The following is a 72,089-nucleotide window of genomic DNA, read 5'->3' as shown; positions in this document are numbered from 1 at the left end:
GGACAGGGGAACTTCGTCTGCAGGTGCCTATAAGATATGAAAGTTTCACGTCATTAGATTTCAAGCTAGTATATGCATGATTTCATCACATATGGGCATGATTTCATCACTATGAAAGTTTTTGACTGTCTTATAGCACATATATGCATGATTTCATCACTATTAAAGTTTTTCACTACATTAGAACACATATAAGCATGATTTCATCACTATAAAAGTTTTTTCACTACCTTAGAACACATATATGCATGATTGAATCACTATTAGAGTTTTTTGACAACCTTAGAACACATATTTGCATGATTGAATCATTATGATTTTTTTTCTGTCAGCCTTAGAACACATCTGAATTCTGTTAATATCCTTCACTTTATTGCCAGCTATACTATGTATAATTCACTCATGTTACTTTGATTGCCTTAGCTTAGATGCATTGCATATAATTTATTTTATTATATTTTGTTTATCAATACTAACCTTTTTTTTCTCTTGTAGGATGTTTGAGATAATCAGCGTAGAGAAGCTGAAGAGGCAGATCAAGACAATGAAGAAGATGACACACAGAATCTTGGCAATGATTAGATTCATGTGTTGAATTTACTTAATATTTATATTTTAAATATTTTTTTTTTATTTTTTGTGACGGATTAGCGGCGAATTTTATCCATCGCTAATTAGCATTGGCCTTCAATTTAGCGACGGATTAGGGACAGATATTTGACCATCGCAAAACTAAATCGACTGATGTTGTACGACAGATTTTAATCCATCGTAATTTTGCCGCTATAATAGCGACAAAATTAGCGACGAATTAATATCTATCGCAAACCAAAATATTTGTAGATTAACGATGGCCTTGCAATGAATCATAACATTCACTAATTCATAGCAATTCAGTGACAGAAGTAGCGATAGATATGTTTCGTCGCTAATTAGCGACTAAAAATTTGTGATGAAAGTTAGCTGTCGCTAAACTCTACAGTAACGGATTAGCGACAGATTGCAGTCATCGCTAATCCACAGATTTCTTGTAGTGCCTACTCTTTAATTTTTTGAAGGCTTTAAAATCAATAACTCATAATATTCTTAAATATTCAGGCATTCAAAAAATACATTTTTTTTATCAAAAATGCATGATCCAATGGTTGATTCCTAGCAAATTCCCTATGATAAAGCACATCCATATGGTTGGATTTGCAAAAAAAGTGTTGAAACAATATTTCTACTTTTCATATTCTAGTGACTTTCTCTCTATATATATATATACCCTTGAATCGGTTGAGTTGCACTATCTTAATTGCTTTAGGACTGAATCTTACCGAGGGAATAATCCAGTTTCGTGTAAACCAATATATATATATATATATATATATATATATATATATATATATATATATATATATATATATATATATATATATATATATATATATATATATATATATACATTTGAAGATAAGAAAAAAATGGTTGCATTTGGATAATAAGACCCTTAAGTTATTATCCCTTTATGTGTCCTTGGCGCCATTTCATAATTCACTTCACAAGGAACCGAACTCATTTTACCTAGTGCATATTTAGCTGATAAGCTAATTAAAATCTTTTTTAGGATAATTTTCATCTTGAATAATAAGTTTATTGGGATTCATCAAAATAATTGTTTTCACTCATTGAGCAGGCATGGAATTCGGCAGCTTCAGAGTGAATGGGCAGATGGGCCTGCCTATATAGCACAGTGCCCCATCCAAACAGGGCAGAGCTGTGTACAACTTTACCATCACAGGCCAAAGGGGGACATTCTTTTGGCACGCCCACGTCTCCTGGTTCAGGGCTACGGTTTATGGTCCCATCATCATCCTCCCCAAGCGTGGTGTCCCTTACCCCTTCCTCAAACCCCTCAAGGAAGTCCCCGTACTGTTTGGTGCTGATAGCTTCAACATATATGGTTCTTTGCTTTAAATATTTAATACAGTTTATTTTGTCTGCATTTAGCTTGTTGGGTTAGGGTGGTCATTGCTGTGTTCATCTTGTTGGCAGAAAGCCTGACCCAGGTCATGGAGAGATTCAGCCTAGGCCCACCCTCAATATAGTCTCAGGTCCATAATTATCAGGAAGCAAAATGGATAGCAGAAGCAGGGAGATAACATGATCCATTTTGGAAGCGTGTGAGAAGCCAAAAAGAAAACAAAAAGGGCACGTTTGAAAGCGAAAAATATGTAGAAAAAGTGACACAAAATGAAAAATCCTTATGGATTTTCCCAGTGACGCTGCATGATACAGAGCCGCTGCCGCCGCTGACAGCCACCCATCTGAACATTTATCAAGATGGAGACCACAACCATCTCGAGAAATGCTAAGATGGGTGGTTGGCAACAGCGCTGCATATAATGTGAACACTTTTTAGAATGCCCTTTGCTTTCGGTTCTAATACCTTAAACAAAAACCTGCATCTTCAGTTTCCTGTAAAACACTGTTTTATTCTTGAAGCAATAAGCATCTGGCATCCTGCTCTACAATTACATTATCACTAGAATTCTATGTGGGTTGGACTCGGATCAGTCTTAATTTTTTTCCCTTTTATATTAAAAAAATATGAATTTGGTTTGGCTTAAAACCCAACCCGACCCTATATTTTATATAAAATATAACAATAGATTTGAATTAGGTCGTAATCTACCAAATCCATATACTACATTTTATATAATAGATGGGTTTGGATATTCATTCAATCCAAACCTCTCTCTCTATATATAATTTATTTATCTATTTATATTTATATAGCCGAACCCCGTACCCATATTTTTTGAATTTTCCACTCTCGAAGCTCACACCCACACCCATGTGACATACATACCAACCTTTTTTTAGCAGAAATTGCACGCAAACTGTGTCATACCTCTTTCAAATTTGGTAAATGTTTATCCTGTCTTATCAGCTCCAATTCACATGGATACCTTTTTTGAAGGAACCAATTCACATGGATACGGCTGTGGGTATTTTCATGAACTTTTCGGTATGATCAGTATATTAAAAAGGTATGAGCGGGGGGGGGGGGGGGAGGGCAAAATGGAGTGCCCATGTGACCTACATCAGCTCTGTATTCATTGCTCTACTTATCTATGTACTACAGTGCACATGAATTCACTGGCCAACGATTTCTGCTTCTTTCAGATACGTTTAATATAAGGGTGAGCCCGGGCAATACCTATCTCCTCCTCATAATCAATGCTGCACTCAATGATGAGCTCTTCTTTAGCATTGCCAACCATACACTTACTGTTGTGGAATCCGATGCAGTGTATAATAAACCTTTCCAAACTGATATCCTACTCATAACTCCAGGACAGACCATGAATGTGCTCCTCCAAGCCAAGCCACATAGCCCCAATGCCACATTCCTTATGGCAGATAGACCATATATAACTGGTAGAGGAACCTTTGACAACTCTACCACAGTAGGACTTCTTCAGTACAAGACCAAGCATGACAAATCTAACAGTACCTCTTCTACCAAACCCATAATGCCTACTCTTCCTGCTCTGAATGACACCAATTTTGCTTCAAACTTTAGCAGAAAGTTCAGAAGCTTGGCAAACTCACAGTTTCCCGCGAACGGACCGTTGACAGGCGCTTCTTCTTCACTGTGGGACTTGGTAGCTCTCCTTGTCCCAAGAACCTAACTGTCAGGGACCAACCGGGACTAAGTTCTCAGCTTCTGTTAACAATATCTCATTTGCTCTCCCTACCACAGCACTTCTTCAAGCGCACTTCTTTAGCCAGTCTGCTGGAGTCTATACAACTGATTTTCCTAGAAAACCTCTTATACCTTTGAATTATACTGGGACCCTTACTAACAATACCAAGGTAATCAATGGTACCAAGGTCATGGTATTGAATTATAACACCAGTGTTGAGTTGGTGATGCAAGACACTAGCAATCTTGGGGCAGAGAGCCATCCTCTTCATCTTCATGGATACAATTTCTTTGTGGCGGGACAAGGGTTTGGGAACTATGATCCAAACATTGACCCTGCAAATTTCAATTTGGTTGATCCCATGGAGAGGAATACAGTTGGTGTTCCTAGTGGAGGTTGGGTTGCAGTTCAGTTTCTTGCAGATAATCCAAGTAAAATGATATTCCTCATCCTTGACTCATGGAAATTGAAAACGGTGCTCCAGTAGGGTCACTTACTTTTAGAATCCAAAAAAGTTATTTTCATTTTTCAGAGTACAACAACAACAACTATGCCTTCATCCCAAAACAATTGGGGTCGGCGATATGAACAAAAAAACAAAATCATTCTGGGTCTTCCACATGAATCCTTCTCCTCCAATCATTTCTATCCAATGCCATGTCCTCGGTGAGGTTCAAAGCATTCATATCATTTTCTATCATCTCCATCGATGTCTTCCTAGGCTTACCCTGACCTCTTTTAACTAATATATTTTCTCATTTCTCCATCCTTCTAATTGGATCATCATTAGGCCTTCGTCGAATATGTCCAAACCACCGTAAATGATTCTCTCTCATCTTATTTTCAATGGGTGCAACGCCTACCTTCTTACATATCTCCTCATTTCGAATCTTATCTTTTATTGTATTTTCATACATTCATCTATGCATACGCATCTCAGCTACACTCATTTTTTGAATGTGATGTCTCTTGGCAACCCAACATTCTGTACCATATAGTAAAGCGGGCCTAATAGTCATTCTATAAAACTTTTCCTTCAACCGCAATGGCATTCTACGATCACACAACACTCCAGTTGCACTTTTCCATTTCATCCACCCAACCTTTATCCTATGATTTACATCTCCATCAATTTCTCTATACTTTTGAATGACAGATCCCAAATATTTGAAATAATCATCCACCGGTATTTCTTGCTCACCAAGCTTCACTACACTCCCATCACTACTTCGTTGCTTACTAAACCGACATTCCATATATTCTATTTTACTCTTACTCAACTTAAAACCTCTTGCTTCCAATGTCTGTCTCCATAATTCTAACTTAGCATTAACCCCAACTCTAGACTCATCAATCAAAACTATAGTATCAACAAACAACATACACCACGACACATTTTTTTGAATTGATCTCATAAGCGCATCCATCACTATAGCAAACAGGAAATGGCTTAAAGCAGATCCTTGATGTAACCCAACCAATTTTCAGAGTAAAATTACTAAAATAACTTTTGTTATTTTTTGAAAATTGTGTTTAGATTTTGTCTCCTTAAAATAAATTATCTAATTTAAGTTTAAACTAAATGTATATTCTAAAAATGGAACCACTTTTGAGTGCATTTTAGCTGTTTCAATTTGTTGAATGCTGTTAACGCTGATATAAAGAGTTCCCAATTAGGTCATGTACAATTTACATCGACTGCTCTCAACTGACTCTATCTAGAACTCTACCTAGAATATCATTTCATAATTCTAAAATATGCAAACTTTTGAGGCATTTCTGACTTGTTTTGATCATGTGGAAACAGGAGTGTGGTTCATGCGTTGCCATTTTGAGGTACACTTAAGTTCGGGTCTGAGGATGGCCTAGGTAGTGTTGGATGGACCCCTACCCAATCAGAAGCTGCCTCCTCCTCCATTGGATCTGCCCAAGTGTTGATGTGGCTGCCACTTCTCAGCCGTCGTGTGGCCTTTTCTGTTCAGTTAATCTTGGCCTTGTTGCATTACTAATTTGTTGTCCTTTTCACTTTACTATCTTTTTTTATTACCATGATAAGAGCGCTTGAGCAATTTTCATGGATCAGCTAAATGTATGCACTTTTTTTTTTGAGATAATGGAATAAATCATATGTGGTTTGGAAAGCACTTCAAGAAAAAAAGTCATACGACTGAATATTGTGTAAATTACTAAGGGGTTGTTCTTTTGGGCTAGGTTCGACTAATGCTTTCTCTTTATATATATATATATATATATATATGAGAATTGATAAATAAGAACTAGAAATATGGGCATTTCCAACCTTTTTTTTTTGTAAATCCAACTATGTGGATGTGCTTGGCATGGTGAATTTGCTAGGAATCAGTTGTTGGATAGTGTATTTTGGATGGAAAAATGTGATTTTTGAATGCTTGATGTTGATTATGAGCCATTGATTTTAAAGTATTAAAAAAATCTCATTTATGCATCAAAATCGGATGATTAAAGAGCAGGTTCTTAAAAAACCAATCATGTAGATCACATCCTTAAATTCAAGAGAAAAGAACAAAAAATCTATGAAAATCTAGATACCGTCCTACAAAACATGATATTAGTTTTTGGTACTTTATTCAAAATTCTGACCCATACAAATGTGTTTAGCATGGTTGATTTACTAGAAATCAACACTTGAATAATGCATTTTAGATTAAAAAAATGGTATTTGGAGCCTAAAAAGTTTATAAAATTGTAAGCTGTTGATTTTTTGAAACCTTATAAAAACATACCCATGCATCATAATCAAATGCGCCAAAAAGTGATACCTGTAAAAAAACCATATAGATCACATCTTTGAAAAATCACCAAAAATCCAATAGCATGTTCACAGTGCACATTTTTTAGATTTCTATTATATATATATATATATATATATATATATATATATATATATATATAGAGAGAGAGAGAGAGAGAGAGAGAGAGAGAGAGAGAGAGAGGTAATAGAAAATGGAACACTTTGATTTTTTATGGCTTTGAGAATAATATTTGATCGATTACAAGAATAGCACGACTTATTTATTTGTCTAAGGCCTTGTTTGCTAACTAATTAAGAATTACAGAATTGAGACACCAGTAAACACCTTTGTCAGATCATCTGACAGCCGCTCAGGGTGCAATTGATTGGTTCTGAATTCTGATCTCACGTCTCGGGACAGTAATGAATCCATTTTTACAGGAAAGCTGTGTTTTTTGTGAGTCCCCCCCATATATTTTTCATTAACATGTTTGTTTCACCCTTTATGAAAGAGAGTGTTGGATCGTTTTTTCGAATCACGCAGTTTCACAATCAACATCATGACATAAAGCAGGAAATACAACAGTATTGAAATCATGATTGATAGTCGATCGAAACAAGAACAAGGAGCAAGCATGACGTTTTTCGCATAAAACCAAAACCCAGACAACAACATATGCACAAATAGATGCACGGAACACAATAAAAACAAGAAAAGCATGTTAATACTGTGTAAAAAGGCTAAGGCATACGAAAGCACTCCCCTTAGAGAAGATTTGTCCCCACATACAGTGCAAACAAGGTACGGCGTCCTTCCCGCAGGATACAATAGCCTCGACGATCAGAACGATGCACTCCGACGGATCGTCCTTCGAAAACAACCTCTACAAACCGATGTTACAGAAAAACCCCTTTCGGGATAACTCAGGAGAGAGAGAGAGAGAAAGCAACAGGGAAAGAAAAAACCGCAGAGCTTTTCTTCCTCAAGATTATGCATAAAGCACATGTTATGTTCTTTTTTTTTGTAACCCCAGCCCTAACCACGCTTTTATAACCCACGAACGGTTACAAAGCATGGAAGGAACCCGTTACGGAATCCTAGGAGACGTGACCCGTTAACAAAAATCGAAGAGTCGAGATCCGTTAATGGAATTCAAAGAGTCATAACGGGCATGGACTACGAGGAGTCATGACCCGTTATCATTTCTCATAACCCGTTAAAGAATCCAAATATCTACAGAAACTTTGAGCAAAAAGATACTTTGGTCTTGATTGAATATGACCCTAAAGGGCCAAGTACCCGAACCCAAACCCGAGCCCGAGCCCGGCCCGACTCGGCTCGGCATGGAATGGCACGACACGGTGGGCAGGCACGCGTGCGCGTGTGTGTGGTAGTCATCCCAACCTCTTGTTCTTAGGAACAAGTGTAAGAGTTTACATGTAGGTTATAAAGCCTACAAAGAACTCAAACACCATCAATATGGGACTATTCCACGTCATCAAAACCAATCTTTACCAAAACAACCCACGTTTCTTCTTTTGAATTCTCTCTCACCACCCTTCTTACACCTAATATTCTCCCACAAATTCAAAGAATGAAACAGGAGGATACCAAGATGCAAGATGAGACAATCTGCAACAGGACATATCATGCTTTCAGCAATGGTACCTTCCGGTTTGAACCACTACCTTAGTTGACTAACTTTACCCTTACAGGAACGAAGTGAACTAAAGTCTTGAACTTGAACTTTTGGTGTAAGAGTGTCCATTAGCAACAACACGATAAAGGTTCTGGTTGTAATCTTTAGGGGCGGCGCGTTAAAGGTCATGCGCCCGAATCCTGTTTCATGAGTGACTTCAGGAATAACCCAATTCCTTAAACTGCGGCCACACAGTCACACTCACATAGGTGGGCTTCTCCAGACATGCACTGCTAACATCTCTCCTAGAAGACTTTGAACTCATTCAGAGTTTTAACTCTTCCTTAACTAGCAGCTACAACATCTTTCCAGAGTAATCAGGGAAACAAACACATATACTTAGTATCTCATAAAAAAGGTGTTATCGAGTTCACCCTACAGCTTGTTATTACCACATTGAACCTACTTTGTGGGATCTCCACTCAGATAGGTTAGGTTGCTACTGTAGATGAACTAGTGATGGGTTTTAGTCTCATCCCCTCTCTGGATTTCAGGACTAATGACTTATCTAGTCCTTTTGCTAATGAATCAACTGTGTTCTCTTTGGATCCAACATAGTCCACAACAATCACTAACTGAGACACCAGTTCCCTTACAGATTTTATTCTGACTTAGATGTGTCTCCTCTGCTTTTGGTTATATTTTATGTTTTTAATCTTTGCAATTGTGGCCATATTGTCACAATGCACAGATATAGCAGGAATTGGTTTGCTCATTAAAAGAATTTCAAGTTCCTTTAACCATTCAACTTTCAATCATATGATATCTAAAGCACAGAGTTCAGCCTCAAAAGTAGACCGAGACAAGATGGTCTGCTTTACTGATCTCCAGGCGACTGCGCTGCCACCCAAGGTAAATACATACCCTGTCATGCCATAACTCCCAAAGTTCATAGCTATCCAGCTCACATCACTATATCCCTCAAGAACTGTAGGGAATCTCTTGTAATGCAAACTCATGAAAATAGTTCCTTTCAGGTATCTAAGTACCCTATCTAATGCCTTCCAATGAATGCGATTTGAACAACTTGTGTATCTACTTAATTTTGTCATAGAGAATGAAATATCCGGTCTCGTGTAATTTACAAGATACATCAAACTTCCAATAATCTGGGAATACCTTAATTGAGACACAAGAACACCAGTCGTATTCTTATGAAGAGGAATAGAAGGGTCATATGGAGTTGCTACAAATCTCCCTTGGTTATAGCCAAATTTCTCAAGTACTTTATCAACAAAGTGAGATTGCGAAATGACTATCCCTTCAGCTGAACGAGTCAGCTTTAAGCCTAAGATCACATTTACAACACCTATATCCTTCATATCAAACTTATTACTAATAAACGACTTTGTCTTATTCACAATTCCCATATTGGAACCAAACAATAGAATATCATTTACATACAAACATAAAATAGTACAACCATCACTTTTAACTTTACAATAAACACACTTATCAGATTCATTGACAACAAAGCTATATGATAAAATAATATTATCAAACTTCGCATGCCATTGTTTAGATGCTTGTTTTAGTTTATATAATGACTTAACAAGTCTACAAACTTTATTTTCATTACCAGGAGCCACATAACCCTCAGGTTGATCTATATAGATCTCTTCTTCAAGATCGTCATGCAAGAAAGCGGTCTTCACGTCCATTTGATAGACCGAAAGATCATAAATGGAAGTCAGTGCAATAAGCTCCCTAATTGTGGTCATCCGAGTAACTGGAGAATAGGTATCAAAGTAATCTATTCCTTCATTTTGTTTGAACCCCTTGGCAATCAATCTTGCCTTGTACTTGTCAATGGATCCATCTGGTTTCAACTTCTTCTTAAAGATCCATTTGCACCCAATAGTGGAACTACCACGAGGGAGGTCAACCAGTTCCTAAGTGCCATTAGAGACAATGGAGTCCATTCCACTCTTTATGGCTTTTTTCCAATGCATTGCTTCAGGTGAAACCATAATATCTCGGAAAGTGGGAGGATCATCCTCGATAAGGTAAGTGATAAAATCACTTCCCAAATCATTGGTAATCTGAGGTCTCTTACTCCTTCTAGGTTCAGCCACTTTTTCAGACTCAATGGGTCTAGGATGGGAACAAGATGATTCTACCCCCACATTTGTCATCATTTCCACATGTTCAGGAATGGAACCAGAAGTTGAAGGTATATCTAAAGAAGAAAGATTCTGAGGTACACCAACTTTCATGGGAAATACATCTTCAAAGAATGTAGCTTCTTGAAGCTCAACAATAGAGTTTACATCTATGTCAGGTATCTCAGACTTAATTACTAAGAATTTGTAGGCATAGTTGTTCTCTACATAACCCAAAAAGATAATATCTACTGTTTTAGGACCCAACTTCTTCCTATTGTGCTATGAGATTAGTACATTTGCAAGGCACCCCCACACTTTAAGGTATTTCAAGCTCAATTTCCTATTTTTTCAGAGTTTAAAAGGGCTACTGTCCTTATGCTTCTGAGGAACTCTATTCAGAATATGGCAAGCCATATTCAGAGTATCCCCCCACATATAGGTAGGTAATCCAGAACTCCCAAGTAGAGCATTTATCATGTCAGTTAGGGTTTTATTTTTTCTTTCTACAATCCCATTAGATTGAGGAGAATAAGGAGCAGTAAACTCATGAACAATGCCAGCAGATTTACAATATTCATCGAGTTTATTAGAGGTATATTCTCCCCCTCTATCAGACCTCAGTCTTTGCAGTTTTCTACCAGATTGTGTTCCTGCTTCATTCTTAATAATAAAAAACTTATCAAAAGCTTCATCTTTTGATTTTAGCAAATACACATAACAATATTTAGTGCCATCATTTATAAGTGATAAAATACTTTTTATGATTTCTGGCTAACACTCCATTAAACTCACAGATATCTGTGTGCACCAGATCCAATATTTCAGAATCTCTAACAATCGTATGTAATGGTTTCCTACATTGTTTTGCTTGCACACAAATTTCACATTTTTTAGTTTTATCAATGAAATGCTCATGAATCATTTTCAAGTTCATCATGCGTTTTACATAATTGAAATTCACATGACCTAATCTATTATGCCACAAATCAGATGATTCTGTGTTATATGCAATATTAGACAATGAATCAAAAGAAACATTATTCTCTAATTTATCACTACAAACATGTTCAACACGAAGTTTAAACAAACCATTATCTAAATACCCCTTGCCAATAAAGGTTCCAGAATGTAAAATAACAACTTTATTACATTTAAAGTTAAATTCATAACCCTCTCTAACAAGACATGAATCACTTAGAATGTTTCTTCTAACTACAGGCACACGGTGCACTCTGTGTAAAGATAGAACTCGTCCTGAAGAAAACTTCAGATCCACGTATCCAATTCCTAACACCTTTGAAGCCGTTGAATTGCCCATAGTCACGGATCTGTCTGTTGCAGCCTGATATGAGACAAAGACAGACTTATCAACACAAACGTGCACATTAGTCCCAGTGTCAACCAACCACTCAGTTGTCTCATAAACGTGATAGATTTGCGGGTTAATAGAATGTTCATTTATCACAGTGCACATTTTTTAGATATATATATATATATATATATATATATATATAGAGAGAGAGAGAGAGAGGGAGAGAGGTAATAGAAAATGGAAGACTTTGATTTTTTGTGGCTTTGAGAATAATATTTGATCGATTACAAGAATAGCACGACTTATTTATTTGTCTAAGGCCTTGTTTGCTAACTAATTAAGAATTGCAGAACTGAGACACCAGTAAACACCTTTGTCAGATCATCTGACAGCCGCTCAGATTGCAATTGATTGGTTCTGAATTCTGATCTCACGTCTCGGGACAGTAATGAATCCATTTTTACAGAAAAGTTGTGTTTTTTGTGAGTCCCTCCATATATTTTTCATTAACATGTTTGTTTCACCCTTTATGGAAGAGAGTGTCGGATCAGTTTTTTGGATCATGTAGTTTCACAATCAACATCATGACATAAAGCAGGAAATACAACAATATTGAAATCATGATTGACAGTCGATCGAAACAAGAACAGGGAGCAAGCATGACGTTTTCCGCATAAAACCAAAATCCAGACAACAGCATATGCACAAACAGATGCACAGAATACAATAAAAATAAGAAAATCATGTTAATACTATGTAAAAAGCTAAGGCATATGAAACCACTCCTCTTAGAGAAGATTCACCCCCACATACAGTGCAAACAGGGTCCGGCGTCCTTCCCCCATAATATAATAGCCTCGACGATCAGAACGGTGCACTCCGACGGATCGTCCTTCGAAAACAACATCTACAAACCGATGTTACAGAAAAACCTCTTTCGGGATAACTCAGGAGAGTGAGAGAGCAACAGGGAAAGAAAAAACCGCAGAGCTTTTCTTCCTCAGGATTATGCGTAAAGCACATGTTATGTTCTTTTTTTTCGTAACCCCAGCCCTAACCACACTTTTATAACCCACGAACGGTTACAAAGCATGGAAGGAACCCGTTACAGAATCCAAGGAAACGTGACCCGTTAACGAAAATCAAAGAGTCGAGATCTGTTAACGAAATTCAAAGAGTCATAACGGGCACAGACTACGAGGAGTCATGACCCGTTATCATTTCTCATAACCCGTTAAAGAATTCAAATATCCATAGAAACTTTGAGCAAAAAGATACTTTGGTCTTGATTGGATATGGCCCTAAAGGGCCAATTATCCGAGCCCGGCTCGGCACAGCACGGCACGATGGGCGAGCGCACGCACGCGCGTGTGTGGTAGTCATCCCAACATCTTGTTCTTAGGAACAAGTGTAAGAGTTTACATGTAGGTTATAAAGCCTACAAAGAACTCAAACACCGTCAATATGAGACTATTTCACATCATCAAAACCAAGCTTTACCAAAACAGCCCACGTTTCTTCTTTTGAATTCTCTCTCCCCACCCTTCTTACTCCTAACAGAGAGGCCATATTTCCTATGAAAGGGAGCCTCTTTCATAGGTAAAAGGCATTAAACAACTTCCCTAGATCCCGCCCTCTGATCTCAAATCTGGAGGAACCAAATGCACCCAACATGAATGGCCGCACCAGTGAGATTCCATATGATCTGGTGTGGTAAGCCGGAGGCAGTCCTAACATTCTGTCTTTTGTAAGCTGTGGCATTAGTTGTGCATAACTTGTCCAAATGCTTACAAGCACCCTTCAGGTAAAACGTCATATTTTACTGATACTAACTAAACCAAATCAAACTTGAAAATTGTTGGACTGTTGACATGATTCTAACAAATTTATACTAATGACAAGTATTATACTAACATTTTCTTCAATATGCTGCGATTTATGACAAGTATTAGATTAACTTTAATTTATTTTTTACTTATGATATATTTTTATTTACTATATATATATATAATTTCCTTTCTATTTTAGATGTACTAAGATTTTTCTAAAAATATCCTAAAAACAGTAAACAATTATTGCAAAAATTTCATTATCATAAAAAGCCCAAGCCCAAGATCTGTGACAGCATTAACAAAATTTCACCCAAGTCATATAATTCAAATCCAGATAGATCTACACATCCAAGCTTTATCCATGCCAAGACCATAAAAGATTGGGTAAATTACACAAACTACCCAATTATTAGCATTTCACGAAAAGCGGCCATAAATTTCATTAATCTCAAAGACAAGGTTGGCCTTGACCACTGGCTTGCCAAAGAAAATACTAAAATCGCTCAAAGTTTATTAACAAGAAAAGATTGATGAGCTGTTTTATCAATAAATAAAAAATCTTCAATTTAAACAAGTGCTTGAAATTAAGAAAAAGCAAGCTGAGACCAAACTGAGACCATGCAGGCTTAGCTAATCTGATAGTAACCCTCTCAAGTTTTAATTCAATGCACACTATTTCTACAGAAGGTGGTGAGATGATATCCTGAGCAGTTAAGTGTCTAGGATTAAGGTCCTCTGACACAGATAAATGCATCGAGAGTTCTGTACAGATCACTTCTAAATACAATATTTTTTCAAATTCATTAAAATTTTATGGACTGATTCTTCAATACCTACTAGCGTACCTTATCAGATTTTGTGCACGTAATACAAGAACTCGTAAACATCACCAAGTTGTTGGATGTCATGAGTTTGAAACTCACAGTCGTTGTCCTTTGCAGTGAGGCCAAAGTTGGGGAAGCAGATCAGGTCATGCTGAACATGAGCGATTTTGCTCATGCCGACATCGTGGCCGTCTGTTTGCATTTTGGATGAATGCCACGTGGTTTTGTCGAGCTTTTTAAAATGCAAATCGGATGGCCACGATGTCGGCATGAGCAAAAACGCTCGTGTTCAGCATGACCTGATCTGCTTCCCAAAGTTGGATGTACTCCTTGGTTGGATAAGGCGGGTTTTACACTAAAACTTCATGAGTAAGAAGGTTTCCCAGGTAAGGAAAAGAACACACAAAAGAACAAGCTATTGAATGTAAATAACTAAGAGCAAATTGGGTGTACTCCCTGGTGGGCAGTGAAGACATCATGGGTAGCTCAAAAAGAAAAAGCTCTTTTTCATAAATAGCTGATGAGTCAAGCATCATTTTTGCAATTTATTTATCTAATTAGGAGTTGACTTGTATCATTTGATCCTTGACTAATGTTAACAAATGAGCGAGCCCCCATTTGACTTGGATAAGTCCCACATGAGAGTATGTGCAACAGCTGAACCAACAAAAGCTATTATAAACTGAAGAAGTAGGCTTCAAACACAAATAACGTTATGTAATCATTTAGGGTATTGTATGCGTCATACATTGGTTTGTCTACAGCTTTTTTTTTTAATTTATTACCTGAAGAAATCGCAATGGACACAAAGACCTAGTCATACTGGCTCAGCCTGCCATACCTATGGTCATCGTACTAGGAGGCTAGGACCCCTGCCTCGAGCTAGGGATGGCAGTGGGGCGGGGCGGGGCGGGGGACAAGGTCTCCACCCCCGCCCCGCCTCAAGATTTTATCCTCCATCCCCGGCGGGGAATGGATTTTATCCTCCATTTCCGCCTTCATCCCCGTTTCATGTCCTCCATCCCCGGTTCAAACGGGGATGAGGCGGGGCGGGGATATTGCGAGAAAAAGTGGTCGGGGTGGGGTTGGGGCGGGGATCGATGAGGCAGGGACGGGGAGGGGCGGGGAAAAGTGCACATCCATCCCCGCCTCCACCCCCGGACGGGGATGAATTTTAACCTTCGTCCCTGCCTCCATCCCCGTTTCATACCCTTCATCCCCGGTCCAAACGGGGCGAGGCGGGGCGGGGCCCTGCTTTCCCTCGGTCCACTGCCATCCCTACCCCGAGCTTATGCTACTCATTGGCTTGCGCAGAGGGGCAACGCCGTTGAAAATAGAACCCTGACTGCCCGTCTAGCAGTCAAGGCTCCCACCCCCACTATGACAACTCCCTTGGGGCTTAGTTTATCCACAGCTGCATTTAATTTTCTCTATGAATTGGCTGAACAAGTTTGGGTTGGAGAGAATGATCTTAATCAGCAGTTTTGGTAAAGAACTCTTTCTTTTTTATTCTTGATTTAAATTTCCTTTATTTTTCCTTATGACAATGAAATGACACCAACATTCAACTTAACTTGATCAATCCCCTCAAAACCAGGCCATGTTCAGTTGCAAACCATGTTGCCAAAATTGGTTTTTGAACGAAAATTATTTTTCAAAAAACAAAAAAAATCCAAAACGGTCTGAATCGAGCTGGATCAATTTATTCAAAAAACAAGCTTTAAAAAAATATAAAAATTTAGAAAATTTTATATATTTGTCTATTCAGATCCGATTCAGGCCAACTCGACCTGATTCAGCTGAATCAGCCAATTTTATAGGGGGTTTGAATTGGCCCTTACATCAAAATGAAAAGGGGCAAATTTGATTCAAATTGTCCGATTCAATTCAATTTTGATAAGATTGCTTAGAACAATGCTTTCAGGACAAATATTAGGTAGTAGCTTCGTTATGTGGTACATCTCTCTTAGTATATCCAGATAACAGGTAAAACCATAACCTGAAACATTATCGAGCTAAAAAAATAGTTATTAAATTGTTAGGGGTACATAAAAGCATTCCTCTTAATAGCGAGGAACCCTCACTGGAAGGAAAACCCCCACAACCACCTTGCCTTATGTAGCCCACCTCTAAAAGCTACAGAGTACTGACACACTCATGTGTCGGCATTTGATCTAGGGTCTTCAACTCAAGACCTTCACAACCACCCCGCTGGCCAGGTGGGCGACCCCAGCGGTGGTTCCTCCTAGAGTAACTATTAATACAAATAACAGGAAGTCTATTATGGCCATTTCAGTACATTTAATGTACTCCATGGATAGAGAAATACATAGAGTTCTATCATCATTCTTTTTCCACCAGCAAACACTACATGTGCATGTATTTTATAGTGAAAAAGCAACAATAGATGTCACTATTATCCCCCCTAAAAATAGTTTTCATAAATGCACTGTATTTTTCATTTTTCACTACGAAAGATGAATAGAATTATGATTACAATGGTAACTTTTTGTTATTAGCAATATCACTCATGAGAGTGTGGAGTGAAATTAATGATGATGTATCTTGTTTATTAAGAATGATAGTTGATTGCCCCATGAATTATGAATTAGGAAATCCCTTGAGAGGAAGGTCAATGGTGAGGCCTTTGACAACCCTTTTTTTTTCTGAAAGGCAAACTGAGGTTAGGCAGACCCCTACCAGTTATACAATGACACTATTGGGATTTCACTACAAGAAACCTGTGGATTAGCGACGACCTAAATCCGACGCTAATCCGTCGCTAAACAACTTAGCGATGGATTAGCATCGGATTAGAGACGGATAGCTTCTGTCACGATTTTTTCGACGCTAAGTAGCGACGGAATGTATCTGTCGCCAGTTCTGTCGCTAAGTTGCGACAAAATAACGAATGTCAATATTCGTCGCAAGACCGTCGTTACTATACAGTGAATTTGGAGTTGCGACGAATTTATAGTCGTCGCTAATTCATCGCTACGTTCAACGCTAATAGTAATTAACGACGGATATATCTGTCGCTAATCCGTTGCAAACAAGAAAAAAAATTTAAAAAAAAATATTTGAAAATTAAATATCGAGAAAAAAATTCTCGTGATACAATTTATATTTCCTATACAATTTATATTTCCTGTGAATAAAAAATAAAGTACACATCAAAATACATATAAAAAAAACTAAAACAAGTAATTGATCCATTGTAAAATTTGCAAGTTCTAATTATTTACAATTCAACATTTACAGTTTTGAAACAAAAATAAGGTAGAACAAATTCAACATATGAATCTAATCATCGCCAAGATTTTGTGCGTCCTCTTGTTCATTGTCTTGATCTGTCCCTTCAGCTTCACTACGTTGATTATCGTCAGCAACCTACACGAGAAAAGAAAGTTCAGTATTGATAAACAAAATATACTGAAATAAATTATACTCTATATGTGATTCTATCATGCTCATATGTGTTCTAAGGCAGTAAAAAAATTATATATATGATTCAATCATGCTCATATGTGCTCTACGGCAGTCAAAAAAATGTATATGTGATTCTACCATGCTCATATGTGTTATAAGGTAGAAAAAAAAACTTTATATGTGATTCAATCATGCTCATATGTGTTCTAAGGACAGTAAAAAAACTTTTTTTGTGATTCTATCATACTCATATATATGTGCTCTAAGGCAGTAAAAAAATTATATATGTGATTCTACCATGCTCATATGTGTCCTAAAACAGGCAAAAAACTGTATATATGATTATATCATGCTCATATGTGTTCTAAGACAATTAAAAAACTTTATATGTGATTCAATCATGCTCATATAAATTCTAAAGGCAGTAAAAAAACTTTATATGTAATTCTACCATGCTCATATGTGCTCTAAGGTAGTAAAAAAACTGTATATGTGATTCTATCATGCTCATATGTGTTTTAAGGTAGTAAAAAAACTTTATATGTGATTCTATCATGCTCATATGTGTTTTAAGACAGGCAAAAACTTTATATGTGATTCTATCATGCTCATATGTGTTCTAAGGCAGGCAAAAATTGTATATGTGATTCTACCATGCTCATATGTGTTCTAAGGCAGTAAAAAAATTGTATATATGATTCTATTGTGCTCATATGTGTTTAAAGGCAGTAAAAAAAATGTATAATTGATTCTATCATGCTCATATGTGTTCTAAGGCAGTAAAAATATTATACTGAAATATTATATAAAAGGTCAGTATTAATAAACAAAATATACTGAAATAAATTATATGCAATGCACCTAAATTAAGGCAATCAAAGTTATATGAAATCTAACGATATGCAATACATCACATGAAACTTTCATACCTGAGAGACACCTGCAAACGAAGCTCTCCTGTTCTACAAAAAACTCTTGAACTCATTCCGGAGAACGTCGACAATTGTTTCATGAAAGTAGTCATGCATTGTGTCCTTAACGATCTGGCGTACATCATCCCAAGAATTAGTCGGATGCTTGGAGATGATGTTGACGGGAGAAGTCTCTGAGCCATGACTAAAGGAAGCAACGACTGGTGAGGTGTTCATATTACTCTCAAACCTGAACACACGGCCCTTTTTGGGTTCACCTGCTGCAGTCACCCATGCTGCCGGATCAAATGATGGATGCTGAGTAGAGTCATCGCCATATCCCTCTGTTGCTTATATGACTCCTACAAAATAATGTTTATAGTATGAATTAATAATTAAGAATTATAATGTTTATGATAACTTGTATATTACAATGATTATTAATACAATAAATATATATTGTTGTCGTTCTCGACTTTTCCGATACAAACTCTCTCATGGTCTTATGTTTATGTGTTTGAACAAACACATCCTTGTATGGCAGAATGCCTCCTTTTCTGTTTCCTGCGAAGTGAAATGATAAAAGATTTAGTTAAAAGGTTTGCAACAATACTTATAAAATTGATTTGTTTATATATTGATGAGTTACCATTTTCTTCAGGTAGCTCCCAAAAGTTCTAGATCCACCTGTGTGTAGATGAGTTTCAGGCATTTTTGCTCAATTTTGTGCAGCCTTCGCTGAACAGTTTCGAAATGCATCCCCAGCCCACTTGTCACACATTTCATCCCAAACATCTGACCTGATAGTAGGAGGTCCATGGCCCTTCCACTGTAGTGGATCATCTACCCTGCCAGATGTTTTTCTTGCTACAGTCTTCATATTGTGCAGCATGTCTGCAAATCTATTGGCAGTCACCTTCTGTCACACCTTCCTTGCATCATGTTCCTCCATCGTAGTCGCGAAGCGATTCGAAGCCTACAAATATTTTCAGAAAGTTAGTAGATATAACTATAACAAATAATTAAATATGAAACACATTAACTATGACAAACAACTGTATACCGTGAATGGGCACCACAATCTGTCTATCACCGCTTTTAGATATTCTTTCTATTGAGCGATCGGTCTTGGTAGTTGTTGAAGTAGTGAATTTTTAATATCGCACACTACTTCTTGTGGCTCGAACCCCGTGCTGCACATGAATTGGTATACAGTAAATATCAATATATAATATTTATAAGATATGTAATAAGTGAAAATGAAATACTTACGGTCGATTATCGATATACACTATTTGAATGAGTCTTCTTGTGCTAGACAGAGAAGATCCTGCATCCTATATTGGCTCCTGACTTGTATGATCAACTGGTATAGGTGGGTAATGTACAGGCGAAACATCATCTGTAAAAAAACATGTTAGAAATTCTCAGAATGCGTATTTCAACTAATCAAGCATCCAATTAGTTAAATGATATATCTATCAAAGGAGCCCATGAAGATGAAGGTTGAGACTGACTACTACTGGATGAACGCCCACTGTAAGCTCCACGAACCATATTCTAACAAATAAAAAATGTCATGTAATACATTCAAATTGTTTCAAATCATTCACATCAAGTATTTTAATACATTTAAATAATTCAAATCAAGTATTGCAATACATTCAAATCATTCAAATCATTAGAATACCTGCAAATCATTTAAATCATTACAATACATTTTAATACATTTAAATAATTCAAATTAAGTATTGCAATACATTCAAATCATTGGAATACCTGCAAATAATTCAAATCAAGTATTGCAATACATTCAAATCATTAAAAACCTGCAAATCATTCAAATCATTGCAATACATTCAAATCATTCACATCAAGTATTGCAATACATTTAAATCATTCAAATCATTGTCACACATTTCTATACATTCAAATCATTCACATCAAGTATTGCAATATATTCAAATCATTCAAATCATTATCACACATTTCTATATATTCAATAATTCAAATCATTCACATCAAGTATTACAATATATTCAAAACATTGAAATGCATTCAAATAGAGGTTTGTATTATAAGATTTTGCTCACTAGCTCGAGAATTCTTCCTCATCACTTGTTTGACTTTCATATTCTTCTTCTTCTTCTTCTTCTTCTTCTTCTTCTTTTTTATTGTTTGCCCATCCACTTGGTATATCATTTGGATCATATTTTTTTTATGAATGTTTCATCGACCAATGGAGATAGAAACTTTCTATGGAGCAGATGAGGTAGTGTTTGGGGTCGGATCCTTGTCGCTTGGTCTACTGTTGCAAGACCTATGCAGCATGGTGGCCTGGGTTTTCGTGTATCCAGTGCACAAAACTCAACACTGATGAGTGGTGGTCCATTTGTGAAGGCAAAGATAATTGGGTCCCTTACTTCAAGTCCAAATATCTGTTGAATGAAGATCAGTGTACCTAAAACCCTCACAATAATCAAAGATCTTCTGCTATTGTGTGAGCTCAATGGTGCAAAATCTGGAACTTTAAAGAGCACCTAACCTCACTGGAGCACGACTTGTCTGCCTACCACTGGCTTTTTTTCTGCAGATAAGTGGTTCTTTGTCTCTTTCTTCTACTTTTCTCTACCGGAACCTGGCCATGACACATTTCCATCAAGGTGTATCTAGGGGTCGGGACTCACCCCCTGATCTAGATGCTTTGCATGGTTGGTGTCCATTGATTGTATCCTCACGCACGATAATCTGCAGAAGAGGAGATATCACTTTGCAAGCATATGCTATTTGTGTAGGGCTAATAAGGAATCAACCTCTCACCTCCTGCGGTCACACTTTTTTCCAAGAGATCATTAGATTTTCTTCGCAGATTTCAGATCTAAAGGTTGGCGAATCATCCTTTGCCAGGAATCTTCTCAATGGTCTGACTTCTCTGCGCCAATCCAGTAGATGGCCGTATGTATGGATGTGTTGGTTGATAACAGCCTGGTGGATCATTTGGAAGGAGAGAAACACTAGAATGTTTTGGGAACCCGACAATCGTCGGGCACCCCCCGGCCCTTCTCCCTCCCTGCCGAAAAAAAAATGAGGCAGGAGGGGCAACCCCCTGCCGAAAAAAAATGAGGCAGAGGGTCGCCCCTCTCCTCGAAAAAAAAAGAGGCAGGGGGGCGACCCCCTGCCGGAAAAGCAGAGGGGAGACCCCCTACTCGAATAAAAAAATGCGGCAAGGGGGGCGACCCCCTGCCGTAAAAAAAAAGAGGAAGGGGGTTGCCCCCCCCCCCTGCCGAAAAAAAAAGAGGCAGGGGGGCGCCCCCCTGCCGAAAAAGGAGGGGGGTGACCCCCCTGCCAGGAAAAAAAAATGAGGCAGGGGGGCGACCCCCTGCCAGAAAAAAAGAACGAGGTAGGTGGGAAGACCCCCTGCCGAAAAAAAAATGACCCACTTACCTGGGAGACGTCGGGCGGTGGGCAGGGGGCGATGGGTGGCGGAACGGGGGGTGATGGGTCGGGGGAGGGACGGACACCAGAACAGGGGGCGATGGGTCAGGGGAGGGACGAGCGGCGGAATGAGGGGCGATGGCCCGGGGGAGGGACGAGCAACGACGGGCAACGGAACGGGGAGCGATGGGCCAAGGGAGGGATGGGCGACGGACTGGGGAGCAACGGGCGGCGGGCGGCAGGCAGGGGAGTGCGTCAGGCGGGAGAGGGCGGCGGTCAGGGGAGTACGTCGAGCAGGAGAGATGAAACATGAAAGAGAAAGAAGGGTTCTGATTAGGGATTTACAGGAAACTTAGCGACGGATTTGGCGATGGCCTACTTCCGTCGCAACTCTGTCGTAAATTTACATGACCAGTTAGCGACAAAATATTTTTGTCGCTAACATCGTTGCTACGTAGCGACGAAAAAAACTCTGTTGCCAAATCCTTCGCTAAATGCCGCAGGTATTGCGACAAAAACTTGACGTCGCTAAGCCGTCATGAATTAGCGCCAGAAGTTTTTTCGTCCCTATTTTCGTAAATATTACAGATTTCAGCGACAGACTTGTTTCTCTAGTTAATCTGCCGCAAAGTTGCGACGGAAAAAATCCGTCGCAAACTTACGTCGCTAATGGCCATTTTTCTTGTAGTGTTTGAACTTGCAAAGTACCAACATAAGGTGACGTGCACTGGCTGCTCCTACCAGACAAGCTGAGCCCCCGTTGGTAACCCTTTGACAACCTTAGTCGTATGGCAAAGACAGCTCCTTATGAACATTTTTTTTAAAGAAAAAATTAACACTATGCCCCTCATTAATTGACTTGTATTATGGTATTTGTTCGAAGCTCATCTCCTTTATCGTAGCCTCACCATGAGTTTGAGCTTAGTTTGGTTCACCACAAGGATGAGCAAGCTTGAATACCCTATGTTCGGTTTGTTCAGCTCATTTACCAGCCTTAGTCGACCATGTATGAACATCATTTTCTTATGCACATAATGCAAGGGATGAAATTCATTGATTTTTTTCAAATTTTGTAACTTGTTTTTATCATGGTGAATATTATTAGGATTTTTTCATGAGCATTTTTGGTATAAAATGTATGAATGGAGAGGTTGGTACACATAGGTCATCTAGAAAATGAATGCTTGGCAAAACATGGCAACACACTCAAGTATTTTTGCCAAGTTAACCAAAAGCAAACCTGCAGTCTAAGCTGGCCTTCCTTCTTTCCACACAAATTCAGGATTATCCTTAAAAGATAAAGTCATTTGTACCCTTACCTATAGAGGGAGAGAGGGTATAAGATGGCAAAATGGGAAAAAAGAAGCATATTTAATGAGGGTAAAACTGGTACAAAATTTGAAATTAGTAACTATTAACTATGGGCTAATCTAAAAAAAAATACTATGGCAGAATAGCTGGCAGGGGTATGCATTTGAATAATTGAATACAAAACTAGGCATGATTTTTAATTGCAAGTGTTTTTAGGCATGAATTTGGATTATACCCGACGTTTTTTGGATAATATTGTCAACTAATCACCAAACAATCTTCTCTTTGTCTCCTCCTCCTCTGTATAAACCATACACATTCTACAAACTTTGTCACACAAACTAAAGAGGATTTCATTTGTTTGAATCACAGACATGGCTGCTCTGTTCTTTCTCTTCATTTTGATTTCCTTGTGCTCATCCACTGAGTTTGCCCATGCGCAAGATACTGCTATTCGAAGGCACTACAATGTATGCCATTCATACTTCTCATTGTTTATCTTGATTTATTCTTTTTTCTTTTAGGTTTATTACATAGTGAAACCACACCCAGAATCGAAAACATGGTCATGCTTGTCTTAGGATGCCATATTTACAACCGCCATCCTAACAGTACAAAACCTTGTGGGTGTCCCTATCGACGCTCAGAGAGCCTATGGCTTCAATTTTCGAAATGGGGCGCCAACAAGGGAACTCAAACTTGGGGTAGGGGATACATCCCTATCTATGAGGAGATATGGTTGTATGATCGGGCCGAACACCAATAATATGGGGGGGGGGAGGCATGGGGTTCTCCTCTTAATTGGAGGGAAGCCAGTAGGTGGCACTACAGGATTGGCCGACTAAACACCTTATAAGTGTTTACTTAGAACATAAAATTTGCTTTCATCTATGACCCCATCATGTGGGCCACTCCTTGGGATCTCACTACAAGAAAATCTCTAATTAGCGACAAAAATTTGCGACGGATTTTTTTCATCGCAAATTTATGACGGATTAGCGAGAGAAAACTATTTGTCGCTAACATTCAAATTTTTTGCAGAAGTAGCTACATAAAACATGTCGTCGTTAATCTGTCACTAATTGGTGACAGATTCACTGTGGAAACATTTTGTCTCAAACTCCGTCGCAACTTAGCGACGGATCAGTGGCAGAAATTTGTTGTCGCTACACCGTTGCTACTTGGCGACATAATTTTTCTGTCGCTAAGTTTTCTCGTAAATCCCTAATGTCAGCCCCTTTCTTTCTGTTTCATCCCCCGCCTGCTGCCCTTTGCTCCTCATCTGTCGCTCGTCATCCCTTCCAACCTCACCCCGCCACCCATCATCCCTTCTACCAGCAAGCCCCGTCTGGCAACCCCCTTCTGACCTCACCCCGTCTCCCTCTCTCGACTCCGGTCTCTCTCGTCTACCGACACCAACATCGGGAGATTTTAGGTAACCCCCGACTCCCCTCTCTCTTTCCTTTTTCGCTGGTCGGCGAGCCTCTTTCCCTTTGTTTCCTTTTTCACCAGGGAGGGGCCGAGCCCCCTCCCTGTCTCTCGATTTTACAGGATGCGAGGGAGGGGTTTAACCCCCTCTCTGTCTTACGGAATGCAGGGGAGGGGTTGAGCCCCCACCCTGTCTCCCTGTCTTACGGGATGCGAGGGACGGGCCGAGCCCCCTCCCTGTTCTTTTTTTCTCCACGGAGAGGCTGAGCCCCCTCCCTGTACTTTTTCGCTAGGGAGAGGCCGACCCCCCTCCCTATCTCCCTGTCTTATGAGATGCGAGGGAAGGGCTCAGCCTCCTTCCTGTTCTTTTTCTGCTAGAGAGGGGCCGAGACCCCTCCCTGTCTCCCTGTTTTACAAGATGCGAGGGAGGGGCTCAGACCCCTCCCTATTCTTTTTTCGCCAGGGAGGAGCCGAGCCCCCTCCCTATCTCCCTATCTTACGGGATGCGAGGGAGGGGCTCGACCCCCTCCCTGTTCTTAATTAGCTAGGGAGGGGTTGAGCCCCCTCTCTGTCTCCCTGTCTTACGGGATGCGAGGAAGGGCCTTGCCCCCTCCCTGTTCTTTTTTCGCCAGGGAGGGGCTGAGCCCCCTCCCTGTCTTACGGTCTTCCTCTTGCCAGTAGATTGTTTTGTATATTTGTGCTTTGTAGGTTCGTAGCTGAGTTAATTATGCGATACTTAGTATTAAGCATCGCATGCAGTTAAAAATGTAATGCAAAAAGAAATAAAAAAAATATAAAGGAAAAAGCAATGCAAATCGGGTAAATATCCGTGGTGAGTAAGTGATGCATGTGCATCACATGTTATTTAATTTCTTGGATGCAACACTTTTTTGTTCACACACTCACTTAGTTGTGGATATCTAGGACTGCTTTGATGGAGTTCAGAGATCATGTTGAGCATGATTTTAATATATGAAAATAGAAGTGTTCTTATTTTTTGAAATTCGGATTTCATGCTAGTCATGGTAGTAGTTAATATGATATTAAAGTGTGTTTATTACAGGTACATATTTGACATTGTTTTTATATGAATGATTTGAATATATTGCAATGTTTGATGTGATTGTATTCATGCTTACATGAAGTTACTTTCAATTTAATTATGACTTTCATGTGAAATTGCATCATGAAAACATGCTTCAAATGAATGTATCGTGTTATGAATGAGTTTGCACATGAAAATGAATGATGAGTTATCAATGCTTCAAACTTGCTTCAAATGAATGGTTTTGCACATGAAAATATTAAGTTATCAATGCATGCATCATAGTTTGTGTGATTGTATGATATTATTTATTTATTTAAATATATATATATATATGTGTGTGTGTGTGTGAGAGAGAGAGAGAGAAAGAGAGATATCAAATCATTACATTTACCACGAATGCATGATAAATTTGATATTTTCTTCATCATAGCATTCTGATGATTCTCTTTTAACTGGTTAGGATAATATCTGTAACATCATATGACAAAATAACTACAAAACATGAATGGATGTATTGTAGGATAATTGACAATGAGGTATCGCTTGAATATATGGATTGTATTGACAGTTTTATTGAATTTGCAATGGCAAGTGTCAGTACAGTGGATCCCACAGGTCGGATTAGGTGTCACTGCAAGATTTGTAAGAACAATCGATTTATAAAACCTCATGGTGTTAGAAATCACCTATATAGGAAGGGTTTTGTGAGTGATTATCAGAATTGGATGCTTCATGATGAAGAATTTTGGAACATATTTGACGCGCACAAGTGGATGTGGTGCACGATAATCCATATGCGAATTTAATATTTGATGCAGTAGGACCAGAACTGGGTTCTACTATGGGTTCTAGTGATGTACCAACTGGGGTAGAGGGAGAAGCACCAAACGATACAGCTAGTAGATTTTATGATTTACTTAGAGATGCTGATGAGCCACTTTGAAATGGTTGCGAGAGTTATACTATCTTGTCTGCAGTTCTTCAACTACTAAATTTGAAGTCCAAGTTTAATTTGAGTCAATCATGTTTTGACCGTCTATGCTTTATTGTGAAGAGTATGCTGCACAAAAATGAGAAATTGTCACAAAATTTCTATTGTGCGAAGGTTATGATTAACGCTCTAGGTATGGGGTATCAAAAGATAGATGCTTGTCCGAATCACTGCATGTTGTATTTCAAAGATCAGAAAAATAGCAGATCATGACTGTCATGTGGGCATCCTTGGTTCAAGTAAAAGACAAGAGACAATGGTAGCACGAGGTCAAAAGAAGTGTCATACAAGTCACTCTGCTACTTTCCTCTCACCCCTAGATTGCAACGATTGTATATGTCTTCGAGGATAGCTAAACACATGAGATGATATGCAAATAAAGTTCGACATGATGAAGACAAGATTACGCATCATGTTGACGCAGAAGCTTGAAAGCATTTTGATCGTACTCATTAGACCTTCGCAATGGAAGTGAGAAATGTTAGGATCGGTTTATGTACAGATGAATTTAATCCATTTGGGGGTAGACCAACTCCATACTCGTGTTGGCCAGTATTTATAACCCCATACAACCTTCTTCCAAGCTTGTGTATGAAGCATCAAAATCTTTTCTTGTCTCTATTGATCCCTAGTCCGACCTCTCCGAGTCAAAATCTTGATGTATATTTAAGGTCATTGATTGATAAACCAAAAGTACATTGTAATTCTTAATTATTAATCCACATTATAATCATTACTTTGTAGGAGTCATACGAGAACCAGATGGTAGAGCGATATGGCGATGACTCCACTCATCATCAGCCTTTTGATCCTGCAACATGGGTGACTACAACAGGTGAACCCAAAAAAGGTCGTGTGTTTGGGTTTGGAAGTAATATGAACACCTCACCAGTCGTCGTCTCCTTCAGTCATGACTCTCAGACTTCTCCCGTCAGCATCAGCTTCAAGCATCCGACTGGTTTGCCTAATTCTTGGGATGGTGTCTGTCAGCTTGTTAAGGACGCAATGCGTGACTATTTACATGAAACAATTTTCGACATTGTCCGTAATAAGTTGTGCAACTTTTTTTGATACAGGGGAACTTCGTCTGCAGGTGCCTCTCAGGTATGAAAGTTTCATGTGATTTGTTTCATATCATTAGATTTCAAGCTAGTATATGCATGATTAGAACATATATTTGTATGATTGAATCATTATGATTTTTTTATGTCAGCCTTAGAACACATCTGAATTCTGTTAATATCCTTCACTTTATTGCTAGCTAGATTATGTATAATTCACTCCTGTTACTTTGATTGCCTTAACATAGGTGTATTGCATATAATTTATTTAATTATATTTTGTTTATCAATACTAACATTTTTTTTCTCTTGTAGGATGCTAGAGATAATCAGCGTAGAGCAGCTGAAGGAGCAGATCGAGACAATGAAGAAGATGACGCACAGAATCTTGGCGATGATTAGATTCATGTGTTGAATTTGTTGTACTTTTTTGTTTTTTCAAAAAAAAATCTTTGTAAATGCTCACTTGTAAATAATTAGAACTTGGCGAGGATTATAGTGGATCAATAAATTGTTTTAGTTGCTTTTTATATGTATTTTTTATGTGTACTTTGTTTTTTATACACAAAAAATATAAATTGTACAAAAAATATAAATTATATCACGAGAATTTTTTCTCGATATTTATGTTTTAAACAATTTTTTTATTGTTTGTGACGGATTAACGACAGATATTATCCGTCGCTATTTAGTATCGACATCTAATTTAGCGACGGATTAGGGATGAATATTTATCCATTGCAAAAGTGAATCGGCCAATATTTTTGTGATGAATTTTAATCCATCGCTACAATAGCGACGGAATTAACGGCTGATTAAAATTCATCACCAAACCAAATCTCCGCATATTAACAACGGCCTTGCGACGAATCATGGCATTTGCTAATTCATCATAAATTAGCAATGAAACTTGCGATAGATAGTTTCTGTCGCTAATTAGCGACTAGAATTTTGCGATGAAAGTTATTCGTTGCTAATCCATCGCTAAACTGTTTAGCGATAGATTGAGGTCGGCGCTAATCCACAGATTTCTTGTAGTGTCTGAAAATCTTGATATTTAAGGGTGTGTTTAATTGTTAAACATCATAACATAATAGACAAAACACATGTTATGTTTGTTCTGTAGCAACTTTGCTACATCCAACATTTATTTTGACTAGACAAAAAGTTGTATTCCTTGTGTTCGATGTTTTGATTTTTACATTGTGTGGACAGCTTGGACACAAGAATAATGGGTCAGATAACTTTGTTTTGGATCATAAGACTCGATCTGTCCTACAATATGGGTTTCCTATTCTAGGATCTAAGGAAGGGATATTTTAAAGAGTTTTCTAGGTTTTTACAAATGATGGTAGGTTTATTGAATCCTATCTCATGAGGTTGTGAGATAGGGATAGGAGTCTAAGAATCTTATCTTCACATGGTGCACATTTTTTTACTAAATAAACTGCTAATAACACATGCTGCTAACACAATCAAGATGTTCTAATAACAATTTATGTGTGATAAAGAAATGTTGATGACGTGTCACAAATTTGGCTTGCTACTAACGACAATCCATGTGACCTTAATAAGGTGTTGACAATACATCACATATCAGGTAAATTATTGATGGCAACTTGTCTAACAAGAGTATGTGACATTAGAAGCTATCAACTTATTTTGACCATAACTTTAGATTATGGTATCAGATTTACCTTATTTTTAGATTGTTTGAAAGTTGAAATCCTCTAGTTTAATTTATATTTTGAATAAAAACTTTAAAGAATTTATTTTATATACTAAAAATAAAATTAAAATTAACCTTACTTTGTAATGAGCTAGAGACATGTGACCTTAATTATATGAAATAACTCGATCAAAATTAGGGTGTTTACTATTTCATCTTTCTTCTTTCTATTCTCCATCTTTTGTTTTGGTTCCTAGAAATAACTAAATAGAAAAAATTAATGATCTATTTTTAACAATACATGTCTTCATTGTTAAATAAATATGCAGCATTTATACTCTCGACATGTTGAATATCACATTGTTCGAATCTCGAGGACCCTAACAAGTCCAAATTAGTAATGCCATTGTCCTCCTAACAAAAGGATGGTCGCCAGCCTACGAGCACATGGGATTAAATGAGAGTATACCACTAGGAGATAATGCAACCAACATGTGTTGGAGTTATCCATAGCTATCAAACAACCACAGAAAGAAGCATTATGAATGATTGGCAAGTTGATAACAAAACAGGCAACCTTACATGAGCAATTTGGCAAAGAAAACCGTGCAAAGTGCCTACATCCAACTGTCAAAAGAATCACTCAATTCCAAACCCCATGTTTGGATGTATGCCAAAGTTCCATGACCCCATGCAAGTTGGGGTGAAGGCCAGAAGCATGAGGCTTGGTTGCCTTCTCCTGGCTCCAATGCGTCACCATCCCCCCCTTAAATGCTATGAAGGAAGATGCATGCTGCACAAGGTGGGCCCAGGCGTGCCCTGAATAACAATGTGTCTTATGTACCAGGCATGGCTCTCTATCTAGAGTGAGAAGGACAAGAAAAAATAACATGTTAGTGGCTACTTTTTGATCAAGTTAATGTATTCCTAAATCCTCAAGACATTTTTAGAAGCCAATTATAGGGATGTATATTTGTTATAATTGACTGTAGGCACAAATGACTTGGAATCTCCCAGGCTCAAGTTGTCTAATCCGAGTCAAACTAACTTCTTAGATGTATTCGGCATGGTCAATTTGTTAGAGACGACTTTTTGATGAAAAAAATATGTTGTTTAAATTGAATATTATATATATATATATATATATGACCATCAACTTTTAAATCGCTTGAAAATACTCACATGTCATAATCTGGTGATCTAAATTGATACCAGAATTCCATAAAAAAAAGGCAATTATGTCAAGTAGCGTTAGATTTATTAAAAAAAATGTTAGAATCAACCGTGGTAGGTATATATGAGTCAAGATGATCAGGTGCAATCACATGACACAAAATTTGTGCATTAAGCACCTGATTACCCTCCATCAGGCCTTGGGCCCCACAACTGGCAGGCCTGTCCCCAAGGATGGAGGGTGATCAGGTGCTTAATGCACAAATTTTGTGTCATGTGATTGCACCTGATCTTTGCACGGCAATTACTAGTCTTAAGCATTTTTATTCAGGTGGTCGGACATGAAAAAAAAAAGATCACTTAAGTAAACAGAATTAGTGTATAATACTGATCCAAATCTCTTGCCGGTTTTGTGAGAATTACGCAGTGATCAACTATGAAAACTGAAATTCAATTAATTAAAAGTGGGACATATCGTATGCTGCTCCATTCCTGCATCAAACACCCTGTGTCAAGTCACAGACACAACCTTTGTCCTTCCCCTATACATGTAGATCAATCATGTGCACCTGCCAAACTTGCCGAACATTTGGTTTTACTTTCTGAACTAGTGTACTGCCAGATTGATGCAAACTGGTGCTTGGTTCGGATCAAATAATCCAAATCCAGTCTTGAAGATCAACAGCTAATTCTTAAGATCTGTTTGGATTCAATTTATAGTTAGAACTTTATTCTTTTTTATATATTTTCTTTTTTGAGCATGCATGGAATCTAAATTTGATCCATATTTAAAATTGTAAATTTTTATCGTTTAAGAAGACTGCAGAATTTTGTAATTTCTTGCAATAAACTGGTATGAGCTTTAGCAAAAAGGGGGATTGACTGACTGTGAATGTCACCAAGTTGATGGGATGTGTCATAAGTTTGAAACCCATATATGGCATAGCTTGGTGTACCCATATATGGCATAGCTTGGTGTACTTCTTGGTGAACAGAGGGCCCTCAAGGGTTTTACCAACCGGAGGCTAGCCAAATTCCAAGCAGTACAGGAGGCTTTTACCGTTTGATTATCCAAACAAAAAAAGTTTGGCCTTTTGTTTCTTTACTCTAGCACACCCACTTGGTTACCTGACTTTACCATGTAAAGATTCCCTCACCAAATTGCTTTCCTCATTACACACACACACACACACACACACACACATATATATATATATATATATATATATATATATATATATATATATATATATATACAATCTTTTGAGAAATAAATTGCATACGGTTCCGATCAACACGTTGTAAGAACGTGATCCAGTGGCAAGAGGGTATCAAACACTTCCCCGTTAAGAAAGAGCTTTTTTTTTTATATAGGCAAGCTGGGGTTAGGCAGACTCCAAGTTTTGAACTTGCAACGTCCCAACACAAGGTGACGGGCAATGACAGCTCCTACCAAACAAGTGGAGCCCAAGATGGTAAGAAAGAACTTTTATAACGGGACGTTGCAAGTTCGAATCTCAATGCTACCTGGTTGTATAACTGGTAGGGACTATTACTATCTATAGCCAATAAAAAAAGTTACACCTGGGAGCAAGAATGGCGTCAGAGAATTGTGTGAGTGAAAAAGCAGTTTTCAGTCTCCAGCCAGGAGGAGACTCGAAGTAGGTGCAGTTTTTATCCTGACATGAGAACAAAGGACAACTCATTAAATTGAAAGCTAAGAAAAAACAAGGCCTAGCCATTCTCTTGTTTTAAATTAAGTCAAGTTCTCAAATTTCCTCTCTCTCTCTCTCTATTAGAATTGCAGCTTTGCATGAAACTACAACCCTAGACTAGTTTGCACCATACCATCACATTTTAAGGCCTGTTTGGGATCGGTAGCTGGGATGGGCGTTTATGGAGTTTATGCATTTGAGAAAGAAAAAGAAGCAGCTGCTATGCCAGTAGCTGCCAAATCCATCATCTTTTAGTGTAAATACAAAAGAGAAAGGGCCTCACTTATCATCCCATAAACGCCCAGATTTCAAACAGGACCACCATTGGCGTTTGATCAAGATTTTGTTTCGAGAGCACCAAATGCATAAACGTCCATACCAGCACCAGATTCAAAACAGGCCCTTACCTCTCTCTCTTCAATGAAATCAGAACTCATAAATGTCATCAAATTCACGTGTAAAGCTGAAAAACAGCTCTGAAACCTCTCTCTCTCTCTCTCTCTCTCTCTCTCTCTCTCTCTCTCTCAACCATTTGAAATTGGTTGAAGTTGAACAAAGCAGACGCGACTTCACATGATAGCTAGCGACCACACTACAGCATCAGTGCCCCCTCATGCAAGCCTAAGGCTACTTGCAAGTTTGACGATAGAGGACGAGAGCGAGAGACCCTATGCCACAACTCCAAAATGCAGGTGAGAGGTGTACGGAGAGGAACCATGCGCAAATTTATTATGAAGAATCACCGCACTTTATGCCAAAATAATGCGTTTCTCAAAATGTGTTGCAAATTTAAAAAAAAATCTGCCCGGTTTTTTAGTTCATGAAGTTATTGCTGTAAAAGGATCCTTTTACCTTCTTACCTTACCTTTTGCACAAGCAAATTTTTTCTATATATCTTAACTTTCTCTCAAATATCTAAAATAAGTGAATTTCTTCTCAATTATAAGAATATGCAAAAATAATTATGAATATGTGATTTTTTTTCTAAATATATATATAATTTTTCTTCTAAATATGATTTTCTTAGTAAAAGCTGTAGTGATACTTTTGAAGCATTGCCAAAGGTTTTAGCAGTGCCTTTAAATCCCTCCTAAATGTTTTAGGACGTTAAAGTGCTTTTAACTTTAACAACACTTTTGCAAAAACTAGGCACAAGGCTTTTTGCCATTCACAAATACAGTACTGCATGTTTGCAACCATGAGTTGCACTTGTGAACTGTTGAGCGTGAAACATGATTTTTATCTTGATATAAATTCTTAATTTTTGAAAGGTATTTATTTAAAAGAGACTCGTACATTTTGAGGACCTTCACAACTCATGGCTGCGAACACTACACGAAACATGTTGATTAGCGACAACCTAAATTCGTCTCTAATTTGCCGCTAATTCATTGCTAAACAACTTAGCGTCAGATTAGAGACGGATAGCTTTCATCGCAAATTTTTCGACGCTAATTCGCAACGTAATATATCTGACGCCCATTTCGTCGCTAAGTAACGACAGACTGTATTTGTCGCTAGTTCAGTCGCTAAGTTGCGATGGAATAACGAATGCCAACATTCGTCGCAAGGCCGTCGTTACTATACGGCGACTTTGGTTTTGCGACGGATTTATAGTCGTTGCTAATCTGTCACTACATTTAACGCAAATAGTAATTAGCGACAGATATATCCGTCGCTAATCCATCATAAATAAGAAAAAAAAATTTAAAAATAGTTGAAAATTACATATCGAGAAAAAATTTCTCGTGAAACAATTTATATTTCTTGTACAATTTATATTTTCTGTGAATAAAAAACAAAGTACACGTCAAAATACATATAAAAGGAAACTAAAACAATTAATCGATCCACTATAAAATTGGCAAGTTCTAATTATTTATAATTCAACATTTACATTTTTGAAACAAAAAAAATGTAGAACAAATTCAACATATGAATCTAATCATCGCCAAGATTTTGTGCGTCCTCTTGTTCATTGTCTTGATCTGTCCCTTCAGCTACACTACGCTGAATATCGTCAGCAACCTACAGGAGAAAAGAAAGGTCAGTATTGATAAACAAAATATACTGAAATAAAATATACTCTATATGTGATTCTATCATGCTCATATGTGTTCTAGGGCAGTAAAAAAACTATATATGTGATTCTATCATGCTCATACGTGTTCTAAGGCAGTAAAAACACTATATATGTGATTCTATCATGCTCATATATGTTCTTAAGGCAGTAAAAAAAACTTATATGTGATTCAATCATGCTCATATGTGCTCTAAGGCAGTCAAAAAAATATATGTGATTCTACCATGCTCATATGTGTTCTAAGGCAGTAAAAAAACTTTATATGTGATTCAATCATGCTCATATGTGTTCTAAAGACAATAAAAAAACTATTTTTATGATTCTATCATACTCATATATATGTGCTCTATGGCAGTAAAAAAATTGTATATGTGAACATATCATGCTCATATGTGTTCTAAGGCAGGCAAAAAACTGTATATGTAATTATATCATGCTCATATGTGTTCTAAGGCAGTTAAAAAACTTTATATGTGATTCAATTATGCTCATATGTGTTCTAAAGGCAGTAAAAAAACTTTATATATGATTTTACCATGCTCATATGTGCTCTAAGGCAGTAAAAAAACTATATATGTGATTTTATCATGCTCATATGTGTTCTAAGGCAGTCAAAAAAACTGTATATGTGATTCTACCATGCTCATATGTGCTCCAAGGCAATAAAAAAACTGTATATGTGATTATATCATGCTCATATGTATTCTAAGGCAGACAAAAAACTGTATATGTGATTATATCATGCTCATATGTGCTCTAAAGCAGGCAAAAAACTGTATATGTGATTATATCATGCTCATATGTGCTCTAAGGCACTCAAAAAAATTGTATATGTGATTCTACCATGCTCATATGTGCTCCAAGGCAATAAAAAAACTGTATATGTGATTCTACCATGCTCATATGTGCTCCAAGGCAATAAAAAACTGTATATGTGATTATATCATGCTCATATGTGTTCTAAGGCAGGCAAAATATTATATATGTGATTATATAATGCTCATATATGCTCTAAAGCAGTCAAAAAAACTGTATATGTGATTCTACCATACTCACATGTGCTCTAAGACAATCAAAAAATTATATATGTGATTCTATCATGCTCATATGTGCTTTAAGGCAGGCAAAAAATTGTATATGTGATTCTATCATGATCATATATGTTCTAAGGCAGTAAAAAAATTGTATATGCGATTCTATCATGCTCATATGTGTTCTAAGGCAGTAAAAATATTATACTGAAATATTATATAAAAGCTCAGTATTGATAAACAAAATATACTGAAATAAATTATACGCAATGCACCTAAGTTAAGGCAATCAAAGTTATATAAAATCTAACGACATGCAATACATCACATGAAACTTTCATACCTGAGAAGCACCTACAAACAAAGCTCTCTTGTTCTGTAAAAAACTGTTGAACTCATCCTGGAGAACGTCGGCAATTGTTTCGTGGAAGTAGTCAAACATTGTGTCCTTAACGATCTGGCGTACATCATCCCAAGAATCAGTCGGATGCTTGGAGTTGATGTTGACGGGAGAAGTCTCTAAGTCGTGACTGGAGAAAGCAACGATTGGTGAGGTGTTCATATTACTCCCAAACCCGAACACACGACCCTTTTTGGGTTCACCTGCTGCAGTCACCCATGCTGTAAGATCAAAAGGCGGATGCTGAGTGAAGTCATCGCCATATCGCTCTACCATCTGTTGCTCGTATAACTTCTACAAAATAATGTTTACAGTATGAATTAATAATTAAGAATTATAATATTTATGATAACTTGTATATTACAATGATTATTAATACAATACATGCATACCATTGTCGTTCTCGCCTTCTTCGATACGAATTCTTTTGTAGTCTTATGTTTATGTGTTTGAAAAAATACATCATTGTATGGCACAATGCTTCCTTTTTCTGCTTTCTGCGAAGTGAAATGATAAAAGATTTAGTTAACAGATTTGCAACAATACTTATAAAATTGATTTGTTTATATATTGATGAGTTACCATTTTCTTCAGGTGGCTCCCAAAAGTCCTAGATCCACCTGTGTGTAGATGGGCTTCGGGCATTTTTGCTCGATTTTGTGCAGCCTTTGCTGAGCGATTTTGAAATGCATCCTCAGCCCACTTGTCACACATTGCATCCCAAACATTTGACCTGATAGTATGAGGTCCATGGCTTTTCCACTGCAGTGGATCATCTATCCCGCCAGATGTTTTTCTTGTTGCAGTCTTCATATTGTGCAGCATGTCTGCAAATCGATTGACAACCACCTTCTGCCACACCTTCCTTGCATCATGTTCCTCCATCGTAGTCGCGAAGTGATTCGATGCCTACAAATATTTTCATAAAGTTAGTAGACATGACTATAACAAATAATTAAATATGAAACATATTAATTATGACAAACAACTATATACCGTGAATGAGGACCGCAATCTGTCTATCACCTCTTTTGGATACTCTTTCCATTGAGCGATCGGTTCTGGTAGATGTTGAAGTAGTGAATTTCGAATATCGCGTACTACTTCTTGTGTCTCGAACCTCATGCTGCACATGAATTGGTACACAGTAAATATCAATATACAATATTTATAAGATATGCAATAAGTGAAAACAAAATACTTATGGTCGATTATCGATATATACTATTCGAATGAGTCTTCTTGTGCTGGACTAAGAAGACCCAACATCATGTGTTGGCTCCTGACTTGTATGATCAACTGGTGTAGGTGGGTCATGTACAGGCGAAAGATCATTTGTAAAAAAGTATATTAGAAATTCTCAGAATGCGTATTTCAACTAATCAAGCATCCAATTAGTTAAATAATATACCTATCAAAGGAGCCCGTGAAGATGAAGGTTGAAACTGACTACTATTGGATAAACGACCACTGTAAGCTCCATAAACTATATTCTAACAAATAAAAAATGTCATGCAATACATTCAAATTGTTTCAAATCATTCACATCAAGTATTTCAATACATTCAAATAATTCAAATCAAGTATTGCAATACATTCAAATAATTCAAATCATTTAAATACCTACAAATCATTCAAATCATTGCAATATATTTAACTAATTCAAATCAAGTATTGCAATACATTCAAATCATTGGAATATCTGCAAATCATTCAAATCATTCAAATCATTGCAATACATTTCAATACATTCAAATAATTCAAATCAAATATTGCAATACATTCAAATCATTCAAATCATTGGAATACCTGCAAATCATTTAAATCCTTGCAATACATTTTAATACATTCAAATAATTCAAATCAAGTATTTCAATACATTTAAATCATTCAAATCATTGGAATAACTGCAAATCATTCAAATCTTTGTAATATATTTCAATACATTCAAATAATTCAAATCAAGTATTACAATACATTCAAATCATTGGAATACTTGCAAATCATTCAAATCATTGCAATGCATTTCAATACATTCAAATAATTCAAATCAAGTATTGCAATACATTCAAATCATTGAAATACCTGCAAATCATTCAAATCATTGCAATACATTCAAATCATTCAACACCATCCATATATTCATGCGATTACTCATTGTCAACTATCCTACGGTACATCCATTCATGGTTTGTAGTCATTTAGTCGTATGATGTTACGAATAGTATCCTAACCAGTTAAAAGAGAGTCATCATAATGTTATGATGAAGAAAATATCAAATTTATTATGCAATATATGATGTCATACAATCATAAGAATTATGATGCATGCATTAATAACTTAATATTTTCATATGCAAACTATTCATAATACGATACATTCCTTTGAAGCATGTTTTCATTATACGATTTCACATGTAAGTCATAATCAAATTGAAAGTAACTACATGCAAGCATGGACACAATCACATCAAATATTGCAATACATCGAAAATATTTATATCAAAAAAATATCAAACATGTACCTGCAGCAAACACACTCCAATATCTCACTAACTACTACCATGCCTAGCATGGAATCCATACTCCAAAAATAAAAACACTTCTATTCTCATACATTAAAATCATGCTCAGCATGATCTCCAAACTCCAACAAAACAGTCCTAGATATCAACAACTAAGTTAGTGCGTGAACAGTAAAGTGTTGCATCCAATAAATTAAATAACATGTGATGCACTTGCATCACTTACTCACCACAGGTATTTACCCGATTTGCGTTATTTTTGTCACTTACTTACCACGGGTGGCGGGGCACAAGCGGGATTCGTTGAGAAATCTGGAAGAGACACTGTGTTAAAATGAAGTCACCCTCTGCCGAAAGAAAAAAATTTAGAGTAAATATCAAAGTCGGATGGGATTCCGATGAGGCAGAACGCCTCCCAGGCATCGATCACCTCTCTGTTCGGCCAATCAGTAGGCTACCGATGTACGACAGCGACACGAGATCTCCGGAGGCAGTGATCGTCCCCTGGAGCGGCAGGCACAGAGTGATGCCATGGTTCATGAACCTGGCGATCATCGGACGCCCCTCAGCCTGTCGCCCCCTGCCGAAAAAAAATGAGGCAGGAGAGGCGACCCTCTGCCAAAAAAAATGAGACAGGGGGTCGCCCCCTGCTCGAATAAAAAAATGAGGCAAGGGGAGCGACCCCCTGCCAAAAAAAAAAAGAGGTAGGGGGTCGCCCCCCTGCCAAAAAAAAAAGAGGCAGGGGGCAACCTCCCCTGCTAGAAATCAAAAAAGAGGCAGGGAGCGACCTCCTGCCAGAAAAAAAAATGAGGCAGGCGCCCCCCTTCCGAAAAAAAAGAACGAGGCAGAGGGGCGACCCCCTGCTAGAAAAAAAAAGAGGTAGGGGGTCCGGAAAAAAAGAGAGGCAAGGGGGCAACCCCCTGCCGGAAAAAAAAAGAAGAGGCAGAGGGTCGCCGCCCCCGCCCCCGCCCCCCCTGCCGGAAAAAAAAGAAGAGGCAGGGGGGCGACCCCCTGCCGGAAAAAAAATGGGGCACGGGGGCGACCCCCTGCCGGAAAAGAAAAAGAGGCAGGGGGTGACCCCTGTCAGAAAAGCAGGGAGGCAATCCCCCCTGCCGAAAATAAAAAATGAGGCAGGGGGCGACCCCCTGCCAGAAAAAAAAATGAGCCCCCTCCCCCTACCGGAAAAAAACAACGAGGTAGGGGGGAGCCCCCCCTGCCAGAAAAAAAGAATGAAGCACTTACCTGTGACACGTCGAGCGGGGGGCGACGGGCGGCGTTATGGGGCGCGATGGGTCGGGGGCGGGATGGGTGGTGGACCGGGGAGCGACGGGCGGCGGGTCGGTGAGTGTGTCGGGTGGAAGAGGGCGGCGGCCGGAGGAATGCGTCGGGCGGGAGAGGGCGGTGACCGAGGGAATGCGTCGGGCGGGAGAGACGAAACAGGAAAGAGAAAGAAGAGTTCTGATTAGGGATTTACGAGAAATTTAGCGATGAATTTTGTGACGGTCAACTTTCGTCGCAAATGTACATGACCAGTTAGCGGCGAAATATTTCTGTCGCTAACGTCGTCGCTAAGTGGCGACGGAAAAACTTTCGTCACCCAATCCGTCGCTAAATACCGCGGGTATTGCGACAAAAAATAGCCATCGCTAAGTAGCGACGGATTTGGCGACGGAGGTTTTTTCGTCACTATTTTCGTAAATATTATGGATTTTAGCAACGGATTTGTTTCTCTCGTTAATCTGTCGCAAAGTTGCGACGAAAAAAATTCATCGCAAACTTCCATCGCTAATGACCATTTTTCTTGTAGTGGAATGTCTCTAAAATGTGAGAGCCTTTTTTTAATAAAATTGCATAAAACACACACACACATGACATTCGCAAATGTGTATAATAAAATTCACATATTTAAGAGAAAATCTGCATATTTAGATATTTTAGAGAAAGATTGCATATCTAGAGAAAATTTACTTGTGTGAATGATAAAAATATCTTTTTACAATCATAAATTTGTGAATTTAGACATTGGACAAATTTCAATAATTATAAGTCATTTCAAAAAATACATCATTTTTGTCGTAAAATAGGGTTATTTTTTGGAATTTATTAACCCCTTAATTGAACCACTCAACCCTCACCTCTTCAATCTTGACATGTATATGTCCATTAATTTTACACAAATTCAACTTGCACAATCACCACCGCGGCAGTTACTCACATGGTCAAAGGCGTCATGTGTCAAGCTGAAGGCCTTGAATCGAATCCTGCTGGTGCATGGGTGCTGCCATTTCTTTATCGAGACCCTTAAAGTTGGGTGGTTTTGTCCTCAATCCAGGGTTACCTTGCGACTTTCTAAAGAAAACACATTCAATTGGATCTACAAGTGATCATGGCATCCATCTTGCTACTCTTCCTTTTATATTCCACATACAAATTAGGAGAGATATTGTTGGTCAATATCTGTTGATTCATTGATGAATAAGAGAGTACGTGAAAAAAAAAACAATAAAGAACCAATGGTGATCAAACATGTCAAATGAGTGATTAGGTTACACTTGAAGAATATGTGAGTTGTAATTTTATTAGTTTTATAATATCCTTGTTAGTTCAACGTGTTACGTGTTACTTATATGATGCTCTGTGGCATCACCTACCAATTATTCAAAAGTTATAAGGACCCTCAATATATATATATAATAATGCAAAAGGAGTGGTTAGCAAGAGCATGGAAGTCACATGCATGAGTTTTTGTATTGAGAAACTAATACAATGTGCTGGATCTTGTATCATATTGTATGAGCCCAAAATGATAGACAGCCTAGTGTGAGATGGGCACCATGTCATTGTGGTAGCCATCAACATATAGGTAAGCTTGACCATGATATACACTTTAGAGCAAAAAACCCTGTTCAATCTTGAGCATGACATAGTTGTTATACATGTCAATAAAAAGTGAAGTATGTGTAATTATCAGCCTTAGGTTTTTTTAATTATACTAGCTAGTCAGAGTACCACTTTGACCACAAAATAGGACGATGCCACTAAGTTCAATCTATATCACACAGACACGCTATTTGGGCCATGTGTCCCTTTTTATGACACGCTAATATGGACACGGACTCATATGGTCATTATTTAAATATTTTTGATAATTTTTATTACTCTTTAATAATATCGTAATAAATAAAAATACATTTGTCCAAGTCATGAGCCAGTTAAAGTTATATATCAACCGGGGCTCCACTTGTTTGGTAAGAATAGGGATGGCAATGGACTGGGGCGGGGGGACAGGGTCTCCACCCCCGCCCCATCTCAAGATTAGAACCTCCATCCCCGCCTCCATCCCCGCACGGGGATGGATTTTAACCTCCACCCCCGCCTTCATCACCGTTTCATGTCCTCCATCCCCGGTTCAAACGGGGATGAGGCGGTGCAGAGCCCCATTTCCCCGTAGTCTATTGCCATCCTTTAGAAGGACTGGGGATGGGGCGGGGCGGGGCTAGGCAGTGAAAAGTGTAAGTCCATCCCCGCCTCCATCCCTGAACAAAGATGGATTTTAATCTTTGTCCCCGCTTCCATCCCTGTTTCATACCCTTCATCCCCGGTTCAAACGGGGCAAGGCAGGACGGGGCCGCTTTCCCCCGGTCCACTATCATCCCTAGGTAAGAGCTGTTAGTGGATATCACCTTGTGTTTGAAAGTTTTTTTTTCATGTTTTACATGGTAAAACCACAGCCCGAGATGCAGAGACTTAATTAGTCTACATCCTCGGGGTCATAAAAAACCGTGTCTAGGATCTTCGCCCCCAAGGACCTAAGCTGGGCTTCTGCTTATGCAAGAGTGTAGCGCCTGCAGGAATCGAACCCCGACTAGTGGTGTGGCAGCCGAGGCCCGCTCCAACTACACTGACCCCTTTGGGGGCCCTTGTGTTGGGAGGTTACAAGTTCAAAACCCAATGGTAAGTTGTATAACTGGTGGGGTTTTGTCTAACCCCAGCGTGCCTATAAAAAAGAAAGGCCAGTAGAAGCTTGCTCGCACTCTTACATAAAGCCAATCAACTCTAAGCCAAACCATTATATGCAGAGAACGGAAATTCATGGGCAAAACTCCCACGTGTTAGGAGTCACGTGCAAATCGAATTGTCCTCTTTATAAGTTGCCAATTCCTTCATGACTCTCACAGGCAGAGACAAAGTGTTATCAAGAGAAGCTCGACGCATGTCCTACATTAATTTCCTACTTACTCATCAACAACCCTCTATTTAAGCACTATCCTCATCTACCATAAGGACTCATTCTCTCTCTCTCTCTCTCTCTCTCTCGCCATGCATTTCTATGTTCTCTTTGCAATTCTTCTCTCCTCTCTGCTGATCTACTTTGTGAGGCTATGGCATTCAAAGGGGAACAAGCGTTTGCCCCCAGGTTCCATGGGGTGGCCATATATAGGGGAGACCCTGAAGCTCTACTCACAGGATCCAAATACTTTCTATGCAAGCAAGCTGAAAAGGTAGTCCAAACTACCAACCTTCATCACTACACACACACACACACACACACACACACACACACAGAGAGAGAGAGAGAGAGAGAGAGAGAGAGAGATGTTTTCCTTCATTTCGTGCGTCTTCTACTCTGCTTTTGAATGTTCATGCATTCTTGGTGTATAAATGGGCCTTCTTTGATTCTTTTAAAGTATTTTTCCTTTAATTATTGGGTTTTAAAGAATATAAATCATATATGAGCTTTTGGATTTTTGGGTTTTGAGATTGTGTTTCCTTTTTTATTAACTTTTTTTTGGATGTGTGGTTCTTTTTTTGTTTCAATGTATGTGTGTATATTGAAGAGACTCAGAAAAGCTCGAGCAGAATATATGTTACATGTGGTACTTTTTTCCCTGTAGGTATGGTGACATATTCAAGACCCATATATTGGGATGTCCTTGTGTAATGATTTCTCACCCAGAGGCAGCAAGACGGGTGTTGGTGAGCCAAGCCCATCTGTTCAAGCCAACATTCCCTGCTAGCAAGGAAAGGATGATCGGCCCACAGGCTCTGTTTTTCCAGCAGGGGGAGTACCATGTGAGGCTGAGAAAGTTGGTGCAGGCATCCCTCCTTCCTCGTGCAATAAAAGGTTTGGTTTGTGAGATAGAGCAGCATGTGATGTCTCTTATGGACTCATGGAATGACACCAACATCAATACTTTCCATCAAATGAAAAAGGTTGGTGCTTAATTCTACTTTTCCTTCTTTCAGAGGTGGGTCACTTAAGGCAGGGTGGTCGTGGGGCTGCACTCAGGGTTTTCTCTTGCTTCGGCGAGGATCCTTCGTTATAAAAAAAAAAAAAACTTTGCCTACTTGTTCCTATATGTGAGCTTAAATTTTCATGATAAGTGATGTCATTTAACTTCTCATTCCTTGTGGCCCTTTCACGCAAGCAGTTTAGGAGGTTTAGAAACAAAACTGGCATGCCTTCTATGTTAGAATGTATATATATACGTATATAGTGTTAATATTTTATAATATAAACCATGTAAAATTTTCTTTTCTTTTTTTTCTACAGCTATCTTTCAATGTAGCCATGATTGCAATATTTGGGCAGTGCGAAGAACTAGAAGAAGCCGAGCATATCAGATCACTGTATAAGTGCCTGGAGAAAGGCTACAATTCCATGGCTCTGAATCTCCCAGGAACTTCATTTCGCAAAGCAATCAAGGTTATTATGCACCCCTCACTCTTTTAGCTCCTTGTGGCAGCATGCATTAGGCAACCGGACAGAGAAAGACCAATCGTTTCATTCAATTTGTCCAAAAATATCGACATTCCTTCCCTTACTAAAAGGGGGATGCGCGTTGATGTGATAGTTAGGGCAAAAGGAAAGAATAAAAAACTGTCTTATATTCAACCCTAGAGAGAGAGAGAGAGAGAGAGAGAGAGATTATACAATTACACATAGAGTACTTGTGACATTTTCTGATCGATTCAGTTAGAATGTTAGATTCAATCTGTTGGCCTAAACTTATGGTAGATTTAACTATATTAGCCCATAAGTGAAGGATGCAAGTGGGTTGCCATATATGGAGACAACCTTAACCCATAAATGGTGGTTGTGAATGGATCATGGGATTTTGGACCCTAAACTGTTGGATTGCAGTCGATGTATGCATTTGTGTGTGTGTGTGTGTGTGTGTGTGTGAATAAGGCAAAAGATGGCGAATAGACTAGTCTCTGGCTAAAACAACTAAAGTGCAGCCTGCCATCACGAGAGGGACTTTTTTGTCTCCTGATATTTGGCCTTTAGATGACCAAATTAAACTGTTACAAGCAACCCTTTTGGGTTGATGATATATTCCACCTAAATAGATGACTGAGTTACTTTTAAGCTTAATCTGATGATGAAAGGCCCTTCTTTTATGGGTACCATCTGTCATCACTTTGGCTGTAAACAAGAGGTGGTGAAAACTCTACCACATGTTCTCAGGCAAACTTGGTGCTGTATAGCGTTGACAAATAGAAGATGTAGCACCTTGAATATATGTATATATATATATACACTTTTTGACTTACCGCCAACCTATCAGGTTTTTGAAGATTTTTTCATGCTTTTACTTAAATTTGATCGTACAAATATGTCTTACATGTTTGATTTTATAGAAAATGAACTCTTGGTTAGTCTGATTTCCATATTCTGGGAGGTTTTTATAACGTTTAAAAAATGACGGTTTAAGATTTTCATAAATATTGAAGGCTTAAAAAATCAGGTTTTTTATAAAAAAACATGATCAAAGTGTCTTTTTTTGGCAAATTGATCATGCCAAACACATTGCAAGGTCAGATTTACAAAAACAACTCAAAAATACTTGTTTGCTTGTCATAGGTTAAAAAGTTGGTAGGCGCTACCACTTTTCTTTTATATATATATATATATATATATATATATATATATAGGTAACTAAAATATGAAAACCAGTGAAATATGTGAACTGGGATGCATTGAGATTTTCATAAGTTTTTTTTATTTATTTTTTAAATCTTACTGTACGGCGATTTAAATGCATGATTTTTATAAAAAGAGACTCTTAGATCATCCGATTATGATGTATAAGAACGATCTTTTAAGACTTAAAAATCAAGGGCTCAAAATTTTCATAAAGCATAAAAAGTTCACATTTCTTTTATCAGATACGATGATTCAATAGTCGATTCTTAGAAAATAGACCACACCTAATAAATCTGAAGGTTTAGATTTGTAAAAAAACTTATGAAAATCTTGGTTCATACCAGTTTATATATATAAAAAAACAAATTTTGGGTGACAAAAAAGTCACCATCCCAATAAAGAGGGAGAAAGAGAGGCCTTTATAAAGGTGTGACTTTCAAGCAATTTGTTATTGATTATTTCGAGTAAAATCCAAATTGGTCGTAGGCGCCTGCCTAGCCATCAAGCATGAACCTGACCTTCAGCCATACAAGCATCAAATGAGTTCTGATTAATGTAGCAACAGACCATGGGCTGGGCATCAAGTTGACCACGCTCAATAAGTCCTGCTCTAAACATGTCATCCAGCCGGAGAGCTGGTCAGGTGATCTGACAAGATACCGTGAGATAGAAGAAATGGACGGTGAGGATGTCAGATCACTTTATTAAAATGATTTGGCCGATCACCTGATTTGCTCTCATCGATCGAGCGCAGCTTGACCTAGCCTTGAACATGTGAACCTTAACTTTGATGCTAAGTTTATGTTCTATTCTCGAGTGCTTGCAGGCAAGGGAAGAGCTCAGCCAGATACTCAGGCAGAAGATAGAGAGGAGGAGGAGGAGCAGGGAGGAGGAAGGGGGGGAGAAGAGGCAGCAGGGTGGTGGGCTGCTGGGAACCCTACTGGGGTGGGAGGACGAGAAGCTTCTAGAACTCTCGGACGCCCAGATTCTTGACAACATAATCGGTCTACTGTTCGCTGCTCAGGACACTACGGCCAGTGTTCTTACATGGATCCTCAAGTACCTTCACGACTACCCTTTAGTCCTTGAGTCCGTCACGGTACATAAATCTCAGTTAAGAAATCATATACATTTATAGAGAGGGAAAGAGAGCACTCATGCTTGGATCAATTTTTGCAGAGAGAACACGATGGTATCAGACGAGACTTGGAGAGAGAAAACAGGGGATTGACGTGGGAAGATACCATGAGGATGCCCCTTACCACCAGGGTAACGAGATCTGGATATCATTAATTTCTTCGAATTATTTTAAATTAAAAAAAGTCTACGCCATCTAGTGCATAGAATTTAAATAAAAAAAAATGATAGTAAATAGGTGTCAAATTCCATGCACATCAGTCATTTAGTGAAGATGGGCATTTAGATTGCTGAAATCTAACTTGTGTGCAGGATATTTTGGCTATTAAAAAAATCAGTGGTTGACAAAATAACAAAACTTTGTGATTTAAAAAATCACATTCTTTTGTTAAAAAATTACAATCCAAGTACCGATTCTTATTAAATCATCCATGCTGAATCCATCTATAAGGTCAAATTTGATCAAAACAACTTGTATCATCAGATTTAAGAGGGGTATGGAGATGGGGGATGACATAAGGTTTGAATGCATGGCGTTTGGGGTGTCAACGGGTCGGGTTTGGTTTGGACCCAGGTGAAACCAGACTTGAACCAGATTTTTGGAAATGGTATCGGGTCCGGACTCGAGTCTAATCTGATCAACTATAAGAAAAGCCATACCTGGACTCCAAAAGAACAACATGAACCAGACCTGAACCCAGTAAAAAAATATTTTTATCATTTTTACATTGAAAAATTGCGGGTCTTAATCGGAACTCGGGTCAAGCCTGGGTCTGGTATAAAATTTCACAAACTATACACAGGCCCATGTATTAATCAGACCTTCGGGTCCGGACCTGGATCTTAATCGGGTCTTCTTATTTGTCATCATACCCGGACCCTATAGGGTTTGGTCTGGGTAGGTAAACCGGACCCGTTGACACCCCTAATGGACGTATCCACAGACATGTGGATCAAGGCTAAAATCTAACATGAGGACCACATCAGATCCAACATTTTCCCAAAATGGTGAATCTCATGATCCTCAAATTTGAGGTCCCCAAAGATACATACATTCATGGATTTCCGGTCCGATGGCCGGAAGTCGATCTATGGACCTAAGATCTGACACCCTTAGTGGGTTTGGATAGGAGATGACCCACATGTATCCCTAAACTAAAATAGCTTGTTGCAGGTGATTCAAGAGACTATGAGGATGGCTAGTGTGCTATCATTCACATTCAGAGAGGCAGTAGAGGATGTGGAACTTCATGGATACCTTATCCCCAAAGGTTGGAAGGTTCTCCCCCTCTTCAGAAACATCCACCACAGTGCAGATTACTTCACTGACCCACAGAAATTTGATCCTTCGAGATTTGAGGTCTGCCATTATTTTCTTATTAATTAGTGCTTGCATTTTTCTTTTTCTTTTTTTATGTCTAAGCTAACCATACAGATGGTGGAGGAATTCCCATCATATGATTATTGTCCAGTTTCTCATATTTTTATCTTTTATTAAAATTTTATACACCTGATATTGGTGCTTGTAGGTCCCACCTAAGCCCAACACGTTTTTGGGGTTTGGGAATGGAATCCACTCTTGCCCTGGGAATGAGCTCGCCAAACTAGAGATGAGGGTACTACTACACCATTTGACACTGAGATTCAGGTATCTTTAATCATGCTCGTAATGAATTTTATAGATCCAATCTATCCCACAAAAAAACAGAAATTTATATGAAATATATGATAACGATAGCATCTAAAGGCAATCTTTATTCTCATGCTGCCACATGGGTGTGGTGAGAGTGCTTTGGGAACTAATATAATACTAGTTTTCAAACAAAACTACTCTCTCCATCTCTCTTTATATATATATATATATATATATATAATATTTGGTAAGTTTTCATAGGTTATAGCTTTATGGACTCAATCTGACCACATAGATAGATGTATTCAGATGGTTAGTTTTCATAGGTTATATCATGATATGATCCCATTAATTAATGCAATATTTTATACGTTCTTATTTTATTTATGTTTCTTGTAATACTTTCACATTTTTTTTTTTTGCATATTCTTAAAATTTATGTATACATATCAACATTTCCTCAAGAATTTCTTTAAAAACTCAAAATTTTGTATTTAGTGGAAGATTTTGGATGGATGAACCAGCTAACACCTCTCTCTCTCTCTCTCTCTCTCTCTCTCTCTCTCTTACAGGTGGGATATTGTATGCACCGAGGGTGGGATACAGTACGGCCCGTTCCCAGTCCCCAAGCGTGGCCTACCCATTAGGCTAATCCACAGGGAGCAGCAAAAGGAGCCAATTCAGCAACCTTCCAAATGACAAGTATTCCCCTAAGTGATATTCAAAATCACCATCATTGGTGTTTTTTACAATATCAACAACAAATCTTGGTGGTACGGAGATGGAGTACCCCTTTGGGTTATACGGAGGGCATTTCCGTTTACGAAATGTCCTCCCTATCAATATCAAATCTGTTCTGGCCTCTTCACTTTTGTATCTTTCCCATCCTTCAATTATTATGACATGGGGGTGCAGTAACAACAGGGTGTTCTTTGTTTGCATGTAGAAGAGAGAAGAAAAGGGCTGATTCTGTCACTGGGTTCAGTTTGTGTAGCGTCCCTGATGACCTAGCTGCCTTGGCTCTATATAATAATTCAAGATGCTCAGATGGGCTTTTGCCTCTTACCTCTCTCAACTTGGATGGTTCTGCCCGTGCATTTTTTAATTTTTATGTGGTGATGGCCCCCACATTGTTGATGTGTTGAATCAGCACCATTGATTCATTAAGAGGGATTTTTTTTTTTTTTTTACTTGGAGAAACTGCCCTCAAGAACAGAGACCTAGTCATATTTATGGTCAATGTCCTGGCAGCGTAAAACTCGGTTGACTTACCCCTTCTCTCCGGGGAGTCACCACTCTTCGGCTTGCACAAGGAGTGACGCCCATGAGATTTGAACTTAGACTGCTTGTCTAGCAGCCTGGGCCCCATCCCACTGCACCAAACCCTTTTGGGACAATTAAGGGGGGTGTTTGAATCGAGGACAGGAGCAGATCAGAGGATCAGGTTCAAGATTTTATCTTAAAAAAATGAGATTTTTTAAAAACATTGCAAGATTTTTTTACTATGGTTTGAACATTCCTCCCGGTAGTTCTATTTTTTTTTCTAACAACGAGGAACCCTTGCCGAGAACTGGGCCACTTAGAAGACCCGCCCCGCCCCGCCCCACCCCCCAGCTAGGCAAACCCTGGGTGGGGCCCGCAACCATCCTGCCTTAAGTGATCCACCTTCGAAAGCTTCGGGCACATACACCCTCAGGGTTTGATCCGGCTTCTTCATCTCAACGCCTTCACAACCATCCTTCTGGCCACGCGAGTGACCCCCACAGTGGTTCCAGTTGAAAAACAATGGAGTTTTCAAGGATGACATTCTGAAGTTGCTTAGTTCTGTAGTATGTCAGTTACACCTAGGGATGACAGTGGGGCGGCGGGGCGGGGGACAAAGTCTCCACCCCCGCCCCGCCTCAAGATTAGAACCTCCATCCCTGCCTCCATCCCCGGCCGGAATGGATTTTAACCTCCACCCCCGCCTTCATCCCCGTTTCATGTCCTCCATCCCCGGTTCAAACGGGGATGAGGCGGGGCGCGGATATTGCAGGGAAAAGTGATGGGGACTGGATCGTGGCGGGGATGGGTCGGGGCGGAGAAAAGTGTACGTCCATCCCCGCCTTCGTCCCCGTTTCATACCCTTCATCCCCGGTCCAAACGGGGTGAGGCCGGGCCCCACTTTCCCCCGGTCCACTGCCATCCCTAGTTACACCCTTTGGATTTGTTGTATAACATTGCGGAAAGGATGCCCCGAAGGGTTTGGCACAGTGAAGGGGGCCTTGACCACTAGACGGGTTGTCAAGGTTTCAATCCATTGGGGGTCATAGGCATGTGAAGCAAAGCTGACTGCTAGTGCTAAGCGTCCAAAATAAACATCCCTTGCCACAAGATTAAAGTTGAGTGTACTATGTGAGTAAGGGGACTTCAAAAGATTTGTCAACAAATGGCATGCCAACACGTGGTCTATATTTTTTATTGGGTGTGCCAGGATGATATAAAAAAAAAAAAACTACTAGTACTATTCCTTGTGATCCAATTGGAGGGGCTGAGCAACTTTAGGGTCAAGTTGGGCACATGCTCACCCTGACCCAGAAATTTTCCCACTAGGGGGTGACGGTCATGTCAAACGTTGGGTCTGGGTGGCAGCGTCCACCATAACCCTTTATTAGAAAGTAGGTTGTTGCTCACCTGCCCTGACCCAATGCTTTCATCGTGCCCTCCCCCCTCCCGACCGCGACCGCGACCCCGACCCCGACCCCGACCTCTCTCTCTCTCTCTCTCTCTCTCTGCCGAGCTGCCTCTGGCTGTCTGACATCGAGTGCCTTCTCAGATGCACATCCTGGTGGCTCGGTGGCCAGGTCTTCTTCTTCTTAGTTGTTTTCATATTTTTAAGGATTTCATGAATAGTGGATAAATTCTTGATAAGGTTTTGATTTTGATCCTAATAGTTCTGTATTTTTTTCAATTAGCATAATGTTTAATGTTTGTTAGGGTTGAGGTATTTGATTTAATTTTTTTAATAACATTAAAGTTTGATTGGTGTTTTAAGGTTTTTTTAATTAGCATTAGACATGAATAATAAATGCTTGATTTTGGTTAGAATATTATTTTTTTTTCAATTAGCATAAATCTATAATTTACTTTAAGATTTAGGATAATAATTTGGATTTTTTCAAATGACATGAATATTTAATTAAAGGTTTAGTTTTTTTTTGCTATTTTTATTTTCAATTATCAATAATCATGATTCCATTAATGAGTGCTTGATTTTGGTCATGTACTCCTTAAATCTTTGATTTTTTAAGATATACATTATTTATTTTAGTTTTTCAAATGACATAAATATTTTCATTCAAAAAAATGTCATAAATATTTACTTTGGTTTTTTTCTCTATTAGCATATCTATGTATGATGTTTGTTAGGATTTAGGGTTTTGATTTAATATTTTTAGAATGACAAATGTTTGGTTATTGTTTTAAGGTTTTTCTATTTTTTTAATTAGCATTCGGTAAGAATCCATGAATATTATGTGATTTAATTTTGGTTAGAATATTAAATGTTTTTTTATCAATTAACATAAGTGCATAATGTATGATGTTTATAGAAATTAGGATTTTGATTTGTTCTTTTTATGTCATAAATCTTTAATTATAGTTTTGGGGTTTTTATGTGAGTGGGGTTCTTTTTTATCAATTACCATCAATAATGAGTGCTTAGTTTTGGTTAGAAATTTAGGAGTTTTTTAAATAAATTAGCATAGATGAGAGATCTATGACTTTTGTTAGGATTTAGGTTTTCGCTTTGTTTTTCTTTTCAATTAGCAATAATGTTGATTTTATTTTTTATTTATGTTTGGGATTTTATGGTTTTCTTTGTGTTTTTCAATTAGTAACATTCATGACTGCATGTTTAATTCTGTTATGGTCTTAGGTTTTTTTTTCTTTGCGTGATTTGTGTTGGACTTTCATATAGCTACACTTTTATGGAGGTAATTTGGCCATTCAAATATTTGTACAATGTAAACAGTAGATTGTTATTACATACTTGGTAAGAACTTGGGACTTCATTTATCAAAAGGTTCTATAAGACTACATCAATCAGGCTCATCATTAATTTCATCGATATAAAAAATTGGCAAAAGTAAGCTTTACAATAATTATTTGATTTTTTTAAATATATGATTAGTATAATTTATTAGTAAATATTTTTTTATAGTGTGTTTGTGCCCACCCTAGTTTAGATTTCTGGCTCCGCCCCTGTCCAAATGTTTTTGTGGTCTACATCATGTCAAAGTTAATATCATTCAGATGGGTTAATATTTGGTGTTTTTGAAGGTATATAATTATTGAGTTTTTGTTTGTAGATCAGACCTCATAGATGTGATTTTACAAGATTTATTTCCTAGAAAATGAATTTTGAATCATGTGATATTACAATCTCAAGTAATTTAGGTAAACCCTTCAACAAAGCAAATACTAATTTTACTAAACTACTAAAATAGGATATGAATCAATTATTGAGATCCAATATGGATTATAATGACCCAAAATAAAAAAATTATCCAAACTAAAATAATATGTATATCAGGACCTGCATCCATTTACACCTTGGTGACAGACGTCAATGAGGAGAAGATGAGGTTGGGGGCATATCCGAATGGGAGAGAGAAACGAGGAAAAACTTGGAGTCGGGGAGGAGCGCATGGCATGCGTTGGCAGGGTTTTGGTAATCAACCACCATTTTTTATGTGCCCGTGGTTCCATCTAGGGCTGAAATGGATTAGATATGATATGATTGGATATCCTATCCGAGTCCAATGTGTTATATCGTTTATTGGATCCTTTAAGTAAGATCTGAATGTGCATTGGATTGGATTCAGATATATTCAGTCAGATGACTTTCAGATTCGGATAAATATTTTAAGTAGGATCTAGAATTTATCTGAATCAAAATCCTACATATTTTGCATGTAAATAGCTTGCTTTTTTCTATATTTTTCCGGATCCAGTATTTATCACTTGCATTTTAGATTTGGCTTTGGATATACCATTTTTATTTTGAATTTGGATTCAGATCTGGCAGGATCCAGCCTCAATCCGACCTGTTTGAGCTGGTAGTTGCATCTCTGCCACCCAAAATGCAAAATGTTGTAATGTCTATGGACTCCTTGCTTTCTCAATTCATGAAACCACAATGCAGTGCTAAACTGCAGGCTCCCAAACAGACGTAACATCTACTGGGCATCTTATCGATGTTTCTACCAACGGGGGCCTCGGTTGTCTGGTAGGAGCAGCCAGTGCACGTCACCTTATGTTGGGATGTCGTAGGCTCGAAACCCAATGGTATAGTTGTATAATTAACTGGTAGAGGTCTGCCTAACCCCAGCTTGCATTTAAAAAAAAATCTTATTGATGTTTGGGTTAGGTCTTAGGGCAGTTTTCAAAAAGGACGATGCATGAAGTCATAAAATTGTGCACAATCCACAAGGCAATCTCACTCTCAAACAATGGTTCTTGGCAGAGTGCCAACACCCAAAGCCAACGTCAAGCCCTTCTTATCAAGTTTGATCCCAAGTATTTTGCTTGGAAATTGAATCAAGCCCTTCATGGCTCAACCTTTTGATCAGGTCCAGGTATTCTTCTACTGAGTAAAACCCAAATATGGCTTATTCACTGTGCCACCAAATATGGTTGCACAGCCAGCTCCACACACCTGACTAGGTGGGTTGGCTTAAAAGTGTCCAAGTTCAAGGATATGAATCCGGTACTCGGGTGTGCATCCTTTTTTTTTTACTCGGAGAAACCGCCCCAGGCACAGAGACCTAGCCACACTGGCTCAGCTTGCCTTACTAACGGTCTATGTCCATGTCCGCGTAAAACTCTGAGGGCTTACCCCTTGACCCCAGGGAGTCGACAAGCTTCGGCTTAGACAGGGGGTGACATCCATGGGATTTGAACCTAGAGTGCCTGTCAAATGGTCTAGGCCCCATCCCACTATGCCAAACCCCTTTGGTCTCGGGTGTGCATATCCTTTGCTGCAAAAAGTGCTGATAAGCGAGTTGAACGAGTTGACCTTGGCTCGTTTTCTAAAAGAAATTGTTCTCTAAGTGTTTTGAAGATGCAATGCAAATGACTCTGATCTGTCAACAACTTCTAGGTTTGCCAATTGAACTATGGAATCCATTCTTTTTTTTGTCTTGGTCATCAGGGCAGATCAAGCAACCAAAACCCTAGGATAATTATCTTTTGCTCAAATTAGGGTCGTATAGCCTACGGCTTCACTAGAAGTGGAGATTAGAGGAAGGAAATTGTGCATGAAAACTTTATTCATTTTTGTTCGCAATGTGAATCCACTTCACATTCAGGGGTTGTTTGCTCCTTGAGTGAGAAGGCAGGAGATCCGATCGAGTTGTAAGGATGATGAAAGAGAAAATGTTTAAATGGCCCATTGATCTCATCCTAAGAAGTAGGGTAACAATTTTCACTCCAACCCTAATAGGTTTCATGATGCAGTGCATTTGGGCAAGTTGGATGAAGATGTGTCAAAAACCCGAGTCTGGCCGCTTGAACCCTCTCCCGTTTAACTTGAACCATTTTCAGATTTTAGAATTTATTTTGAGCATGTTTGATATTATTTTTTGTTCGGAAATAAGTTTTTAAGAATTTAGATATTTGTTTTGTTTTTTTTGGAAATTTTGTAGCTTAAAATTTTATATTTTAGGTTTATTCATTTTTTGCCCACGGATTCAAATATTAGCTCAAGAGGCTTGTTAGGATTTGTTTGGGCTTTTAGCGGGTGTATGAGACATTTTTGAGTACTTTTTATTTTTGTTTTTATTTTTTATTATTTTTAAATTGTGTGCATGCTCAACCTAGTTGGATCCCCCCTTGGGCAGGTTTGGGTCCAACTAAGTCTATTTTGGAGCCCCTAGATGTTGGGACCTTAGACCCACCCCATTGGGAGTCTTGGGCGGTGACTTAAAGTCCCAAGGGGGGGAGACATTTCTCCTCCCCCTTTTGTTATTAAAAACTCCCAAAAAATGTCAATGGGATGAGAATCTTGTTGTTGTCATTTGAAATCCCTTGAGAAATTACGAGTGAATAAGAGAAATCGTTAATGGGGTCGGGTGCGCTAGATGTGTCCAGGTGTATTTTTTTGCTTTTTAGGACTTTTAGCGATAAAAAGCAGAAAAAAAAATATGTCGCTCATTGCGCCCTTTCGTTTGATTTAGCATCGAACAACTTGCATGTTTGGCGTTACAGGCTTATGTGTGTGTGTGTGTGTGTGTGTGTGTGCAAATTTCATGTTTGTAGGTGCAAGTTGTTTGCACTTTCACACGATTGTAACTGCATGGTCCCAAAATTAAGCATGTAGAACACATCTACAAGGTTTGATTATCTTAAAACAACTTGCATCTTGAGATTCCAACTAGATTGTAACTATAATTGACTGTTGCAGGTTGTTCAATTTTGAAACCTTATAAAAACCCATCCTTGCATCAGAATCAAATGCTCCAAGAAGTCATTCATATCAGAACAAGCATATAGATCATATCTGTACCGTCAGAGTTTTGAAAAAACACTGAAATCCAATAACATATTTCATTTAGAATTGGGCTCATTTTGTAGGTTTGGGAGGGTTTGCATTGAGGGTCTCTCTCTCTCTCTCTCTCTCTCTCTCTCTCTCTCTCTATATATATATATATATATATATATATATATATATATATATATATATATATATATATATATATATATATATATATATATAGGGTTTCCATCGGGCGTGTTTTCTTTCTCTATAATCGCTAGAGAATGTTTGGCTTGCAAGCAACAATTTAGAGTTCAAATTCCTTTATTTACAGTTAGAAACAATGTACTTATATTGTAAATGAGCAAGTTTGACCTTCTTTGTTTTGAAAGGCAAACTGGGGTTAGTTAGACCCCCTACAAGTTTGTACAATTATACCATTGGGTTTTGAACCTTCAACGTCCCAACACAAGATGACGTGCACTAGCTGCTACTACCAGATAAGCGGAGCTTCCGTTGGTGCCAGTTTGAGCTTTGCTCAGTAGGTTTAACTTTTTATTACTTTTAATTTTGAAAAATATATCTTTTTTGGTAAACGAGTAGTTTGAGCTCAGCTTATTTAACTCGAGCTTATTATGGGTTCATACTCGGCTAGGCTAGCCACTAGAACAAACTAAGTGTGAACACCTTCTATTGGGTTCGTTTGGCTGGTTTAACAGCCCTAGCTACTCGCGTTTACCTATAGTTACACTTGCTCTTGGAAGAAAGGTCTTAATTAACCTAGTTCTGTTTTCCCCTCTTCCTTTTTTTTTCCATTTAATTGAAAAATCTAAACATTAGCTCTCCCAGTCAAATTCATAGACATGGAACACAAATTAAAGCGACTATTCCTAGCTTTTATTTTCTATCATTTGGTTTAGACTTTTCCTAGCATTTAACCACTATAGAAAAAAATAGTTTTTTTTTTATTAACTAAATTGTGTTCATAACTTCATATTTCCTTCCTCTCAAGAAAAGGGAAAAAATAAGAAAAGAAAAAAAGGAGGTAGAAGAAAGAAGAAAGGGGAAGGGGGCATGGATAGAGTTTCCATAATGTTCTAGACTTGGCTCGATTAGGCTCTCAAAGGATAGGCAACCTTAGGTGTGAGCCTGCATATAAAAGTTTGAAGCTCTCTTTTGAACACACATAAGGAACTACCTAGCCCATATGGTAGGAGCAACTTGTGAACGTCACTAAGTTGAATGGACATCACAAGTTCGAAACTCATAGGTGGCATCGCTTGCTGCAAAGTCGATGCTAGGTGCACTCCTTGCTAGGTAGGGGGACCTCAAGGGTTTTACCAACCAGAGGCCAGCCAATGTGCAGTCGGTGATGAAGTGGGTTTTTCTCTTGGATTATCCAAATAAACCAACATATGGGTCTACCTAAGCCCAAAGATTAAAAATTGGCAGAAAGAGACCTCTCTCATTTCTCCACTGCACCTACTAAAGCATGAGTGCTACCTAGGAGATTAAGTGCAGTTCCTATTTTCTATTCACCTTTCCTAACCACTGAATATATAGGTAAAGCCAGAAATGCAAGCGTTAAATAGTTTATGGTATTGTTTTGTAGGCAAAGAAATGTGACCAAGTTTGCGAACTTCAGAATTAATTATGCAGTAAGAACTGGAGATCATGAACTTAGTTGGTAATTTTAGATGTTGAGATCGTGGACTTTATCTTGTTTTTCAAGAAACACGATCCCTTTTGCTTAGATAGAGCAAGCAATTGCGTACAAGGTGACAAAAAAAACTAAATCTGCAGCACTATGCACTCTTAACAATTGATAAAATGATATTTATAAGACTCAACTACTTTTGGTCTTCCAGATATATTAAAAACCATCAAATCTCGTTATTGGGATTTTCTTTTTCATTTTACTTTTTTGGATAAGTAAGCTGGGGTTAGGCAGTCTCCTACAATTTACATATCAAGAAGTGAAGGAAGCTAGTCTGATGGTTTATCCTTCCAAAACCAATAAACTCCAATGCTCCTTGGCAAAGGAAAATCTGTTGATAAATTTTAATTTTTGTTTTTCTTAACAAAATCTTGGAATGAATATATATCTTTCAAAATATGTCACAAAACATACAAAGATAATATAAATGTCCCATTAATAACACATTAATATCATGATAAAAAAAACACCATATTTTCAAAATACCACCCTTTTTTTGGATTGTAGCAATTTTTTAAAATCTCATGACAAAATTGATGAGATTTTCAAAAAAATGGCAGATATTTGTGACTCTCCTTACAACCATGTATCCTAGAGACGATCCAAATCTAGCCACATAAGGTTAAACTGGATCAAGGACACCAGATCAACTGGATCCAACCAATTCTCATCCCTAATGTCACTTAGATGATCCGAACCGGGTGGGGCGACTCCTTCCAACCAAACCTTAGTTCCTCCCTCCTAAGTCCTGAGCCATATCCTTGGATGCTGTTATACCTAGGGATGTTCTAGTTTCTGCAGGGTACAATGGACCCGGGTCTCTTTTAAGGTCCCATGCTTCTTTTAGCTGTCCTTCACTACACGTACGTGAAGTGGTGCCTGGGCTCATTTATGCCCTAGATAGCTGGGCCCACCCGGAGGAGAAGCCGTTGACCCACCTTAACTCAACCCTAGACTAGAGACCCCTTTCTGGGCTAGGTTGAGTCGTCCTTGATCTGACCCACCCGGGTAGTCAACTTCGTCCTTTTCCCAATGGTAAAATTAGGGCCTTCCAAAACAAACTGAAATAAAAGAGAGAATTCTTTTTTTTTTTACCAAGGTTTAGGTTATAGTCACAAATCTAGGTGAAAAGATCAGGTGTGCAATATGATTGCACAAATATTTGTGCATTAAGCACCTTATCACCCTCCATCTTGGAGCCCAAAACCTAATGGAGGGCGATTGGGTGCTTAATGCACAATTTTTGTGAAATCATATTGCACAAGATCCAAACTCCAAATCTAGTTATCCGGATTATATAGGCAAAAAATAATACAACAACAACAACAACTACGCCTTCATCCCAAAACAATTGGGGTCGGCGATATGAACCAAAAAAGAAAATCATTTTGGGTCTTAAAAAATAATCTTAGAATAAATTTAAGAAATTTTTTTATGTTGAATTTCGAGAAGATGATGGTATATTAAATTTTAAAATATATTATATATAAATAAAAAGATATTAATCATATATAAATATATAATTTATTGGATTTTGCACTAATGATGTGATAATATTGCAATAAAAATGCAATATTTTTCAAAATAGACGTACGACATTTTGAAATTATCATGTCTTTTTTTACTTATATAGGATTTTCCAAAAATTGTCTGTATTTTTCAGTATGGTCTAGGTCATAATATAAGAACTGGCTTAGTTGCAATTGTCCCTTTTTCCTCATTTGTAGATTTTTGTTAAATCTGTGATGTGATTGGTCATTGCCCCCACATACTCCCTATCTTGTCTTGCTTGTTGAATTATTTGAACTGGAATTATTCTTTCCCAATTTTCTCTATCATTGATTGGGATGCAAACGGTTCAAATCTGAACTGCCAAATAAACAGGGAGTGGATCGGGTCAGAACCAGAACAACCAAAGATTACAAAACCTCCATCCTAAGTTGGACCCGTTTCCTTCGCTAATTGCTGATAACCCATGTGTAGGGGTGTCAACTGGCCTGGTTTACCCAGACCCGACTCAAATCAAACTTTATAGGGTCCGGGTATGGTGATAAATAAGAAGACCCGATTAAGACCCGGGTCCAGACCTGAAGATCCAATTAATACATGGACCCGGGTACAGTTTGTGAAATTTTATACCAGACTTAGACCCTACCCGAGTTCCGATTACGATTCGTAATTTTTAAATGTAAAACTGATAAAAAATCTGGTTTTACCGGGTTTGGTTCATGTAATTCTTATTGGGTATGGTGATAAATAAGAAAACCTGATTAAGACCCGGGTCCGAACCTGAAGATCAGATTAATACATTGGGGCACTCTGGTTATATCTTTGTCCCCTCCCTGGGAAGAAGCCGTTGACTGACCTTAACTCAACCCTTGACTAGAGACCCCCCTTTCTGCTTGGCTGAGTTGACTCGTCCTTGATCTAACACCCTGGTTGTCAACTTCGTCCTTTTCCCAACGGTAAAATTAGAGCCTTCTAAAAGTCAAATCACGTAAAACAAACTCAGATGAGAGAGAGTAAACAAGGTTTAGGTTATAGTCACAAATCTATAATAAATTTAAGAATTTTTTTTGTTGAATCTCGAGAAAATGTTGGTATATTAAATTTTAAAATATATTATACATAAATAAAAAATATTAATAATATAGAAATATATAATTTATTGGATTTTGCACTAATAATGTAATAATATTGCAAAAAAAGTGTAATATTTTTCAAAATAAGTATTTGTCAGTATGGTCTAGGTCATAATATGAGAACCGACTTACTTGCAATTGTCTCTTGCTTGGTAGATTTTTGATAAATCTGTGATGTGATTGATCGTTGCCCCCACATACACACTATCTTGTCTTGCTGAATTATTTGTCATGGAATTGGTCTTTCCCAATTTTCTCTCATTGATTGGGATGCAAACGGTTCAAATCTGGAACAGCTAAATACATGAGGAATCGGATCCGATCAGATCCAGAACAGCCAAAGATTACAAAATCACCATCCTAAATCGGACTGTTTGCTTAGCTAATTGTTGATACCCCACGGGTAGGGGTGTAAACGGCCCTGGTTTATACAGACCCGATCCGAACCAAACCCTATAGGGTCCGGGTATGGTGATAAATAAGAAGACCCGGGTCTGGACCTGAAGATTTGATTAATACATGAACCCATGTATAGTTTGTGAAATTTTATACCAGACCTGGACTTGACCTGAGTTCTCATTAAGACCCATAAATTTTCAATGTAAAAATGATAAAAAATATGCTTTTACCAGGTATTGTCCGGGTTTGGTTCATGTAGTTCTTATTGGGTTTGGGTATGATTTTCTTATGGTGGACCTGATTACCCGAGTATGGACCCGATACCATACCCAAAAATCTGATTCAAGTCTGGTTTCACTTGGGTCCGAACCTAACCTGACCCGTTGACATTCCTGCCCACGGGTATCCTTAGAAGATTTTAAACGAGAAATTGCACCATAATGTATTGGAGACAGGATTTTTGTCGCAATTTGTTCAAAAAGGCAATGCAAAGCTAGAGAGCTTCATTATCAAAAAAAAAATGCAAGAAAGTGTCGGCCAAAATGTTGATTACTCTATCAAAAGCTGGTTATCGCTCCTCTAAACTATCTTTTTTTTTAATGTTTTGACCAGGGTTACCGGAAGCGCCTAGCTAAAAGGGGAAGCGCGCTTCGGAAGCGCGAAACGTCGCGCTTCCGAAGCGTGGGGGGAAGCATCCCCTTTTTTGGGAAGCACGCTTCCCTTTAATGGAGGACGTGTTTCCCTTTAATGGGGGACGCGCTTCCCTTTAATGGGAAGTGCGCTTCCCATCACGCTTCCCCCTCGCTTCTCCTGTTTTTCCAATTTTTTGTATTTTTTATTTTTTCGCTTCCTCATCGCTTTCGAGACGCTTCTTAGGTCGCTTTCGAGACACTTCCCGAATCGGTCCTAAGTGGTCCCACGCTTCCCCGCTTCCTAAAATTTTGAAAGTGCCTCGCTTCCCGCTTCCCGTATCGCTTCCCGCTCCCGCTTCCTCAACTGGCAACCATGGTTTTGACAATAAAAATGCAAGAAAATGAAAAAGTTTCAATTTATCATGAGATTTTCTCTATAGTTTTTAATTCATTTTAAACTTGTTTTACTAAGCTATACAGTAATAAAGGTCTTGCCACTTATGGGGAATCCTTTTGGAGAACTTGGAGCTGAGATAGCTGATCAGAACTCCCATTTACCTGCTAAGAGTAAGAGCCTACAACCATCTACTGCACTTTACTGGCTAAGGCTAAAAGCAACTGATTAAAGTGCATCTTCTGCTGTCTCCAGTCTAGAAGGAAAATAAAAATTGAGAAATTAGCTAGGAGCTCTATTTCTTGTAGCTCACCATGGGAACAGGAATGTGGGAAAGTCACTGACCCTTGGAACTCCTTGCAGAGGTTGAGCATCATTAAAGAGCCGTACGACAAGACCTTAGACTTTCATTAGTTGCAAAGCTTGTCCCTTGGCGACTGCCATGAGCCTTCATTTCATGATAATGACACTTGCCCAAGAGAAGAACCAACAACAATGAATACTAAAACTCACAAAAATATAAGAAATTAAAGCACTTTCGGCAGTCTTTACTCAACTTTAGCTAGCTAGGTCAAGCAATCATTTTTTTTTTAAGACAAGTAATCAATACACCAATACAAGCGTCCTTCTCAGATAGTTTTTCTTTTTTATAATCCAAGAAAGAAAGAAAAAACCTCATCAGGGCAAGTTTTGGAAGGAGAAAGTGATGCAAAATAAAAAAATTAGTACTGATTTTTTTGACCCATGCAAATTTTTCTAGAGTTACACTTTTTAATAAGAAATATGCTTCCATGACAAGAGCAAAAGAATGTTTTCTACCAAGAAAAGATTTATTTTTACACTCTCCGCCACCCCATCTCACCACCACCACCATCATCATCCATCTCAACTTAGACAAATTTTTTCACAATTTTCCGCTTCCTTTTTCTTATGCTATACAAACAAGCAAAAAAAATTCTTTTGAAAAACTTTTCATAGTTTTCTCACTTCCAAATGTGCCCTTAAGGTCCTCCCTGCCCACAAAGTAGTGCACTCAACTTCGACCTTAGGGCAAGATCGAGGTGCCACCCCCATGGGTGGCAAACTTGTGATGTTCCATCAACTTGGTGACATTCACAAGTTGTCCCTACCAGGGAGCCCTTGTAGACGCACAAATGGTATCTTCATCATTAAAAACAAACTAAAATAAAATAATTATTAAAGTCAACCCTAACAGGTCATGAATTGGTGAATAGATCACAAAGAGTCTTGCTTTAGTTTGTCAAGTCTTGATAAATTCTTCACACCTCAATAGCTTTTACAAAAAAGATAGTGGGACTACCTGCTAGTGAAAATCATAAACCAGGCCACAAAACGCCGTTCCCCACATTATTCAATGTTGATCCAATCCAAGAGTTGAATTCCAAAAGGTCAACCCGTCAACTTCTGTACTTTATAGTAGTTGGCAGGTGCGTTTTAATTTCAATCTCATCTCCCACCGACTATTTCTTTTCAAAAACTGGATATTATCAAAAAACAAAAAAAAAATAACAAATTTTCTTTTTTATTTTGTTTTTAATGACGAATAACCCTGGTTCAATTCAGAACTGGGTCACTTAATGGGTCTGCCTCACTGCAAGATAAACCTTGGGTCATCGACACCCAAGCTCTTACGGAGCCCACCACACTCACACACCAGATGGGAGTCGAACTTGGGATGAAAGGGTCGTCAACACCTTCTCCCTATGCCCCCTTCCACTTGGGGTGGGTTCTCTAGCAAATTTTGTCATTCCAGAGTTTCCTGATGCACTGGCAATATGACAGCATTCGCTTAGTTAGGGTCACTTAGAAAAGCACATCTCTCTCTCTCTCTCTCTCTCTCTCTCTATATATATATATATATATATATATATATATATATATATATATATAGTCTCTATCTCTGCATGGTTTTCTTTCGGCGTGTATGCAGGGGTTAGGCAGACCCCTACCGCTACCAGTTATACAGCGATACCATTGGGATTTGAACTTGCAACCTCCCAATACAACACAAGGTGACATGCACTAGCTGCTCCTACCAGACAAGCGGATCCCCTATTGGTGGCGTGTATATATACATGATAGAGATTGAGAGAGGTAATATACTCTTTCTTCTTCCTTCAAACTCTTCATTTCTTTTTGATAAAAAGGAGATTTAAACTCTTCATTCATTCAAAGTTCAAACGCTTCATTTAAAACTACATATAACACTATCTGTCTTTCTGTACATATATATATCCCATCTTCCTTCATATTTATGGTCCTCCTGGTCTTTATTTTCTAATATATCATTAGGATTCCAAACGACGAAGAAGATTCCCATGGAAGAGAATGGGTGCGAGGAAGAAGAGCTCGTAAGAGAGCTTCTAGACGACAACACCCCCTTCATCATTCTCCCAACATGCAGCGAGTCTGAGCCGGAATTCGGCCGATTTATATCGAGAATTTTCTCTGGGCCTACGATTAGCGACATCAAAAATGCATTATCATTTAGCTGCCGGACTTCCGTGCTCGAAAACCGATCAACTACCACCACCATCACCACTACTACTACCACCACCAGCGACACTGCCACCGCAGGATTCCGCTCAACGTAAGTTGTAAAAGAGAAGAATTATGCATCTGGAGGCTCTTTTGCAATTGTGAGAAATACTAATAACATGATTGTTTAGCTTCATTCGAAAAAATTGACGTGTTTGTTTTTCATTTTAGGCTTTCGTTTCTAGACAATGGATCGGAGAAGAGCAAGATGGACAACAAATACACGCTCAGGATCAAGAGTTGTGGGAATGGGACGGTGGATGATGGATACAAATGGAGGAAATATGGCCAAAAGATCATCAAGAATAGTCCTAACCCTAGGTATTATCTCTCTCATATTTTTTATGGTGAAGATCCCCATCGAAGCGGGTAGTCTTCTGGTGGGGTTATCGACGCCCAAGCCCTTAAAAATCCTGTTAGAGAAAGGCGCCCACACACACACCCGGTGGGAGTCGAACCTGCGGTGAAGGGGTCATACTAACTTTTTCTTAAGAATTATCACACTTTTTTTTTTAAAATTTATGAGTTTGATCCTAATTTTCGCTTATAATTTTACATATTGCACTAGATTTGAGGGGAAAAAAGAAATTATTGCACATGAGGGCTCCACTCTTTTAGTAGGGGTAACTTGTGAGCGCCGTCGAGCTAAAGGAATGTCACGAGTTCGAAACCCACTGGTGCATGCCCTTTGCAGCGATGCTAAAGCTGGGTGTACTCCCTTGTGAGCAAGAGGGACTTTAAGGTTTTTAACCTGCACGAGCCGAAGCTTGGTGGCTCTCTAGGGACGAGGGGTAAGCCCTTAGAGTTTTACGCTGTTAGGACAGGACCGTAAGTAGGCAGATAGAGTCAGAGCCACTAGGTCTATAGTCTTGGGGCGGTTTCTCCTAGTAAAAAAACATGGGATTGTGCAAAGTGCATGGTTTTCTTGAAATATTTAAAAAAAAGTAAAAATAGTTTATTGCACTTGCACCGCCAGGGGTGTTCCAAAATGCCCTCAATCTTTTAGAGAAATGCCTGAAACACCTTTCCTCTATCATGGTTGTTGGTCGTTTTGGTAGATCCTCTTGTATCTTTTAGTACCCAAATATTCCAATTTTATGTAAAGTTCGCCTACCTAGGTTTCACCCTTTTGAAAGAGGGAGATGATCAACAGATTCTTTGTTTTTTTTTTTCTTTTTGTAATATGAAAATATGCTTTGTTTGGCATGACGATTTGCAATTTCTTTGTCATGAACCAACAAGAGTATTTTGGTAATTAGGACTTTAAACTTTGAGGGCAGGACGATTCCACGTAGAGAAAAAGATTTTGCCATTTTGGTCCCTAAAGCTTTTGTTTGGTTCTTAACATATTGAAGGAAGGACTACCATACCTATATGTTCCAGGGAACCACAAATTGCCATTTTAGAAGACGAGGGCATTATGGTAATTTCGTACATTCTTTCTCAGCAAATTACTAAAATAGCCTTTAAAAAAGACCTGTCCTGTATTTTTGGTTTATATTTTTGTCATGTTTTTTTGGGGCAAGTTTGTCACTAAAATTATGGGCCGCCTCGAATTTTTTTGGTCACCTATCGAACTCCATGAAGGTGTTCTGGCCCTTTTCAAGGATTGTTTTGTGCCCATGGAAAGGGACGAAACAATTTTGTCTTGGATTTCTTATATTTGAAATGGTCAGGGACAAGATAAGAGTGGTTCATGAACATGAAGAAGGACCAAGTTCATGAACTCTAGCTTTTGGAACTTTGAAGTTCATAAACTTGGTTGTGCTTCACTCTTAGGTTTTATATCTTCTTGAGAAACGGTCATGCTTCATTCTTAGATTTCATATCTTCTTGTACGTACACTATATAGGATAGGTGAAGTGGCTTGGGTTAAACTCTCTATTCACTTGTAAGAGCTTGAACATGGGGTAGTTGTAAGATAGCCCTACCACCTTGTGTTTGGTAACCCCATGATGGGTGTAGCGCCCCGCATTCAAATTGCCCGTTGGGGCCCGTGGAAATATATAGGATGATCGTGCATTTCTGCGGAAATCCCCAGGTTTTCACGGCACGAATGGGTTGGTCATGGGTGCATTTCTGCAGAAATCCTTCGGTTTCCGCGGCACACAAACGAACCCATGTAGTTCAGTGACCCTTCACCTGTCTTTTAGAATTGTAGTTTCTCATCTCGATTTTTTTTTTGTATTAATGTGGTGTTTGCTCGCCTCTGATCAGTGTGTTCACCATGTTCTTATTATCTTTTTTAATAAATCTCTTCTTTCATTAAAAATAAAAGAGACCGAAAGAATGATATTATTGAAATAGAAGACAGAGTGGTGACTTGATTTATTGTTATCTTCACGAATCCCTTTGATTTAAGGATATGACAGATTGGTGACTTGTTATTGTTATCTTTTATTTTATTTTACAATGATTTGTAAAAAGATCAATAGAAAACCAAAGAATACATCTTTCTCTATTGTGTTTTTCTTCAATATCATCTTTCTAAATAGGAACAATAGGGGGTTCGATTCTCATGGGCACTGCCGCCTCGCATAACCACGACAACCAGCATAAGCTCTAGGGGCGAGGGTCCAACCCTCGGTGTTTCATGCTGCCGGGATGGCGACTATGTCTCCACGCTTGGATGTGGTTTCTTCAAGTAATATATATATATATATATATATAACAGATATTTCAGGGCAGTCACAAGCTCACCAAACTTGCACACTACCTCTTCTTGATCAGGTCTATATATTTTTAGACGCATGGCAGCTGTGCATGTTAATGGTTATCTTCAACTTGCTTGTGATGCATAAAAACAGGACCCTTGCTGTCGGCCTTTATTTTATTTATTCATGTATTTATTTTGATTTACTTTTTTGTATGTAGGAGCTACTACAGGTGCACAAATCCACAATGTAGTGCAAAGAAGCAGGTGGAGAGATCACCAGAGGACCCAGAGACACTTGTCGTGACATATGATGGGCTCCACCTCCACTATACCTATCCCTTCTTCCAATTAAGGCAGCAGTCTATGGAGCACCCAGCTGAGCCCACCAAGAGGCCTAGGGTCGATTTGCTTGAGCCCGAGGTTGGCCCACTACAGGAGCCACCTTTAATTCCTAGGCAGCATGATCAACAACCCCAACCACACCTCAACTGCCTCAATTCCTTTGGAAAAGGTGGAGAAACCCCTCCCCTTCCTCCAATTCCCACTCCCACTCCCACCCCTCTACCTACCCAACAACCTCCACTTGGTCTGCTTCAAGATATTGTTCCTCTGGGCATCATGAATCCCCTGCAACCTCCAAGTTGTGCCGAAATAAAATTATCATCACCACCATCACCATCACCGTCATTGTTGTCGTCACCATTGTTATCATCACTATCCTCTTCATCTTGTTCTCCTTCTTCTTTGTTCAGTAATGGTTTGTATGATATGGGCATCCTTTCTACTAAATGATCCCCCCATATCTGCATCAAAAGTTGGTGAAATTGACCTTTTGACACCTTCCTTAATAGCTAGCCAAAACACTTATTGGTTGGGGTATCTCATCTTTTCATAATGATCAACCAACTCAAGGATATTCTTGTAACTACTAATAATAAATTCCAACATGCACAATTATATGTGTGTGTGTGTGTGTGTGCGCGTGTGCGCTAGGGTTAATGTGCCACTAAAGCAAACAACCCGAATCGTTTAGTTGTTGTTGTTTTTTTTCTGAAGGGATGAAAACCGGAGTGGATCTATCACCTAGCTATTGTCTTCTCTTTCAAAGAAGGAGAATCGTCATATAAATATCAAGAAATGTAATGCAAAAATAAGGAACTTTGGTGCTGGTTTTTATCTTTAATGGTGTAATACAAAATTGCCTGTTTTAGATTTGCTTTGTTGATTGTATCATTGTAAGAAGTCAGGCATGGAATAGGTGTGAAGGGCTGTGTATCTTTAAATTTCAATGTTTTGTCTGTTTGGGTTCATATTAGTTGGTTCTCTTTTTTGTTTTTTGTTTTTTTTTGTGGGTCCTTGGTATTAAATAAGCAGGTTTGAGTTTGTTACATGAAGCTTTCCATTAGTCACATCAAAGGAGAGGGATGGGGTTGGATGCCTCAGATGAATTGGAGAACAAGCCACGGTTGAGTTGTTTTTTGGTTTAGTGCTGTTATGAGTGATGTGGATGCTCTATGCTCAAAGTTCTTACCTAAATGCATGAGCAACATATATATTTATGGAAGAGGAAGCCTGGATCAGATGGTGGCGCCTAGTAAAAGTTTGATACCCCTAGGTAGTCGTGTCCTCGGCCCGGAGTTTTATCTTGTAGGGAGGCATACCCATTAAGTGACCCAGTTCTGGATGAGGGATCCTTTGTCATAAAAAAAAAAGGTTTGATACCTGCTGCATGGCTGACCTCCAAATAGTTAAAACCTCTCGACAGCCCCTTTTTTCCATCAAGAAAGCTACTGCTTTGATCTTAAAACAAAGAAAGCACACCTCAAGCATCCAACTCTTGACATCCTTAAACCTGAATGCCTTAAACCCACCCACTTAACCGAGTGTGTAAAGCTCTTGTGAGCGAGTGATACAGATTCTATTTCATTTAATAAAAAAAATGATAAATACAAATAATTCTACATCATTGAATAGTTTTATTATTCCACGTAGTCGAAATTATTAATAATTGCCTTATCATAATAATAGCACCAATAATGTTGTATTACTTTTGACATTGGTTCAAAAGTGAGGTAGCTTCACAGAATGATTTTTGTCATAATAATGGATCCAACAATGAGAAAAATGCTTTTCTACAGTGATACTGTTCACTTTATAAGTATTCGCCCCCGAACAGTACAGAACCACAGCTTCTGTTCAGCATCATATTAAGCTAGCCGGCCGTCCCCTTAGAGGAAATCAGGTTCACACTGTACCCAAAAAAAAATAGTGAAATAATGACATTATTAGCAATGAACTACGAATTGTTGGTTATTAATTGAAGAAAGATACTTGATGCATTAGTTTGAGAGCGGATCCTGTAAAACCACAAAACCCACCCCACTGTACTGTAGCTCAGTACAAGTGAGACCCACAGTGGGGTGGGTTTTGTGGTTGTAAATGTTGGGTGAGGTGAGATTGCTAATCTCACCCGGAGTTTTATAGGATCCGCCTTCATTAGTTTCATTTCATCCGTGGTACTATTACAGTAGCCAGTCGGTGTCGGATCTACCATTCAATTTCCTTTCTCCTTTATTTTGGACATAGGAATTGTCACGGACCTATTTCCTTCAATGGGCCAACGCGGCGCGACGGTCCTTCCTTACCGCCGCAAGCCTACTCGTCAGCTCGCTTGCCGGTCGCGGAAGCTTGTAATCAGAGAGCACGAGAGAATAGAGGGAGAGAAATTGCAATCACAAGAAGCAATCACAACGAGGGTGAACAAAAGAAAGCTCAACGCATTTACTTCATTCACAATTTTGCCTGCAGGCTATTACAGTTCAAGTATACGGGCTGCCCCTTCGAGGTATTGATTCATCTGAACCGAGCAGCTTACATCAGACTCAACAAAAACAAAACAGACTCTAAGTGCAACTATACACTGTAAGTCGCAAGAGAATATGCTCCCCCCTTCAAATCATGCGCCGTCCTCTGCGCCATCTGTTTGGTGGTAAGCCCTGACTTCAGCCAGGTAGCGGCTGTTCATTCGAAATGCAGGCTCCCACGTTGGTTCTGTTGTTTCCTCCCACTGCACCAAGTATTTCTTCGCTTGTCTCAAGTAGTTGACCTTGTGGCGAAGGATCTGACTGAGGTGCTTCTCGGCCCGTTGTGCTGTCGGGGCCCTCTATATGATGGGAGCGCGTTGTGGCACACTGCGTTCCGGGTCTCCATCATCTGGATGGAACTGCTTGAGGTTGCACACGTGGAATACCGGGTGCACCTTGAAGTCTGGGGGCAACTCCAGCTTGTATGCCAGCTTGCCCACCTTCTTTGTGATGGTGAAGGGTCCCTCATACTTTCTGAGTAGTCCGCGGTGCCGCCCGCGAAAGATGCCTGTGCGACCAGGATATAACTTCACCAACACTTGGTCCCCAACTTGGAACCCTGCGGGCCGACGGTGTTTGTTCGCCCACTTCTTCATTCTCTTGGCAGCTTTGTGTAAGAATGCCTTCGCCAACTCATTTTGCTCGTGCCAGTCGCGAACAAACTGATAGGCGAATGATGGCCTTCCCTTTTCTTGTGTGGCAAGAGTGTGTGGGGTCAGTGGCTGCTGCCCCGTGGCTATCTCGAACGGACTGTGGCCTGAAGACTCGCTCTTCTACAGATTATAACAAAATTGTGCTGCATCAAGGAGCTTCACCCAATTCTTCTGATTGGCACTAACAAAGTGCCTAAGGTACTGCTCCAGTATCCCGTTGATACGCTCTGTCTGCCCATCTGTCTGCGGATGGAAGCTTGTTGAAAATAGCAACTCAGAGCCAAGTAGCTGAAATACTTCACGCCAAAACTTGCCCGTGAAGCGAGCATCGCGATCACTCACAATGCTCTTTGGTATGCCCCGGTGCTTCACCACATGCTTTACGAACAACTCTGCAGGGCACTTCTTGGAAGCTGGGGTGAAGGTGGCATACTTTGAGAAATGATCCACCACAACCAAAATAGAACTGAGGCCCTCTACCTTCGGCAAACTAACAATAAAGTCCATGGAGATGCTATCCCAAGGACGTTCTGGAATTGGTAGAGGCTCAAGGAGACCGACAGCCTTCTACTTTGTCCCCTTATCTTGCTGGCAGATGAGGCATGTCCGCACATACCCCTCAACGTCGTCTCTCATCTGCGGCCAATAGTAGCCGCGCTCAAGGAGTGCTAAGGTCCGCTCCTGACCAGAATGGCCGGCCCATAGTGTATCATGGCACTCCTTGAATAGCTCTCGACGAAGACTTCCCCACCGTGGTACAAAGATGTGTCCTCCTTTTGTTACGAGGAGGCCATTCTGTAGCCAAAATCGCTGAGTCTTTCCTGTCTGCGCTAGAGAAACAAGGTGTTGTGCGGTCGGATCCTGCTGCGTACCCTCGCAGATGCGGCTCAGCAATGCACCCTTCAAATGCACTTTAGAAAACTCTGCGCGCGCAGCTGCCAGTTCAGCCCTACGGCTCAGGGCATCTGCCACAACATTGGTCTTTCCAACCTTGTACTCCAAGGCAAAGTCGAACTCAGCCAAAAACATTTGTCATCGAGCTTGTTTAGGCGTTAACTTCTTTTGTGTCTGAAAATAGCTTGTGGCCACATTGTCCGTTCTGACGACGAACTCGACACCCAAAAGGTAGTGCCGCCAGGTTCTGAGGCAATACACAATGGCGGTCATCTCACGTTTGTGCACTGTGTAGCGCCTCTCTGCATCCTTCAGCTTGCGACTCTCATATACGATCGGATGACCATCTTGCATAATAACTCCGCCAATGGCAAAGTCTGAGGCATCAGTGTGGACTTCAAAGGGTCTCGAATGATCAGGCAGTCGCAGCACTGGCTCCCTCACTAAGGCTTTCTTCAAGCCATTGAAGGCATCTTGGCACGCTCCTGTCCAGAGCCATACCCGATTCTTCTTTAACAAATCTGTGAAGGGCGCAACAATGAGGGAATAACCTTTGATGAAATGCCGATAATAGTTTGTCAAATCGAGGAATGACCACAATTCTGGCACTTTGCTTGGCGGAATCCATTTCTGGATGGCCCTTATTTTCTGCCCATTCATACGTAGCACCCCACGCCCCACAACGTGGCCAAGGAAGCTGATCTCCTCCTGCCCGAAGAGACACTTCTCTCGTTTGACACAGAGGTCATTCTCTTTCAGCACCTGAAACACTGTTCGCAAGTGCTCGACATGTTCCTCAATCTTGCTGTTGTAGATCACGATATCATCCAGGTAGACTACCACAAACTTGTCTAAGTAAGGGTAGAAGATCTGGTTCATTAAAGTCGTGAACGTGGCTTGAGCATTTGTCAACCCGAATGGCATTACTAGAAATTTGTAAGCACCATAGCGGGTGACGCAAGTTGTTTTCGGCTCATCACCTTCGGCAATCCTCACCTGCCAGTAACCTGATCG

The 72,089-nt window shown here is 38.9% G+C and overlaps 2 protein-coding genes and 1 pseudogene across 2 annotated transcripts; all 3 read left to right on the top strand.

Moving 5' to 3' along the window:
* The window catches only part of LOC149821360 (laccase-17-like), a 13,230-nt pseudogene extending 7,597 nt beyond the window's left edge, over window positions 1-5,633 (top strand).
* A 36,992-nt stretch (window positions 5,634-42,625) lies between these two features.
* On the top strand, window positions 42,626-49,214 carry LOC149821359 (abscisic acid 8'-hydroxylase 2-like). Its single transcript, XM_089983722.1, has 8 exons — window positions 42,626-42,950; window positions 43,344-43,662; window positions 44,003-44,155; window positions 46,206-46,478; window positions 46,559-46,648; window positions 47,691-47,876; window positions 48,046-48,164; window positions 48,722-49,214. Exons 1-8 carry the CDS (start codon window positions 42,769-42,771, stop codon window positions 48,846-48,848), a joined length of 1,449 nt encoding a protein of 482 aa, XP_089839848.1. The 5' UTR covers window positions 42,626-42,768; the 3' UTR covers window positions 48,849-49,214.
* A 14,574-nt stretch (window positions 49,215-63,788) lies between these two features.
* Window positions 63,789-67,456, top strand: LOC149821358 (uncharacterized). The gene is made up of 3 exons (XM_089981939.1): window positions 63,789-63,963; window positions 64,140-64,329; window positions 66,883-67,456. Exons 1-3 carry the CDS (start codon window positions 63,789-63,791, stop codon window positions 67,454-67,456), a joined length of 939 nt encoding a protein of 312 aa, XP_089838065.1.
* The last annotated feature ends 4,633 nt before the right edge of the window (window positions 67,457-72,089 follow it).

The sequence above is a fragment of the Nuphar pumila genome, chromosome 12 (assembly GCF_984573655.1).
Source record: "Nuphar pumila chromosome 12, dmNupPumi1.hap1.1, whole genome shotgun sequence".
In the NCBI taxonomy this organism is placed as follows: domain Eukaryota; kingdom Viridiplantae; phylum Streptophyta; class Magnoliopsida; order Nymphaeales; family Nymphaeaceae; genus Nuphar; species Nuphar pumila.
This window is presented reverse-complemented; position numbering and strand designations above follow the sequence as displayed.

Excerpts from the sequence above, each read along its gene's own strand:
- LOC149821358 (XM_089981939.1), top strand. The coding sequence starts at position 63,789 with ATGGAAGAGAATGGGTGCGAGGAAGAAGAGCTCGTAAGAGAGCTTCTA. Across the intron at positions 63,964-64,139 it reads AAATGCATTATCATTTAGCT|CTTCATTCGAAAAAATTGAC; the intron begins GCCGGACTTCCG and ends ATGATTGTTTAG. Across the intron at positions 64,330-66,882 it reads AAGAATAGTCCTAACCCTAG|GAGCTACTACAGGTGCACAA; the intron begins GTATTATCTCTC and ends TTTTGTATGTAG.
- LOC149821359 (XM_089983722.1), top strand. The coding sequence starts at position 42,769 with ATGCATTTCTATGTTCTCTTTGCAATTCTTCTCTCCTCTCTGCTGATC. Across the intron at positions 46,479-46,558 it reads TAGTCCTTGAGTCCGTCACG|AGAGAACACGATGGTATCAG; the intron begins GTACATAAATCT and ends CAATTTTTGCAG. Across the intron at positions 47,877-48,045 it reads TTGATCCTTCGAGATTTGAG|GTCCCACCTAAGCCCAACAC; the intron begins GTCTGCCATTAT and ends TGGTGCTTGTAG.